General features: G+C 43.5%; 2 protein-coding genes and 1 pseudogene across 2 annotated transcripts; 2 read left to right on the top strand and 1 right to left on the bottom strand.

Moving 5' to 3' along the window:
- Positions 1–13,495: 13,495 nt before the first annotated feature.
- On the top strand, positions 13,496–19,522 carry LOC115156360 (ribonuclease H2 subunit B-like; annotated as a pseudogene).
- c9h13orf42 (chromosome 9 C13orf42 homolog) lies at positions 19,424–23,577 on the bottom strand. Its single transcript, XM_029703838.1, has 3 exons — positions 23,164–23,577; positions 22,865–23,009; positions 19,424–20,493 (listed from the first exon to the last, which is right to left on the bottom strand). The coding sequence occupies exons 1-3, from the start codon at positions 23,575–23,577 to the stop codon at positions 20,243–20,245; spliced, it is 810 nt and encodes a 269-aa protein (XP_029559698.1). The 3' UTR covers positions 19,424–20,242.
- A 7,056-nt stretch (positions 23,578–30,633) lies between these two features.
- On the top strand, positions 30,634–70,620 carry LOC115156358 (uncharacterized protein CXorf21 homolog). The gene is made up of 3 exons (XM_029703837.1): positions 30,634–30,821; positions 31,081–32,110; positions 70,590–70,620. Exons 2-3 carry the CDS (start codon positions 31,083–31,085, stop codon positions 70,618–70,620), a joined length of 1,059 nt encoding a protein of 352 aa, XP_029559697.1. The 5' UTR covers positions 30,634–30,821; positions 31,081–31,082.
- The last annotated feature ends 1,469 nt before the right edge of the window (positions 70,621–72,089 follow it).

The raw sequence follows: 72,089 nt of genomic DNA, 5'->3' as shown, positions 1-72,089 counted from the left end.
TCTACGGACAATTCCTTCGACCTTATGGCTTGGTTTTTGCTCTGACATGCACTGTCAACTGTGGGACCTTATTTAGACAGGTGTGTGCCTTTACAAATCATGTTCAATCAATTGAATTTACCACAGGTGGACTCCAATCAAGTTGTAGAAACATCTCAAGGATGATCAATGAAAACAGGACGCATCTGAGCTCAATTTCGAGTCTTATAGCTAAGGGTCTGAATAGTTATGTAAATAAGGTATCTGTTTTTTATTTTCAATAAATTTGCAAACATTTCTAAAAACATGTTTACACTTAGTCATTATGGGGTATTGTGTGTACATGAGGAAAAAAATATATTTAATCAACTTTAGAATAAAGCTGGAACGTAACAAAATGTGGAAAAATTCAAGGGGTCTGAATACTTTCCGAATGCACTGTATATACAAAATGATGTGGACACCCCTTCAAATTAGTGGATTCTGCTATTTCATCCCCACCAGTTGCTGACAGGTGTATAAAATGGAGCACACAGCCATGCAATCTCCATAGACAACATTGGCAGTAGAATGGCCTGTACTGAAGAGCTCAACAAGTCAGTTCGTCAAATTTCTGCTTTGATAGAGCTTTCCCGGTCAACTCTAAGTCCTGTTATTGTGAATTTGGAACGTCTAGGAGCAACAACGGTTCAACCGCGAAGTGGTAGGCCACACAAGCTCACAGAAAGGGACCAGTGAGAGCTGAAGTGTGTAGCGTGTAAAAATCGTCTATCCTTGGTTGAAACACTGTCTCACTGTCTCGAAGCTGTCTCTGGAAGCAATGTCAGCACAATAACTGTTCTTTGGGAGCTTCATGAAATGGGTTTCCATGACCGAGCAGCCGCACACAAGTCTAAGATCACCATACGCAATGCAAAGCGTCGACTGGAGTGGTGTAAAGCTCGCTGCCATTGGACTCTGGAGCAGTGGAAACGCGTTCTCTGGAGTGATGAATCACGCTTTACCATCTTGCAGTCCGACGGACGATTCCGGGTTTGGCGGATGCCAGGAGAACACTACCTACCCCAATGCATAGTGCTAAATGTAAAGTTTGATGGAGGAGGAATAATGGTCTGGGGCTGTTTTTCATGGTTTGGGCTAGGCCCCTAAGTTCCAGTGAAGGGAAATCTTAATGCTACAGCATACAATGACATTCCAGACGATTCTGTGCTTCCAACTTTGTGGCAACAGTTTGGGGAAGGCCCTTTCCTGTTTCAGCATGACAATGCCCCCTTGCACAAAGCGAGATCAATACAGAAATGGTTTGTCAAGATCAGTGTGGAAGAACTTGACTGGCATGCACAGAGCGCTGACCTCAACCCCATTGAACACTGTTGGGATGAATTGGAACACCGACTGTCAGCCAGGCCTAATCACCCAACATCAGTGCCCGACCTCACTAATGCTCTTGTGGCTGAATGAAAGCAAGTCCCCGCAGCAATGTTCCAACATCTAGTGGAAAGCCTTCCCAGAAGAGTGGAGGTTGTTATAGCAGCAAACGGGGGAGCAACTCCATATTAACGGCCATGATTTTGGAAAGAGATGTTCGACGAGCAGGTGTCCACATAATTTTGGTCATGTGGTGTATGTATAATCATGAAAACCGTAATAAAGCAATTTAGAAAGTAATATTTCATGATCAACCGTGTCAAACGCTTTGGATAAATCTAAAAAGATGCCAAGAGTGTATTCATCGTTGATAAGGGTTGTAAAGAATTTATCCACAAGTTGCAAAAGAGCCATATCTGTGGAGTAGTTTAAAAAAAACATATTGGTGCTCATATAGAATACAGTGTTGATTTAAATGTTTCAACATTCTCTTATACAACCATTTTTCTAGGATTTTAGAAAAACATGGAAGTACAGATATTGGGCAATAATTTGTAAAAGATCTTGGATCCCCTTGCCAATTTTCTAATATTTAGTTGGCATAGATTTGGTGAAGATACATGTATAATGTACATTAGAGGCTCAGTAATCGAGGAAGACACTGATTTCACCAAAGAGGCACCAATCTCATCATGACCTGCTGCTGATATCTTTAAGTTACTGATTACCTCCATCACCATTACATCAGGAGGATCAAACTGAATCAGATAAGGGAAATGTCCCTCAATGTAATCCAAGGGATTTCCATCAGTTTCTCAATTTTCATTCACAGAGACACTCACAAAAAGTTAATAAATTCACATGAAATAACATCAAGATCACTAAAGGTCTTATTTACAACAATAAATTGAGATGGAATAATTGTACAGTTGTGGCCAAACGTTTTGAGAATGACACAAATATTAATTTTCACAAAGTCTGCTGCCTCAGTTTGTATGATGGCAATTTGCATATACTCCAGAATGTTATGAAGAGTGATCAGATGAATTGCGATTAATTGCAAAGTCCCTCTTTGCCATGCAAATGAGCTGAATCCCCAAAGAACATTTCCACTGCATTTCAGCCCTGCCACAAAAGGACCAGCTGACATCATGTCAGTGATTCTCTTGTTAACACAGGTGTGAGTGTTGACGAGGACAAGGCTGGAGATCACTCTGTCACGCTGATTGAGTTCGCATAACAGACTGGAAGCTTCAAAAGGAGGGTGGTGCTTGGAATCATTGTTCTTCCTCTGTCAACCATGGTTACCTGCAAGGAAACACATGCAGTCATCATTGCTTTGCACAAAAGGGCTTCACAGGCAAGGATATTGCTGCCAGTAAGATTGCACCTAAATCAACCATTTATCAGATCATCGAGAACTTCAAGGAGAGCGGTTCAATTGTTGTTGTTGTATTGTAAAGAAGACTTCAGGGCGCCCAAGAAAGTCTAGCAAGTGCCAGGACCGTCTCCTAAAGTTGATCCAGCGCGGGATCGGGGCACCACCAGTACAGAGCTTGCTCAGGAATGGCAGCAGGCAGGTGTGAGTGCATCTGCACGCACAGTGAGGCAAAGACTTTTGGAGGATGGCCTGGTGTCAAGAAGGGCAGCAAATAAGCCACTTCTCTCCAGGAAAAACATCAGGGACAGACTGATATTCTGCAAAAGTTACAGGGATTGGACTGCTGAGGACTGGGGTAAAGTCATTTTCTCTGATGAATCCCCTTTCCAATTGTTTGGGGCATCCGGGAAAAAGCTTGTCCGGAGAAGACAAGGTGAGCGCTACCAACAGTTTTGTGTCATGCCAACAGTAAAGCATCCTGAGACCATTCATGTGTGGGGTTGCTTCTCAGCCAAGGGAGTGGGCTCACTCACAATTTTGCCTAAGAACACAGCCATGAATAAAAAATGGTACCAACACATCCTCCGAGAGCAACTTCTCCCAACCATCGAGGAACAGTTTGGTGACGAACAATGCCTTTTCCAGCATGATGGAGCACCTTGCCATAAGGCAAAAGTGATAAGTAAGTGGCTCGTTGAACAAAACATCGATATTTTGGGTCCATGGCCAGGAAACTCCCCAGACCTTAATCCCATTGAAAACTTGTGGTCAATCCTCAAGAGGCGGGTGGACAAACAAAAACCCACACATTCTGACAAACTCCAAGCATTGATTATGCAAGAATGGGCTGCCATCAGTCAGGATGTGGCCCAGAAGTTAATTGACAGCATACCAGGGCGGATTGCAGAGGTCTTGAAAAAGAAGGGTCAACATTGCAAATATTGACTCTTTGCATCAACTTCATGTAATTGTCAATAAAAACCTTTGACACTCATGAAATGCTTGTAATTATACTTCAGTATTCCATAGTAACATCTGACAAAAATATCTACAGACACTGAAGCAGCAAACTTTGTGGAAATTAATATTTGTGTCATTCTTAAAACTTTTGGCCACGACTGTAGATGCCTTTTTCTTATTCAACAGATGATTGATGATTTTCCAAGTTGACTTTATATTATTTAAGAATTCTTGTAATTTTTTTGTAATATATATTTTTGAGGATATCCGAAGTAGGTGAGTAAATTTGTTCTTATACTTTTTGGAATTTGCAGAATTCAGGGGAGAGGGATTTGTGAGAAACTTTTTATAAAACGTATTTTTTTTAACTGAGGATTTTTTGAGACCCGTTCTGTGGCGACCCGTCATTCAGGGCAGGTGGGGCAGACCCACATTCTTAGCAAAAAACGAAACAAAAAAATACAATTTTGCCTGTTTTGCATGTTATTTTGGCATTAATACAAGTCACATATCAGTTTGCAAACAATGTAAAAAAAAATATATATATATATATCATTGAGTTAATAAAGCTGCATACAAACATGGCCTCTTTTTTGTTTTCTTGAGTAAGGCAGCTCCAAAATACAGGTGTTTCAGCTTAGTGCAGTGCTTTCGGTGATGGTGGGGCAAGCAGGCAGAAAATGGGAGTGTTGTGCTGTGATTGGCTCAGTGTTCTGTCACTCATGGGGAAAGGCGTCACCACTACGTCACCAGTCCTTAGTAAGTGTAGACATCGAAAAATGTTGCCCTCTGCATCCTACCATAAAGTTACATTAGTAGTGTCCTTCCAAGAAGGCTCAAGGTCATTGGCCACAGATAAAATAACGTCAAATCACGTTATATGTACAGTAGCTTTGATTGGACTGACCATGTCAACATCTTACTTTCAAAATCTTAACTAGCAGTCATCATCAAGAATCAAGTCAACAATCTACTGACAAATAATTTTTAATCCTTGTCATATGAAGAGAAATAATGAAGATAAATTATAGATCAAACGTATCGGTGCTCATCGACCATTGGCCATAACATAACACAACAAGTTGGAAATCACAAATTCAACATTGAGTGGTTTGGAAGGAATCAATGACAGTGGCTAACCGTAAGCATGGCAACTGGTAAGTCGAGAATATATACGAGCTCAGACTGGGAAAATTTGTTTTGAACGGTCATCCAACTCGGAATTGTAAATCTTTCTCTTTCTCTTTCTTTGATCACAAAATCTGCCCACGAAGGACCGCCGCACCACCTTCCTGTTCAAGTGAGCACATCACAACAAGGTGAGTCCAAAAATGTCTTATATGCTGCTGCCTAAATGATGTAATATGCCAGTGAGATATGTATACTATAGCTAAGAAAGTAATACTAAGTGTATGTTAGTAGCCCATATGCCTCACCCTAATTATTTGGTCTATTTTCACCTCTTAATTTCGCCTAACGTTACTGTTCTGACTCAGTGGTGCAAATGTAGCCTATAAGCTGTTTTAAGAGAAATGTCATCATCTAATATTGCAAGAGCTTTCATTATCTGCTTATATGCCCCCTTTATTTATCCTACGGTTTTGACTTGGTGTACAGGGAAAATACTTTAAGAGTAGCCCATGTTCTGCATGCTGACGCTGTACATTTCAAAAGTGCTGAACAGTTATATTGACTACGTCCATCTTAGCTCGCTCATGTCTTAATCGAAATTACGGATTGCCTCTTATTCGCTCATCGTTCCTTTATGCCATAGTTTGTACATCTCAATTGTCAGTAGAAACCACATTGGTTTAAGCAAGCCATATCAGCTATGTTTTTTAAAAAGGCAGTAAACGAGGCTGAATGAATTGTTTCGCTGCCAGACTAGGCACCACTGATAGCCAGGTGTGGTGGTGGTAAGGATTCACTCCATTGTGCTGGAAAGAAAGCTCTGCTGTTGGGACAGCTTTATGTAGGCCCTAACACGGAACCCAAACTGGCTGCGTGCGTGCGCCATCGTGCATAAATGTATTTTGTCCTCCCACACTAAACGCGATCACGACACGCAGGTTAAAATATCAAAACAAACTCTGAACCAATTATATTAATTTGGGGACAGGTCGAAAAGCATTAAACATTTATGGCAATTTAGCTAGCTAGCTTGCACTTGCTAGCTAATTTGTCCTATTTATCTAGCTTGCTGCTGCTAGCTAATTTGTCCTGGGATATAAACATTGGCAACGTGAGCGGTGTAGTCAGCCTGTAACAGTTTGTGGGTACTGCTTGTCGTCGTTATAGTGCAGTTCATGTATAGCTTAGGGTTGTGTTGTGTAGTGTAGTGGCTTTGCTGGCACGCATCTAAAAACAATTGGGGGAGTTTTCCTCAGACAGATTTACTTGCTAAAATCCCCACTGGACCCGTTGTAAACCAAGGTTTCTAGAACCCTTCTGCTACTCTCTTACATGGTTTAACTAAAGGAAAGAAAGCAGTGGTGAAATATAGAATTGAAAGAAGTAAGAAAAGTCTGGTAAGCAGACTCCACATCGGCCTGACTATAAACATTTTCCCATTACATATCATCAATCAGCATCTTAAAGGGCTCACAATAACCTTTGTTAAATATTCTACATTTAATGCTATTAATCATTCCCATCTGTTCATTTCCAGCTGCCAAAGAGAAGTGGAAAATTGGAAAGTGATCAGAAATGTCTGTATAAAGTATACCTGTATTAGACACATTATTTAAATAATTTGTACAAATATTATCAATAAGGGTGTCAGATGAACTGATCAGTCTTGTGGGCTTATAGATGAGGGGAGACAAAAAATCTGATGTCAGTGAGTGGTTCTCACGTTTAAATACATTTACAGTATGTTGTAATCACCCAATAGAAAACACATTTTATCTTTATTATTAATCAAATCCAAGGCTGATGCAAGGATATCAATGAAACTACCAGAATCGGGTGGCCGATAGATGCATCCAATTACCACTTTTTTACCACCAAAAAATGAACATTTGTGAATTTCAATGACTACAGATTCAACATCAATGTTATCAGATGTAAGTGAGAGTTTTTTTTCATACAAAGAATAGAAAATGTTTATAAACAAAAATACACTCCTCCGACCCATTCTTGATGTTCTACAGTGGTGAACATCATGACAAGGAGACATGTAATAAAGCATGGTTTCTGAAAGAGCAATAAGGGAAAATTCATGACAGAGAAGACAGACAATGAACAAGGTGGTTATTATTTTACGGGAAGACTGCGAACGTTCAAATGAAAGGTAGAAAATAAGCTTGTCTTGGGATTAGATCAACTGCTATACAGGTTGTTAAATTGCTTAACATTATAGTAATCACAAGCGACAGACATATTTCTGGTAAAATTTTGGAAATTTGAATCTGGATCAACACAATCATTATATGTATAATTAACTTAATTAATATCTAATGGGTTAAAGACCATGTTATCAGGGTTGATATCCTGCTCAACTAAGAGAGATACACAGTTGGAATCATACAGAGAGTGAAATGGAAACATAGAAGTGCATGTCTCACATGTCCAATACAACCACACATTTGTGTTAGTTTTATCAACAGAAGTGCACTTCCGATGGAATGCACATTGACACAGTCCACATAACACCACTGAAGACTTCAGAAGGTTATGACATTTAGAGCAATGTGTGTTGTTGGTTATGAGGTTAGGTGAAACACATTAACAAAGCAGAGTAAATATGTGTGTGTATGTGTGGGTGTGTGTGAGTGTGTGTCAAATCGGTGGATTATAGTGGAGTCACTCGCCATAGAACTACAAGGGGGGGGGGGGTGAACGACCAGCTGATCACACTTCAGGTCAGTTGTGACCCATCATTCAGGGGTTTTGAGCGCCACCTGTTTAGCTAAATATATATTTTTTGGCCTGTCTTTTTTGTTATTTTGGCATTAATTCGTGTCACATATCAGTTGCAAACAATGTACAAAAAAATAATCATTGAGTGTCACGGATCCCTCTGGAACTTTCATTGCACACACCTGGCCCCTATTCCCACTGACTGTATTTGTATACAGTTGAAGTCGGATGTTTACATACACTTATGTTGGAGTCATTAAAACTAGTTTTTCAACCACTCCACAAATTTCTTGTTAACAAACTATAGTTTTGGCAAGTCGGTTAGGACATCTACTTTATGCATGACACAAGTAATTTTTCCAACAATTGTTTACAGGCAGATTATTTCACTAATAATTCACTGTATCACAATTCCAGTCTGCCAGAAGTTTACATACACTAAGTTGACTGTGCCTTTAAACAGCTTGGAAAATTCCAGAAAACTATGTCATGGCTTTAGAAGCTTCTGATAGGTTAATTGACATCATTTGAGTCTATTGGAGGTGTTCCTGTGGATGTATTTCAAGGCCTACCTTCAAACTCAGTGCCTCTTTGCTTGACATCATGGGAAAAATCAAAATAAATCAGCCACGACCTCAGGAGAAAAATTGTAGACCTCCACAAGTCTGGTTCATCCTTGGGAGCAATTTCCAAAAGCCTGAAGGTACCACGTTCATCTGTACAAACAATAATACGTAAGTATAAACACCATAAGACCATGCAGCCATAAAACCGCTCAGGAAGGAGACGTGAGGAACGTACTTTGGTGTGAAAAGTGCAAATCAATCCCAGAACAACAGCAAAGGACCTTGTGAAGATGCTCAAGGAAACAGGTACAAAAGTATCTATATCCACAGTAAAACGAGTCCTATATCGACATAACCTGAAAGGCCGCTCAGCAAGGAAGATGCCACTGCTCCAAAACCGCCATAAAAAAGCCACACTACGGTTTGCAACTGCACATGGGGACAAAGATCGTACTTTTTGGAGAAATGTCCTCTGGTCTGATGAAACAACAATAGAACTGTTTGGCCATAATGACCATTGTTATGTTTGGAGGAAAAAGGGGAGGCTTGCAAGCCGAAGAACACCATCCCAACCATGAAGCATGGGAGAGGCAGCATCATGTTGTGGGGGTGCTTTGCTGCAGGAGGGACTGGTGCACTTCACAAAATAGATGGCATCATGAGGAGGACAATTATGTGGATATATTGAAGCAACATCTCAAGACATCAGTCAGGAAGTTAAAGCTTGGTCGCAAATGGGTCTTCCAAATGAACAATGACCCCAAGCATACTTCCAAAGTTGTGGCAAAATGGCTTAAAGACAACAAAGTCAAGGTATTGGAGTGGCCATCACAAGGCCCTAAAATCTGAAATAAATAATTCTCTCCTATTATTCTGACATTTCACATTCTTAAAATAAAGTGGTGATCCTAACTGACCTAAAACAGGGAATATTTACTCAGATTAAATGTCAGGAATTGTGAAAAACTGAGTTTACATGTATTTGGCTAAGGTGTATGTAAACTTCCAACTTCAACTGTATGTAAGAATGCTGTTCATTGACTACAGCTCAGCATTAACACCATAGTACCCTCCAAACTCATCATTAAGCTTGAGACCCTGGGTCTCGACCCCGACCCGTGCAATTGGGTCCTGGAGTTTCTGACGGGCCACCCCCAGGTGGTGAAGGTAGGAAACAACATCTTCACTCTACTTATCCTCAACACTGGGGCCCCACAAGGGTTCGTTCTCAGCCCTCTCCCGTACTCCCTGTTCACCCATTACTGCATGGCCATGCACACCTCCAACTCAATCATCAAGTTTGCAAACGATACTACAGTGGTAGGCTTGATGACCAACAATGACGAGACGGCCTACAAGGAGGAGGTGAGGGCCCTCGGAGTGTGGTGTCAGGAAAACAACCTCACTCAATGTCAACAAAACAAAGGAGATGATCATGGACTTCGGGAAACAGCAAAGGGAGCACCCCCCCACACCCTCCATCAACTTTTTCTGATTTCCCAGTTGTCTTGAAAGCACCATAAATCCATAGAATGCAAGAGTTTGATGACAAAATGTGCCCACAAGAAGGACTGCCTGTTCAAGTGAGCACAGCACAACAAGGGGAGTCCAAAAATGTCTTGTATGCTGCTGCATAAATGATGTAATATGCCAGGGAGATATGTATACTGTAGCTAAGAAAGTAATACTAAGTGTATGTTGTGTAGTAAGCTGTTAGTAGCATGTGCCTCACCCTAATAATTTGGTCCCTTTCCCATTCATAACTTAGCCTAATGTTCTGACTTGGCCATGCACATGTAGCCTATAGCCTGTTTTAGAGAAATTTGTAGGAGCCTTATTGTGTGCTTATATGGCCCCTTTATTTATCCTACGGTTCTGACTTGGTGTACAGGGAGAATACTGTAACAACACCCTAGTGCCCAAAAAACTCATCACTAAGCTTTGGACCCTGCAACTGAACACCTCCCTCTGCAACTGGATCCTGGACTTCCTGATGGGCCGCTCCCAGGTGGTGAGGGTAGGCAACATCACCTCTGCCACGCTGACCCTCAACACGGGGGCCCCACAGGGTTGTGTGCTTAGTCCCCTCCTGTACTCCCTGTTCACCCACGATTGCGAGGTCACACACAACTCCAACACCATCATCAAGTTTTCTGACGACACGACGATGGAAGGCCTGATCACCAGTGACGATGAAACAGCCAACAGGGATGAGGTCAGTGACCTGGCAGTGTGGGACCGGAACAACCTCTCCCTAAACATCAGTAAATCACTAAGTACTTAAAATGGCCCACACACACGCACACAGTCGTGAAGAAGGCGCGACAGCGCCTCTTCCCCCTCAGGTGGTGGGCCAGTATCCCTGTGGAATGCTTCCGAAACCTTGTAGAGTCCATGCCCCCAAACATTGAGGCTGTTCTGAGGGCAAAGGGGGTGCAACACAATATTAGGAAGGTGTTCCTAATGTTTGGTATTCTCCGTGTTTATACTGTAAGTGTTGTTTCTCAAGGTGATCTAAAGGTGCCACTGGCCACAACTATAAGTGTAACTAATAACATCCAACGTACAGCAAAAACACATAATATCATATTTGCATATAACGCCTTGATCCTTCATTTTACTGTGGTATTTAACAGGCATGAACTGCTGTTTACTCAAATGTTCAGTGAGAATATTACTAAAGCAATCATGACCAAGGAACAAAAACAGAATTGTACTGAACAGTCTGGTAAAAGCAGAACAAATGCCACATATTGACACAAAAATGTGTGTATGTGTGCTTTTTAGAATATATAGAACAATATTAACACAACATGCAATAATTTCAACAATTTTACTGAGTTAAAGTTTATATAAGGAAATCAGTCAATTGAAATGAATTCATTATGCCCTAATCTATGGATATTACATGACTGGGGAGGGCCACAACCATGGGTGGTCCTGGGAGGGCATTGGCCCACCCACTGGGGAGCCAGGACCTCCCACTGGGAAGCCAGCCCAGCCAATCAGAATGAGATTTTCCCCACAAAAGGGCTTTAATACAGACAGAAATACTCCTGTTTCATCAGCTGTCTGGGTGGCTGGTCTCAGATGATCCCGCAGATGAAGAAGCCGGATGTGGAGGTCCTGGGGTGGTGTGTTTTTACATGTGGTCTGCGGTTGTGAGGCCAGTTGGACGGACTGCCAAATTCTCAAAAATGATATTGGAGGGGGCTTATGATAGAGAAATTAACATTAAATTCTCTGGCAACAGCTCTGGTAGACATTAGTGCAGTCAGCATGCCAATTGCACGCTCCCTCAAAACTTGAGACACCTGTGGCATTGTGTTATGTGACAAAACTGCACATTTTAGAGTTTATTGTCCCCAGTAGGATGTGTACCTGTGTAATGATCATGCTGTTTAATCAGTTTCTTGATATGCCACACCTGTCAGGTGGATGGATTATTTTGGCAAAGGAGAAATGCTCACTAACCGGGAAGTAAACAAATTTGCACAAAATTTGAGAGAAATAAGCGTTTTGTGAGTACTGAAAATTTCTGAGATCTTTTATTTCAGCTCATGAAACTAACATTTTACATGTTACGTTTATATTTGTTTTTCAGTATAGATGTAGGCCTATTTCTGTTATTGTAGTATGTGCCTTTAAGATGACGTCATGGAACGTCCCACTGTGGATACAAATGTAACTAGATAAAATGTAGTAGATACTAACTAACTGCATGTGCATTTAACAAACACTTGAACAAATCATACTGTAATATTTGCTACACACTTCAGTTTGCCTGTATTCGTGCTAAACTACATTCATAGACTGACAATAAATAAAACGTTAGACCTCCCCCTCCCTCATCTCCTAATCTAGACCCCTTGTGGAACTACATGGATTACCTGCTTTTTCTGTCCTGCTCATGACCTTACCGAATTGCACTTTTTTTTTGTAGTTAACAACAACCAGCTAGCAAACATTAGTTATCTTCTTGAGGCGAAAATACGCTTTTAAATTGTTGCTAGCTATTTTAGCTAGCCAAGTTCAAAATGGCCACTATAAATAAAAAGAACCGGACACCACATTCACAAAACGACAGATGGGTTGTTGTTGCTGTATGTACATTAAAATTAGGCAATTGTTAATAACGAACTAACGTTAGCTAATTCACTAATGTCCCTTTCATGTGGTCTAGTTAGCTAGTAGTAGCTAGGTGACGTTGAGAATTCTCAGCAAACTAACTAGTTAGTTTAGAAAGAATGTACAGTAACGTTACTGGCGATCTCAATGTTGGTTTGTCTTTCCAGCAAAATAGGTAGGCAACGTTACTGTAGCAATGACAGTTGTTGATGTTTCATGATCAATCTCTTATTGAATGACATTGTATCGTAGCAACAAAAGTTTCAACAAATTAGCAACTCAATTTCATAGACGTTACATCGCTTCCGGTGACTGTCAACAGCAGCAATGTGCATGACATGTGTATCTGTTTGTCCACACAGACTCCGCCGTGGATACAACACAGAAAGATGACAGTGACCCCAGTTTCGTCAGGCTCAGCTCAGGAACCCTTCAACAGCTAACGTTACTATCTAGCTTCAATAACACATTTTTACACAGGCACGACGTTAGCAACCTATGAAGCAGAACTATGAACGTCAAAATAATTGAAATCATAATAAGCCACTTCTCCACAGTGGTATTTATCTATCTATGGAAAGTATATATATATTTTTCTTCTAGATGCAGTGTCTGTACCTGTTGGGCAGTGATGTGCAGCTAAATAAGGTCAAAGACTTCAACAAGACTTCCACTCCTAGTTCATTGGCCAGACAGTACAGAGAGGTATTTTGCAGTCAGATGATAGGTTAGCTAAGTAAAACTCAACTCCAAGATGTACTTCACATCAACGGAATTGAGTGGGCGGAGTGTACCTTCGATTACATTGAGTCACTCAGTTGATATGAGGAAACAGTCAGTGGTTGTATTTGATTAACATTTCATTAAAAAGTATGGATTTCAGCCAACAAAGAAAGGTACGGAGCCACAGAGGACAAACATAACCACACGGTAAGGGTTTAAGAATGCAAGTATCGACCTTTGACGACTTGATGTAGTTGGCAATACAGTCCACGTTTTTGAAATGTTTATTTTAACTTTTATTTAACTAGGCAAGACAGCTAAGAACAAATTCTTATTTACAATGACGGCCTACCCCAGCCAAACCCGGACGATGCTGGGCCAATTGTACATCACCCTATGGGACTCCCAATCACGGCCGGATGTGATACAGCCTGGATTCAAACCAGGGACTGTAGTGACACCTCTTGCACTGAGATGCAGTGCCTTAGACCAGTGCGCCACTCTGGTCTTTCTCACCACATACTCGTCTCCACTCCACTCTGTTGGCGTGAGCAGCATAGTGGAGTGAGTTTAACTTGGCTAATGATAGGTAAGATTAATGGGTTTAGTACAAGGTGTAAATACTGGTGTTGAAGATCCAAATGTTTTTATTTGAACAGATGGGAGACTACCGTATGTAACTCCAATGGATCCCTTCTACCTTCTGTTGCCCTACTTGATCAACGCGGGTAAAGTGGTAAGGCCCATATGCCAAAATATATTTTGGAAATTAAAGTGTGCTAATTGCGTATTTACAGTTGAAGTCGGAAGTTTACATACACCTTAGCCAAATACATTTAAACTCAGTTTTTCACAATTCCTGACGTTTAATCCTAGTAAAAATTCCCTGTCTTAGGTCAATTAGGATCACCACTTTATTTTAAGAATGTGAAATGTCAGAATAATAGCAGAGAATGATTTCAGCTTTTATTTCTTTAATCACATTCCCGGTGGGTCAGAAGTTTACATAGACTCAATTAGTATTTGGTAGCATTGCCTTTAAATTGTTTAACTTGGGTCAAACGTTTCGGGTAGCCTTCCGCAAGCTTCCCACAATATGTTGGGTGAATTGTGGCCCATTCCTCCTGACAGAGCTGTTATAACTGAGTCAGGTTTGTAGGCCTCCTTGCTCGCAGACGCTTTCTCAGTTCTGCCCACAATTTTTCTATAGGATTGAGGTCAGGGTTTTGTGATGGCCACTCCAATACCTTGACTTTGTTGTCCTTAAGCCATTTTGCCACAACTTTGGAAGTATGCTTGGGGTCATTGTCCATTTGGAAGACCCATTTGCGACCAAGCTTTAACTTCCTGACCGATGTCTTGAGATGTTGCTTCAATATATCCACATAATTGTCCTCCTCATAATGTCATCTATTTTGTGAAGTGCACCTGTCCCTCCTGCAGCAAAGCACCCCCACAACATGATGCTGCCACTCCTGTGCTTCACAGTTGGGATGGTGTTCTTCAACTTGCGAGCGTCCCCCTTTTCCTCCCAAAAAAATGATGGTCATTATGGCCAAGCAATTCTATTTTTGTTTCATCAGACCAGAGGACATTTCTCCAAAAAGTATAATCTTTGTCCCCATGTGCAGCTGCAAACCGGAGTCTGGCTGTTTTATGGCATTTTTGGAGCAGTGGCATCTTCCTTGCTGAGCGGCCTTTCAGGTTATGTCGATATAGGACTCGTTTTACTGTGGATATAGATACTTTTGTACCTGTTTCCTCCCGAATCTTCACAAGGTCCTTTGCTGTTGTTCTGGGATTGATTTACACTTTTCGAACCAAAGTACGTTCATCTCTAGGAGACAACACAGGTCTCCTTCCTGAGCGGTATTACAGCTGCGTGGTCCCATGGTGTTTATACTTACGTACTATTTTTTGTACAGATGAACATGGTACCATCAGGGGTTTGGAAATTGCTCCCAAGGATGAACCAGACTTGTGGAGGTCTACCATTTTTTCCCCCTTAGGTCTTGGCTGATTTCTTTTGATTTGCCCATGATGTCAAGCAAAGAGGCACTGAGTTTGAAGGTAGGCCTTGAAATACATCCACAGGTACACCTCCAATTGACTCAAATGCTGTCAATTAGCCTATCAGAAGCTTCTAAAGGCATGACATAGTTTTCTTAGTGTATGTAAACTTCAGACCCACTGGAATTGTGATACAGTGAATTATTAGTGAAATAATCTGTAAACAATTGTTGGAGAAATTACTTGTCATGCATAAAGTATATGTCCTAACCGACTTGCCAAAACTCTAGTTTGTTAACAAGAAATTTGTGGAGTGGTTGAAAAACTAGTTTTAATGACTCCAAGCTAAGTGTATGTGAACTTCCCACTTCAACTGTATCTTTCCCCTTTTGTGATCTCATCTTAGTCAGTCTTTCTCGCATTGTGATCGCTCTTGTCCTCCCTTTGTGATGTCATACATTCTCTTTCTTTCTTAGTTACATCCCCTGTCCTTTTTTTGTCATTTCATTATTTTCTTTGTGACGTAATTTCTGTCCTCTGTGATTCCATCTCTCTCCAGTCATTGTGTTGTTATTTCATTCTGTCTTCCTCTCTTTGTGATGTCACCTCTGCCCTATGTGATTCTATCTTTATCCAGAATTTTTTTGTCATTTATTTAAAATTCTTATTTTCTTTGTGATGTCATCTCTGTCCTCTGTGCTTCGATCGCTGTCTGGTCATAGCCTTCCCTGTAGCTCAGTTGGTGAAGCATGGTGTTTGCAACGCCAGGGTTGTGGTTTCGATTCCCACAGGGGGCCAGCACAGAGGGAAAAAAATGTAGGAAATTGTAGGAAATGTATGCATTCACTACTGTAAATCGCTCTGGATAAGAGCGTCTGCTAAATGACTAAAATGTAAATGTCATTGAATGTCATATCATTCTGTCTCTCTTTGCAAGGTCATTTCTGCCCTTCTTTTGTGATGTCATCAATGTCTTCCTCTCTTTGTGATATCATTCTGCTGCAGGCAAAGTTCCAGTCCGTGTACCAGATGGTGATGGACGAGGACTTCCCAGCATGCACCAGGCTGCTGAGCTGCACGCACTCCCTGGCCTCCCTGCACAACGTGGCTGAGGAAAAAGGTCAGAGGTCACTGTTCAGCCCACACAAACTAATGTTGAAAGTTAATGTGCTCCTCAGAAACAATCAACTGTAAAATTCTGGTTACAAACCCCTAACCCCAATAATTAATTTCTCACTTCTATGTCAGACTGAAGCGCACATTCATATATTTAATTAGTATATCAGATAATTCAGAGACTGCAGCACCCTTGAAATTGTTTGAGATTTTCTAAAGATGAGCTGCACATGAACACATTATAAAAGTGTAATGTTGAGGGGTCTCAGGTGTTATACGTGTTCTGTGTACTGCTCTTTCAGAGGTGGGCAGTCCGAAGTTTCACCACTACTGCCAGGAGAGGACCATGGAATGGTTAAAGAAAAAGGTACCCATTGATCAATCTATGAGCTGCATAAGCACATATCATCCTCTATAGTACATCCTGAAGCAATCTGATCCTGGCAACCTCCAGGATGTGCAGGCTTTTGTTCTAACCCAGAAATAACACACCGGATTAATCTAATCATCAAACCCTTGATTAGTTGAATCAGGAGTTCAGAATTGCTGCTCTCCAGTAGATTTAACAGTGTAAACAGTGTGTTGTTCTTGCTGTGTACCTGCTGTTCTAGGCTGAGAGGACAGTGAAGGCCCTCGGAAAGACTAACATCTCAGTGGGAGAAGGGGTGAAGTCCATGACGTACGTCAGAGTCAAGAAGGAGTCAGAGACCCAGGAAGGTGAGTCCCTCTCAGGGCTTGGTCTAATACCGCAGACCTGTGCCATGTTCTTCCTGGCCTGCAAACATCAAATTAACCAGAGGATGGCACCAAACCCACTTTAGAGATCAGGAGCTTTCCACACCAGACATTGCCTCAAGAGCCTTACATGTTACATTTTCGGTTTCACATGAATTTTATATTTAAAGCTCAGATTGTCAACCCAGTTTCCTGTGATATCAATAGGATGGATGTCATTCCATAATGAAGTGTATAAAGTGATGCTGTGGTATTAACCCTCTTATGCCCTCTCTTCATTGTAACACAGAGGACTACCTGCAGTATGCCCATGGTCTGATATCTGCAGACATCAGTGAAGACCTGAGAAAAGCTCTCCTCAAGCATCTACAGTATGTACATGCACAATCTAAAATTAAAAAGCACTATCTAAAATAAAATCTTCATGTAGCTTCATTGTAAGTGTCACTGAGTAATTTGAATTAAATGTTAACCACCGACAAACTGAAGATGAGTGTGCGGTTTTGGAGACCGAAATCAAATAACTCGTGTCAGTTAGATTTCTCAAGACACATCCCCCACAGTTTAAAAACAATTGCAGGGCCCAGGTCAGCACTTTGACTGGAAATGTACTGGTGATGAAAGTGACATTGTGCTATTAAGACAGTGATACTTCTGAAGGTAATGCATTAAGCAGCATTATTAGTGTTTAACAGTCTGATGGTCAGTCATCTTTCACCTTCCTCCTGACAGGTTACCTGAGCTCTAAGAAAGTGGAGCATCATTCAAAGGTATTTTATCCAGTTTCTCTTTGTAGGCTACTTGTGTCATCACACTGTGTAGTTAGGCCTACTGTATATACTGACATATTGTTTCCTAGTTTTCTATTTATTTGGGGACATTGTTCTTTTTTTGCATGTGTTAGGAACCAAAGCAGGATAAATATTTTATTTGACATATAAACTATTGTATGGTCTGGATTTTCCACCGTGATGTTCTCTTGAGATTCACTGGTAGCAGTGTACCGGTAGATTAGTGTGTTCTTATGCCTATTGTTGGTGGATGTGGTTGGTCAGTTTGTGGTACTCACGGTATCGCCACGATAACTTGTAAACGTGTGTCTGTGGTGTGATTGGTGGTTGGTGTTTAGAGTGATGGAAAGCAGGTCTAACTCTATACATCCCATCCTCATTCGGCAGAAGTGAAAACTGTCTGACAAATCAGTGAAGGCGGGAGAGGACTACACCAAATTCAACAGCTCCGATTTTGCCTGCAAAGTGAGTGAGATTAGGTGCAGTCTGCATGAATGGACCCATGAGAGAAATATATATATATATATGGGGGAGGATCCTTCCTGGAGTGCACATGAGTGCAGTTTAAAGCAATGCAATGTAGAGGCCTTCAAATCCAGACAAAGGTCCAAGTAACATTGTGTATTCTGTCTGGAAATGAGTCATGATGATATGTAATTACGTTTCAGCCGTCTTCACTCAAGGCTGACGAGCAATACTATTGAATACATCTTTTCTCCTCCTCCAGAAGACCCTGGCCAAGGTGGACAAAACAGGCATGAAAAGCTTGTCTGCCTTCTTCAGCCCCAAGGGCAAAGCAGAGAAACTGAATGTTAGGATGGTGCATCAGAATTTGTATGTGTATGTTGGTGTGCGTGGATACACTGAGTGTACAAAACATTAGGAACACCTGCTCTTTCCATGACATAGACTGACCAGGTGAATGCTATGATCCCTTATTGATGTCACTTGTTAAATCCACTTCAATCAGTGTAGATGAAGGGGAGGAGAGGTTAAAGTGATTTCTAAGCCGTGAGACAATTGAGACATGCATTGTCTATGTGTGCCATTCAGAGGGTGAATGTGGAAGACAAACTATTGAAGTGCCTTTCAATGGAGTATGGTAGTAAGTGCCAGGCGCACTGGTTTGAGTGTGTCAAGAACTGCAACGCTGCTGGGTTTTTCATGCTCAACAGTTTCCTGTGTGTGTCAAGAATGGTCCACCACCCAAAGGACATCCAGCCAACTTGGCACAACTGTGGGAAGCGTTGGGGTCAACATGGGCCAGCATCCCTGTGAAATGCTTTCGACACCTTGTAGAGTCCATGTCCCGATGAATTTAAGCAGTTCTGAGGGAAAAGGGGGTGGTCAACTCAATATTAGGAAGGTGTTCCTAATGTTTTTTACACTCAGTGTACAGTGTGTGTGTTTGTGCGCACATTTGCGCTTTTAGTAATAAAGAAAATAAAATAGTATTTTTGGGGGAAACTGATCTGTAGCAAGGTGATTTGAACTTGCCTTGAGAAATGGGGTTGATTCACACTAGTGGTGAGAATAAGAGGATAAAACACAAGAACATGAATAGTTATTCCTTCAAGGTTTGGGGGAGTATATAAATTATGTTTAAACTGTGCTTCCAAGTAGCCTTGTGGTTAGAGTGTTGGGCCAGCAACCGCAAGGTTGCTGGATTGAATCCCTGAGCTGACAAGGTAAAAATATGTCGTTCTGCCTCCTGGTAGCCGTCATTGTAAATAAGAATTTGTTCTTAACTTACTTGCCTAGCGAAATAAAAAATCCCTTCTGTGCTCTCATATTATTGTGTATATAACCAGCATGAGTTCAGCCTGTGGTCTCCTGTTATAAAGTACAACTTATTCAACAAACACACCAAGGGTCCACAAGTCATGGAAAAAGTGCCATGGTGACCCATTTTAATGTACATAAATAATATAGACTTAACAGGATAAATCATATTGTAACAGTACAATGGTAGCCTACTACAGTATAAAACTAAATAAGCAGTGCCATTTGCAATACCTTGGTTAATATTTAGGAATAATTTTAATCATTCAGTCTGAGGCACATGGTGAACATCTTACATTTCATACAGTGATGTTGATCGTCTAGTCTAGAGAGACTGATGCGGCAGGTAAACCTGGATAAAATAAGTCTAAATGTGTAATAAAAATACTTGGAAAAGAAAATGGACAGTTGCATTGTTCAGTTGAAAGACTTGACTGATTGTGATGTCAGGTGGAGTAGGTGGTCTGTTTAGTCACAGTAACTAAGTAATGAGAGTGTTTGTTGGGAATTACGCTGTCCAAGTTACACATGGTCCTTTGTGGATCGGGTTTCAGTCCCACAGGCCACAGCAGACTGGATAATTTATCAGGCCGGTGGCATAGCGAACAATGTCACATGCTATACCTGTCCACACCAACACAATACCATAATCATTGGCTGCCACTTTCTCTCAGTTCCCACTTCCTCTAGGCCTAGTTCTCTCTCTCACTTCCTATATTACTATCCATGGTTATTTTGTGGTTTCCCTGCAAGTTCCTCACCAGCTGAATGCTTGCATGTCGCAGGACCTCCCCAAGTTAACTCCCGTACTTGTTATGAAACTCAGGTCAAGCAAGTTACCACTACTTCTTTTTGAGTTTTGGCTTGAAGCGCAATGTCTGGAAGGCGCTCTCCACCACTTTGGGCAGGTGGATGGGGTTTCTCTGTAGGTGTCGTCGGCTGCTCGTCGTCCCGTTGTCACTATTCTTCTTGGCTGTGCTGCTGCTTTCACTGGTTGGGGCCGGCTTCTTCAGCTTGGACTCATCTGTGGGACAGCGTGGGACCCGCATGACCCAGTTGGAGTGGAGGTCGTGCTCACTGGTGCTGGTGGCCACTGATGAAGAGAGAGATGACTTCACGTCAGTTCTCAAAATGCACATCCAAATTTTACGAGAGAAAAAACCACTAAAAGGGTAGTTTGCGATCTATTACAGTTACAATTACTCTGAGACTGCAACAAGCTGTTCAATGTCTCTAGATCAGCACCAGCTAGCTAGGTCTTCACTACACCTTGTGTTGATTTTTCAGTGTTACATTTCTAGTGTTGATTTAGGAGTTAAATTAACTCTAAAATATTACCAGTGTTGGTGTCAATAACCAGTGGACTGTGATTTTGTCAGATTTATTCTGTGGAGACTAAAACATTCTCATCAAAACCATGCCCTTCATTATCTTATTTCCCACTCCCTTTAAGAGTGTGCTCCTAATCTCAGCTCGTTACCTGTATAAAAGACAACTGGGGGCCAGAAATCTTTCTGATTGAGAGGGGGTCAAATACTTATTTCCCTCGTTAAAATGCAAATCAATTTATGACATTTTTGACATGCGTTTTTCTGGATTTTTTTGTTGTTATTCTGTCTCTCACTGTTCAAATAAACCTACCATTCAAATTATAGACTGATCATTTCTTTGTCAGTGGGCAAACGTACAAAATCAGCAGGGGATCAAATACTTTTTTCCCCTCACTGTACATTGATTGATGAATTTTATGCTACACAAAGATACATAACATACATTTTTCTAAACTAATCTAATCAATTAGTTAGATTTATTTCACCCATTACTTAAATAGTTAAGGTAGTCTCTTTCATCAATGTTCCTAACCTTTAACATCTTTCTGACTGCAGGTTGTGTGTGAATAAACAGTGTAACTGTTGGCTGTCCTAACTCAGGCTGGATTCCAATAGGAATTATTTATCACTTTGAAAGTCAGTATACTGTGATTGGTAAACCAGTAGGTTCTTAACACCACTGTGTTGGGGTAAAACATTGCGGTTAAAGTAAGGAAGGCCTTACGATATATGTAAGGTACTGTCATTAACAGTTTAATTTTAAATGCTACATTTGCCTACAGCAAAAACTCACTTTGTGAAGTCCACAAAACTGAAATTGAAGGAATTCAACAATCATGTCTGTCACTAACAAATACAGTCATGGGTGGTAACTCTACAATTCACTCAAAAAGGCAAGGCACACTGGGAAATTATATTGGGGCATGGCTTTGTGTATGTTGTGTCTACATTGATAAAGTTTGATCATAAAGTTACTCATCCCCTCCCCCATGTCAAACACTTGATTTCAGGAGGTGGGATTAAGGGGATAGTGTGACACCACCCTAACTCATTTTAATACACCAATGGTAACATGATATTCTCGTACCTAATTTAGATAAGTACCGCCTTGTAACCAACATTGGAGACTGCGTGTTTGCAGGGGCGTGGTTTATATAGCTAGATAGCTACTCTACTGGTGACAAAATTTGACTGTAGGGTGTCAGCAAATATAATTAAAAGTTTACACTATTCATCTATGGCCAAGATTCTTATATGTTTCCAATTTCATATGTATCTGGTGTTAGTTATTTACTAGGGAGGGTAGTTCAAAATGCTGACATGTTTGTCATGTTAACACATCTGTCAGCGCTGCTGTGAACTGCAAAAGAGATGTCAAACGGGAGGTGTAAAATTGACATCGGGAGGTGTAAAAACGACATCATCAATGTTGTTTAAATTGCTTTGTGTATCATAAAATTTGCATGAGATTATGTAACTGCTCACTGCATCCAGGTTTCTTGACATAGTCCTTCCAAAGAGCTGTCAGACAAGGTGAGCTCCTGAATATAACCTCCCTGCCCACTCAGCTTGTCTTTTCAAAGTTCCTGGTAGTTAGCCATGAGAGAAAGTAGACTTTCTGTAATTTTGAGCATTTCCATCCCCCAAAAATATTATATATCATTTTACCGACACAAGAAGATCCACCTTGGCTAGCGTATTTTGTTTTGTTGACATTTGGAAAGTTTACAGAAAATATTTCTGTTTCCATCAGGCCAGTCATGACATTTTTTTATCCAACATGTACTTTACTCACATAAAAAGGTTGGATGGTTAGTCAAAAGGCTATTTTACATGGAAATCAGAATGATCTTCGGGACCTTTAACACTCAAAAGTCTGGACCCATGTAGACAGTGGCCCAGTTTAAATTTAACATTGTCAGTATTGATTTAACACTGGAGAATTTGCTGTGTATCTCTAGATCAGCACCAGGTAGCTGTCCACTGTCTCTGTATCAGCACCAGGTAGCTGTCCACTGTCTCTGTATCAGCACCAGGTAGCTGTCCACTGTCTCTGTATCAGCACCAGGTAGCTGTCCACTGTCTTCGCTGTTTAGGCAACTTGATCGTACTTCAAACCAAAACACAACTCACCAATGAAGTCAACGTCAGCGTGCCCATCGTCTACATGGGGCTTGCGCGTGTGCTCAGGGTCACAGCTCGCGATGACAGCATCAAAGAAGTCCAGAGTGTCCTCCTCATTGGGGATTGGAGGGGCAGACGGTTTGGTCCTCATGATCTTTAAAAAAAAACAAAAAAACAAAAGAGAGAACATGATTGTCTATCGATTTCTTTAGTAGAAGGCATTCAGTGGTTCAACAATTTCATTTAGGACACAAGGATAATTATGAGATGAGGTCATAGCCATTAAGTGTTTCACAAAGCCTTTCTACCTGTGCATCCTTGGAGTTGGGCGGTTGAGGCGCAGGCTTCTTCTTGGGGGAGATTGTGGCCTTCATCTCGTTGCTTTTGAAGTTGTTGACGCTCCTTGTGTACTGCCGTCTCAACGCCACCAGCTCTTCCAAATACTCCAGGCAGTTCTGATTCTGGGAGTAGAGCCATATCCGGTCCTCCTGCCTCTGGTAATAATACAAGGCGGTGGTGGACTCGACGTTCACAGAACTTTTGCTCCGCTTCAGTGTGGAGTTGACGGATGACTGCTTCCTCTGGCCCACCACGAGCATGGAGGTGCTCCGCACCAACTTGACGGTGCACGCGCTGTGGTAGTCCTGCTCGGACCGAGGACTGCCATCACGAGCCCTGTGCCCATTGTTGGGACGGAGCGCTTTGTTGATCTTCCTAAACATCCCTCCTGTGCGTGGAGTAACTCACAGTTATAAAAAAGATAATGTTAGTTCAATCGAAGTGCCCATAACCGTTTCCTAGTAGCATTCCTCAGAAATCAATTAGAAAACAAACAAAAAAAGACGGTATGACATTGGTCTTGTCCATGGGGATGAAACTGCCCGTGAGTATGGTTGGCAGAGAAGATAACTTCGGACTCCTCTCACTTAAAAAAAAAACGTTCCCGGCCATCACTACAGTTTTACGGGGGGGGCTGTGCTATGGCAACGGGCCTCGAAACTCAACCCGCTCCTGTGTCATTACTATTGAACAGCAGTCCCGTGTCAAATGTCTTTATGGGCACCTCAAGCTCCCAGTGTCACCAAAACGCACGCGCTGTAGTCTCTCTGCCCAGTGGCTTATACACAGAAAATCGGCCAGTGTTGCATTTTTCAGTCTAACATTTCTAGTGTTGAATCAGGAGTTAAATTAAGTCTCTGAGAGTAAAATTAACATCCAATTGTGTAAAATAACCCCAGTGTTGGTGTAAATAACCAGTGTTGAGTGTGAGAGTGTGATTATATCTTTTTTTTTCTCTGTGGAGACTAAAACCTTCTCATCAAAACCATGCCCTTCATTATCAGATTTAACCAGCATGCTCTACTGCAGCTAGATTTTTTTAGGATTGTTTTTAATATCTGTGTTTTTGCATGCACATTGATTGATTGATTAATTTTAATCTACACAAAGATACAGCACATACATTTTTCTAAACTAATCCAATCAGTTAGTTAGATTCATTGCACACATTACTGAAATGGTTGTTCCAGTTTAAATGGTTTAGGTGTCACGCCCTGATCTGTTTCACCTGTCCTTGTGATTGTCTCCACCCCCTCCAGGTGTCGCTTATTTTCCCCGGTGTATTTATTCCTGTGTTTCCTGTCTCTCTGTGCCAGTATGTCTTGTATGTTCAAGTCAACCAGCGTGGTTTTCCTGTGCTCCTGCTTTTTCTATTCTCTTTTTGCTAGTCCTCCTGGTTTTGACCCTTGCCTATTTCTGGATTCTGTTACCCACCTCCCTGCCTTGACCTCGAGCCTGCCTGCCACTCTGTACCTCCTAGACTCTGAACTGGTTTTGACCTTTTGCCTGTCCATGACCAATCTCTTGCCTACCCCTTTGGATTTTAATAAATATCAAAGACTCAAACCATCTGCCTCCCGTGTCTCGCCTTGTGCCCTTATATTAGGTAGTCTCCGCACAATATTCCTAACCCTAACAGACATTCTGAATGCAGGTTGCGGGTGAATAGAAATTCCAACTGTCAGATGTCCAAACTGTGGCAGTCCTAACTGGCTGGATTACAATAGGAATTACATATAACTTTACAAGCCAGCCTAGCCTAGTGTGATTGCAGATCTGCAGAAAGGCTTGTAAACAATGAGGGTCCTAACACCAGCTGTGTTAGGGTAGCACTTTGCCATCAAAGTAAGGCGTTATGATAAATTTCATTTATTTTTCTAAAGAGTTTTAAAGTTTAAAATGTAAGAGTTCTAAATTTTGAAGAACTCGAACAGTCAAAATCATGTCTTTCATGAAGTTGGATGATATTTGGATGAAACCAAATCAAAGTATGCAGAGGAGCGTGGTTTACATAGCTAGATAGTTACTGTACTTGTAACGGCGTCGTAAGGATTAGACCAAGGTGCAGCGGGAACATGTATACTCATCTTCATTAAATCAAAAGAAGGAAAAACAAACAAATCACATATATAAAACAACAAACAACACTAAACAGTCCTGTCAGGTGCACAGACACAAAACAGGAAACAACTACCCACAAATCCCATTACAAAAATACCCCTATACATAGGACCTTCAATCAGAGGCAACGAGGAACAGCTGCCTCCAATTGAAGGTCAAACAACAAACCCTAAACATAGAAGTAGAAAACTAGACTGAACATAGAAAAACACTAACCTAGAACATAGACCAAAACCCCGGAACACTCTAAACAAACACCCCTCTTACATAATACCATAGCCCAACAAACCCCGAACCACATGAAACAAACACCCCCTGCCACGTCCTGACCAAACTACAATAACAAATAACCCCTTTACTGGTCAGGACGTGACAGTACTGGTGCCAGAATTTGTGGACTTGATTGGGATTGATTTTCACTTCTCGCACCATGTATGTTCATCTCTAGGAGAGAGAACGTGTCTCCTTCCTGAGCGGTATGACGTCTGCGTGGTCCCATGGTGTTTATACTTGCGTACTCTTGTTTGTACAGATGAACGTGGTACCTTCAGGCGTTTGGAAATTGCTCCCAAGGATGAATCAGACTTGTGGAGGTCTACAATTGTTTTTCTTAGGTCTTGGCTGATTTATTTTCATTTTTCCCATGATGTCAAGCAAAGAGGCACTGAGTTTGAAGGTAGGCCTTGAAATACATCCACAGGTACACCTCCAATTTACTCAAATTATGTCAATTAGCCTATCAGAAGCTTCTAAAGCCATTACATAATTTTCTGGAATTTTCCAAGCTGTTTAAAGGCACAGTCAACTTAGTGTATCTCAACCTTTGACCCACTGGAATTGTGATACAGTGAATTTTAAGTGAAATAATGTGTCTGTAAACAATTGTTGGAAGTATTACTTGTGTCATGCACAAAGTAGCCAAATTGCCAAAACTATACTTTGTTAACAATAAATTTGTGGAGTGGTTGAAAAACAAGTTTTAATTATTCCAACCTAAGTGTAAACTTCCGAAATCAACTGTATGTAAATTAGACATTTCTGTAATTCATGTTCAATAAATATGCAAAAAATTCTACAAATATGTTTTCACCTTTTCATTATGTGGTAAGGTGTGTAGATGTGTGATTTTTTTATATATTTTTTTTCCCTCTGGAACACAGCCTTTCTAATTGACCTGGCCCGGGTATCCTGGAAGGATATTGGCCTCATCCTGTCAGTAGAGGATGCCTGGTTGCTCTTTAAAAGTGCTTTCCATGCCCCATTCAAAAAAAAATTGAACTAAGAACAGATAGAGCCCTTGGTTCACCCCAGACTTGACTGCCATTGACCAGCACAAAAACATCCTGTGGCGTTCTGTATTAGCATCGAATAGTCCCCGCGATATGCAACTTTTCAGGGAAGTCAGGAACCAATATACTCAGTCAGTTAGGAAAGCTAAGGCTAGCTTTTTCAAACAGAAATTTGCTTCCTGTAGCACTAATTCCAAAAAGTTTTGGGACACTGTAAAGTCCATGGAGAATAAGACTACCTCCTCCACCGGTAAAACTATGATAATCGATAATTTCGATAAGCATTTTTCTATGGCTGGCCATGCTTTCCACCTGGCTACCCAAACCCCGGCCAACAGCAACTTGCCCAAGCCCCCCCCGCTTCTCCTTCACCCAAATCCAGACCTCTGATGTTCTGAAAGAGCTGCAAAATCTGGACCCTACAAATCAGCTTGGCTAGACAATCTAGACCCTCTCTTTCTAAAATGATCTGCCGAAATTGTTGCAACCCCTATTACTAGCCTGTTCAACCTCTCTTTCGTATCGTCTGAAATCCCCAAAGATTGGAAAGCTGCCGCGGTCATCCCCCTCTTCAAAGGGGGAGACACTCTAGACCCAAACTGTTATAGACATATCCATCCTGCCCTGCCTTTCTAAAATCTTCGATAGCCAAGTTAGCAAACAGATCACCGACCATTTCACTTCCCACTGTACCTTCTCCGCTATGCAATCTGGTTTCCGAGCTGGTCATGGGTGCACCTCAGCCACGCTCAAGGTCCTAAACGACAGTACTGTGCAGCCGTCTTCATCGACCTGGCCAAGGCTTTCGACTCTGTCAATCTCTGCATTCTTATCAGAAGACTCAATAGCCTTGGTTTCTCAAATGACTGCCTCGCCTGGTTCACCACCTACTTCTCAGATAGAGTTCAGTGTGTCAAATCGGAGGGCCTGTTGTCTGGACCTCTGGCAGTATCTATGGGAGTTTCACAGGGTTCAATTCTCGGGCCGACTCTTTTCTCTGTATGTATCAATGATGTTGCTCTTGCTGCTGGTGATCCTCTGGTCCACCTCTACGCAGACAACACCATTCTGTATGCATCTGGCCCTTCTTTGGACACTGTGTTAAAAAAACCTCCAAATGAGCTTCAATGCCATACAACACTCCTTCCGTGGCCTCCAACTGCTTTTAAATGCTAGTAAAACTAAATACATGCTCTTCAACTGATTGTTGCTGGCACCCGCCCGCACGCCTAGCATCCCTACTCTGGACGGTTCTGACTTAGAATATGTGGACAACTACAAATACCTAGGTGTCTGGTTAGACTCTAAACTCTCCTTCTAGACTCACGTTAAGCATCTCAAATACAAAATTAAATCTATTATCGGCTTCCTATTTCGCAACAAAGCTCCTTCACTCAAGCTGCCAAACGTACCCTCGTAAAACTGACTATCCTGCCGATCCTTGATCCTTAGCCTCCAACACTCTACTCAGCAAACGGGATGTAGTCTATCACAGTGCCATCCGTTTTGTCACCAAAGCCCCATATACTACCCACCACTGCGACCTGTATGCTCTCGTTTGCTGGCCCTCACTACATATTTGTCGCCAAACCCACTAGCTCCAGGTCATCTATAAGTATTTTCTAGGTAAAGCCCAGCCTTATCTCAGCTCACTTGTCACCATAGCAACACCCACCCATAGCATGCGCTCCAGCAGGTATATTTCACTGGTCATCCCCAAAGCCAACACTTCTTTTGGCCGCCTTTCCTTCCAGTTCTCTGGTGCCAATGACTGGAACAAATTGCAAAAATCACTGAAGCTGGAGTCTTATATCTCCCTCCCTAACTTGAAGCATCAACTGTTAGAGCAGCTTATCGATCACGGTACCTGTACAGCCAATCTGTAAATAGCCCACCCATCTACCTCATCCCCATATTGTTATTTATCCTCTTGCTCTTTTGTACCCCAGTAACTCTACTTGCACATCATCATCTGCACATCTATCACTCCAGTGTTAATGCTAAATTGTAATTATTTCACCTCTATGGTCTATTTATTGCCTTACCTCCCTACTCTTCTGCACACACTGTACATAGATTTTTCTATTGTGTTTTTGACTGTACGTTTGTTTATGTGTAACTCTGTGTTGTTGTTTTTTGCACTGCTTTGCTGGCCTACCTGGTTAAATAAAGGTAAAATAAAAATACGTTGAATAAGTCAAGGGGTATGAATATTTTCTGAAAGCACTGTATTTCTTTCCCCTTTCATCTGTGTCTGGTGTTAGCTAGTTACAGGCTAGCTAGGTCTTCATCTGTGTCTGGTGTTAGCTAGTTACTGGCTAGCTAGGTCTTCATCTGTGTCTGGTGTTAGCTAGTTACTGGCTAGCTAGGTCTTCATCTGTGTCTGGTGTTAGCTAGTTACTGGCTAGCTAGGTCTTCATCTGTGTCTGGAGTTAGCTAGTTACAGGCTAGCTAGGTCTTCAGCCAGCATGGAACAAAAACGGAGAAAGGGTAATTTAAAAGCACTGTAGGATGTGATGTCAACACATCCTACAGTGCTGCTGTGAACCGCAGTACAAAAGACAAGCCAAATGGGAGATGTATATAAAAAAAACAATTGACACCATTAATGCATTTGCAATGTTTGAGTTGCTTTCTGTATCACCAAATTAGATGATTTTACTGCAACACTGCATCCAAGTTTTTTGACACAGGCGTTTCAAAAAGCTGTCAGTCAAGTTGAGCTCATTAATATAAGTTCCCTGAAAACTCAGCCTGTTTTTTCAAACTTCCATGTAGTTTTTTCAAAGACTTTGAGCATTTCTATCCTCCTAAAATATTATGGGTGACATTTAATTCACTCAAAAGGCTATTTTACATGTCAATCAGAACGCCTGTTCGGGACCTTTAATGATAACATTTTCCTCCAGTAGGAAAACGCTTGGTGAAGTCCATAGGACTGAAAATTAACGAATGTCACTAACAAATACAGTCGTGGGTGGTAACTACAATTCAGTCGAAAGGCAAGTCACTCTCGTAAATAAGGCTTTACAATAAGCAGTGTGTGAATTTAACACTGTTCCAGTGTCTGTACAGGTCCACACTTTCAGTGTTAATTTAATAAATTACGGATTACACTATGCGTAATATCTGTCTAAATTCCCCCTCTAAATAAATAATTAAGGTGACAGCGGTGTCATCTTTGAGGCCCTGTGAACACCATTGTTGCGCTGGTTCTCTGCTGGCCAACAGACGCAAGGCGAAGATCTGCAATCTGCATTGACTCATCTTTTGACTAAGGAGACCTAGACTGGAGAGTGAACACAAGAAAACAACTCCCCCCCACCTCTACTCTGCAAATCTTTTCATGACCGCAATAGAACTATACAGTATATAGATTGTAGACTGAGGGATCCCCCAACACATTAATTGATTCCCTTATCAGATAGGCTCAACCCTCCATGGCACCTATGGTTACACAATGTGACAGAGCAGACCTGACTGACTATGCAGGGTCTGGTTTCCAGCATAACACTGAGCTGCCCAGAGTCTTGGGTTTCAAACAGGAAATGATGAGTTGTGGTTGCATGACCCCAATGCTGGAGCGTGAGGCCACACTTCCCTTTCTGTCACCTGTAAACAGACCAGACGCTTGGTCATGGCCACATACGCGCCGCACACACACACACACACACACACACACACACACACACACACACACACACACACACACACACACACACACACACACACACACACACACACACACACACACACACACACACACTTTCTGTCAGTTTGAGACATAAGGTGATAGAAAGACTCCAATTTAAATTTGTTTGGCTTAGTGTGAACTTTCTTTCTCCTTAAATCAGTCTTTCCATCCTCTTTTAAACCCCTCACCTGTGCTTTTTTTCAGTGGAAAACAAAACTGTATTGTTTCATGTTCAGGACATTCACAGATGCTATGATGGAGGACATGGAAGACAGCCCTCTCACTTCCTCTTGGTCTTGTATAAAGCTTAAAGCAATGGTACCTACCTTGTCACAACCACTCACTCACACTGCTCTATGGTACTGCACTGGCTTGGTACAATAGACCTGGAGACACTGGAGACACTGACATGAATACAGCGAGGAGAGGAGCACACATCCAACTCAGAGCAACAGTTGGTGGACTGCATGACTGCTTGAAGAGTGTTGCGTCATTTCACGTGTTGCATCGTTTGAATTTGAAGGTAAGGAGTCAAAACAAAAATGCATATTACTGCCCAGTGTATGAATACATTGTAAAATGTAAACAAATATATTCAAAAGCGATTCAAAGACATTTTATCCACAATCTTCTGTAAACTGACCAAAGACAATTTATCCACAAGCTGCTGTAGACTGACCAAAGACAATTTATCCACAAGCTGCTGTAAACTGACCAAAGACAATTTATCCACAAGCTGCTGTAAACTGACCAAACGGCTGTATATGTGTGTTCCACTCCAGCCATGCTGTGTGAGAGCATACTATGGAGCATGACCTACTGTAGTGACCAGGAGAGACTGGACCCTCTCCCCCCTGTGATAGAGCCCCCCACGAGTAGTGTGAGGGCTGGCTCACAGCCGGTTAAAGCCGCCCCGCTCTTCACACTCCAGGCCTCCCCAGGCCAGCCAAGCAGAAAGGGCTACTCCATCCTGCCTAGAGTGGCCCAAGACCAGAGACCCTCCCGGGTGAGTGCCCAAATCCAGCCCCAGGGTTCTTCTCTACAGCAGGCCCTGCATTCCCAGAGGCCCCATCCTGGCAGACACATTTCCCCAGAGATGGAGATCCCTGGGCAGGCTCGTTCTGGTGGCGACGTCCCTTTCCTGGTGCCCTCTTCCTGCCAGAGCATCTGTCAGAACTACAGCGACCTCCACATCGGGGGGGACCAGGTGCTGCCTCTTTCGGACCACGATGGGGAGCTCCTGCCCTGCAGCGATACCCAGGCCGACGGCCCCTTCCTCTATTCCTGTGACGTCCTCCCAGCCGCAGATGACTCTCCCCCAGATCGGGCCTCTGAAGACAGGCCACTGTGTCCTCTCCAGGGGGGCTCAGGCTTGGGATCCTCCCGCTGGAGGGCGGGGAGCGGCCGCTACCGGAGCTTCCTCCTCCAGGGGTGTGAGGGGCCCCTCTCCAACTCACTGCTCAACCGCTATCTGGAGCACAAGCTACTGGACCTGTACCAGCAGTACATGCTGGAGAGCATGGCCCGGGAAGGGGGTTGTAATGAGGGTTTCCCCAGCCATCTGTTGGCTTCAGAGCTGCTTCTGACCAGCCTGGATCAGATCACGTTGCAGCTGAGCCGTGAGGGCCACCTAGAAGCGGGCCGGGCCAAAGACATGGTGCTCAGCTGCCTGCTGAGGGTGGCCAGCGGCCTGCAGTCCAGTGAGATCAGTACTCCCCTGCTCCAGATCTCCACTGACCTGCAGCTCCCCACTGCTACTGCTGCTGCTGCTACTGTTACTACTGCTGTTACTGCTGCTACTGTTACTACTGCTGTTACTGCTGCTACTTCTACTACTGCTGTTACTGCTGCTACTTCTACTACTGCTGTTACTGCTGCTACTTCTACTACTGCTGTTACTACTGCTACTTCTACTACTGCTGTTACTGCTGCTACTTCTACTACTGCTGTTACTGCTGCTACTGTTGCTGCTGCTGTTACTACTGCTACTGTTACTACTGCTGTTACTGCTGCAACTGTTGCTGCTGCTTCTACTTCTACTACTACTGCTGCTGGTGCTGCTGCTGGGGGCCTAGGAGCACCTCAGGGACAGCTCACCTCAGGGACCGCTCAAACAACTGCACTCAGAAACCGTGTTGTTACTGAGGTCCAACCAACTTAACCCAGCTCTCCTCCAGTACTAGACAGTTTCACTGTCCCCCTAGTTTTAAAAACAGCCTCTGAACAGGGATGGACGAGGAGGGAGTGTGTGTGGCTATGTTTTTAACCCTAATGGAAAATGAGTGTTACTGTTGCTACTTTTCCTACTTTGGTATTATCTTCACTCAGACTCTGTCTATCCTCTCAGTTCCCCCTACACACCGTACTTGTATGATGAAACGAAACCTCTTTCAAACAGCTGCAGTGATGTAATATCAACATTTAGGTGGAAACGCAGTGGTGGAGAGTGAAGACATCTGTACTGTTCTCATGTTTTCGTGAAGAGAACATGACATTCTATCTAATGTTTTAATCTTTTTTTTTTTGTCTGTGAAAAATCAATAAACATGTTGATCACACAAATGTCAGTTACTCTGATATGCTCCCAGTACAGTGGATCGTTCCCAACACATTATCATAAAAGTAGAGTACACTAAATGTAGTCCTGTGGTGATATAACATTTGAGTGGTCAAAGCGTTGGCGGAAACACTCAAATTGCTTCAATGAATGTCCAGGTAGATCTCACAACCATCTAGATAAGTTCTAATGAATTTTGAGGTAGTTTTATGCGCCATAGGCAGTAGCTGAGTAGTGAAGTGTGCTCTGCCCTTTGTATTTTTTCAAGCAACCACAAGAGGGGAGCCGAGAGTTGTATCTCTGCAGAACAGGCAGGAAGGCAGGCACAATCTCCTTCTGCCACATTTTTATTTCTTTGTCTCATGTTTCCTCTCTCTCTCTCTCTCTCTCTCTCTCTCTCTCTCTCTCTCACTCTCTCTCTCTCTCTCTCTCACTCTCTCTCTCACTCTTTCTCTCTCTCTCTCTCTCTCTCTCTCTCTCTCTCTCTCTCTCTCTCTCTCTCTCTCTCTCCCCAACTGACCCTTTCCCTTATTTGCAACATAGCCTAAGTTGTTAGCGGTGATCTCTCGCTCTCTCTCTCTCACACACACACAGCCTCTCCTCCTCTTTCCCATTTCTCTTTCCCATTTCTCTTTCCCATTTCTCTTTCCCATCTCTCTCTCTCTCTCTCTCTCTCTCTCTCTCTCTCTCTCTCTCTCTCTCTCTCTCTCTCTCTCCTGTCCTAACCCTCTCCTTGAACCCATCCAGCTAATGGGTTGTTATTTTCCACTCCCTGTTGTCTACTGCCAATGATGTTATCACAACTAAGTCTTAAATCTATTGTACAGGCCACACAAAACTTTCCTGTGTGAGTGTGCGTGCGTGTGTATATGTGCATGCATGTGTGTTTAACTTTACATATGTGCATATGTGTTTATATGTGTGTGTGTGTGTGTGTGTGTGTGTGTGTGTGTGTGTGTGTGTGTGTGTGTGTGTGTGTGTGTGTGTGTGTGTGTGTGTGTGTGTGTGTGTGTGTCTGTGCAGTACCAGTCAAACGTTTGGACACAACTACTCATTCAAGGGTTTTCTTTATTTTTACTATTTTCTACATTGTGGAATAATAGTGAAGGCATCAAAACTATGAAATATCACATATGGAATTATGTAGTTTCAAAAAATATAGATATTTTAGATTTTATATTCTTCAAAGTAGCCATCCTCTGCCTTGATGTCAGCTTTCCACACTCTTGGCATTCTCTCAACCAGCTTCTTGAGGAATGCTTTTCCAAAAGTCTTGAAGGAGTTCCCACATATGCTGAGCACTTGTTGGCTGCTTTTCCTTCACTCTGCGGTCCAACTCATCCCAAACCATCTCAATTGGGTTGAGGTTGGGTGATTGTGGGGGCCAGGTCATCTGATGCAACACTCCATCACTCTACTTCTTGGTCAAATAGCATTGGACTAGTAACCGAAAGGTTGCAAGATCGAATCCCCGAGCTGACAAGGTAAAAATCTGGCGTTCTGCCCCTGAACAAGGCAGTTAACCCACTGTTCAAAGGCCGTCATTGAAAATAAGAATTAGTTCTTAACTGACTTGCCTAGTTAAATAAAGGTAAAATAAAAATAAAAAGCCCTTACACAGCCTGGGGGTATGTTCTGGGTCATTGTCCTGCTGAAAAACAAATGATAGTCCCACTAAGCACAAACCAGATGGGATGGCGTATCGCTACAGAACACTTATTGGTGTCCTTTAGTAGTGGTTTCTTTGCAGCAATTCGACCATGAAGGCCTGATTCACGCAGTCTCCTCTGAAGAGTTGATGTTGAGATGTGTCTGTTACTTGAACTCTGTGAAGCATTTATTTGGGCTGCAATTTCTGAGGCTGGTAACTCAAATGAACTTATCCTCTACAGCAGAGGTAACTCTGGGTCTTCCTTTCCTGTGGCGGTCCTCATGAGAGCCAGTTTCATCATAGCGCTAGATGGTTTTTGCAACTGCATTTGAAGAAACGTCCAAAGTTTTTGAAATGTTCGGTATTGACTGACCTTCATTTATTAAAGTAATGATGGACTGTCGTTTCTCCTTGCTTAATTGACCCCGTACTATAATATGGACTTGGTCTTTTACCAAATAGGGCTATCTTTTGTATACCACCCTACCTTGTCACAACACAACTGATTGGCTCAAACGCATTAAGAAGGAAAGAAATTCCACAAATTAACTTTTAACAAGGCACACCTGTTAATTGAAATGCATTCCAGGTGACTACCTCAAGAAGCTGGTTGAGAGAATGCCAAGAGTGTGCAAAGCTGTCATTAAGGTAAAGGGCGGCTACATTGAAGAATCTCAAATATAAAACATATTCTGATTTGTTTAACACTTTTTTTGTGTTATTTCATAGGTGTGTCCAAAATGTTTGACTGGTACTGTATGTATGTGCGTCTGTGTGAGTAGATGTACATGCTTATGTGAAATTGTGCATGTGTGTGTATTGTACCTGTGTATGTGTGTGTCTATGCTTCTGCTTCCTCTACAAAGCCTGAGACTTATGTAAAGATAAGAATTTATGCTCACCGTGGTTTTATTTTAGGGACAGCTGCTGACACGTCCACATGAACAAAATGAAAACAAAACCACCTACGCTTGAACATCAGTGGGACTCAACTCCATTGCTGTTTATTTTTCACATTTCCTTCGATTTGAAGGAACCACAATTCGGTCTCAGCGCAGCAGTGGCCGTCTGAGCCAGTGTTTGATAAGCTTCGTTGTTTCCTGTCAAAACACACAGCAACTGGAGGGAACTGTGTTTACAAAGCGGAGCTCTGCAGTCAAGGCCTGTGTGAAGTCTCAAGGCCGTGGAGACACATGTTCAGTATTTCTGCTTTTATCTGGCTCCATCAGCCTAGGTATGAGTATAAACAACCTAGTCCGGTCAGACATAAACAAAAACACACACGTAAATATGATTCGCACACACTCACGCACGTGAACACACACACACACACACACCGCACTACCAGTCCCCACAGTGTGAGCATATTCAAACAAACTGATTTCCAGAAACCTCGAAAGACAGAATGAAAAACAGGCCTGTTTTTTTCCAACTGAGGTTTGGGATAGTAGAGATGGCTGAGTGCAAGGCTTTAACACTACAAGACCTAGTGGGCTTGTACATGAAACCCTACCACTCCATTGCATTTCCAACTTGTAGGCTTGTATCGCCAGTGCTTAACTGATACCTCTTAAACTAGACTTTTACCAGAAAAATAGATCTCATGTCAAATTTTGCTCATTGGGATTTGGCAACCTTTGCGGTTTTCTGCTTGAGTGACCTACAGAGTATCAGGCATCCATCAAATCTTTCTTCATTTGTTTTATGAACTAAACCAAAGCAAATGTCAGGATGCTAAGTTTGATGAATAACCTCCATAGAGGAAACCTTGATCATTACTTTGTGTTTGGCTCACAGAAAGCAGACAGTCTGATGTCCCAGTGAACAAGAAGAAACCACAAAAGGAGAGCGGGACTGAAAAGGAAAACGAAGGACAAGGTGAGGACAATTCAAAAGGAGAAATAAACTTCTGCTCTGACGAAACAGTGGAGCAGTGAAGCTATCAGTCGGGGCTGAATAGGAGCTCTGGAGTGTCTTTCAGGGGTTCATAAAGTAATTTCCGGGACACAAAGAGCTTTTAACACAGAGGTCGAGAGAGGCAAGGCCGCAGGATTTCATCACACACAAGGCCGCTGTGATTCTTGTGACTGGCGCAGGCTTTGTGACTTTCTCCGCTGTCACTTTTTTCCTCCCGAACGAAACCTTCATAAAATGTTGTCTGGTTAATTGTCAGGTTGATGTTTGTGTGTGTAGTCTGTATAATTAGAGAAAACCTTATTGTGTCCCTGCTGAAATAGACCAGTATAGGCTGGGGACCAGCCTTCGTTGTGTTTTTGCTGGTAACCAGCCGCCATTGTGCTTTCACTAGTGACCAGCCTTCACTGTGTTTTCGCTGATGACCATCCTTTGTTGTGTTTTTGCTGGTGACCAGCCTTCGCTGTGTTTTGGAGACTGGTTACCAGCGTACTGGCATATGCTGGTCGCTAGCAAAACCAGCATCAAGTCACTTTGTGCTGGCTTGCAAAAGGATTTTGAAATCTTATTGGAATCCAACCTGAGTGCGGATATCCACAATATGCAATCAGAATGACTGCCAGTGTTAGAAATGAGACTACCTGAATTAATCAATGTATATTCAAAAACACAGATATTGAAACAAACTGCGCTGACCAACTAGCAAATGTCTTCACTGACATTTTCAAACTCTCCCTGTCTGAGTCTGTAATACCAACATGTTTCTAAGCAGACCACCATAGTGCCTGTGCCCAAGAACACTAAGGTAACCTGCCTAAATGACTACCGCCCCGTAGCACTCATGTCTGTAGCCATGAAGTGCTTTGAAAGGCTGGTCATGGCTCACATCAACACCATCATCCCAGAAACCCTAGACCCACTCCAATTTGCATACCGCCCTAACAGATCCACAGATGATGCAATCTCTATTGCACTCCACACTGCCCTTTCCCACCTGGACAAAAGGAACACCTACGTGAGAATGCTATTCATTGACTACAGCTCAGTGTTCAACCCCATAGTGCCATCAAAGCTCATCAATAAGCTAAGGACCCTGGGACTAAACACCTCCCTCTGCAACTGGATCCTGGACTTCCTGACGGGCCGGCACGGCCAGGCACGACTCCAAAACCATCATTAAATTTGCCGATGACACAACAGTGGTAGGCCTGATCACCAACTACAATGAGACAGCCTATAGGGAGGAGGTCAGAGACCTGGCCGTGTGGTGCCAGGACAACAACCTCTCCCTCAACGTGATCAAGACAAACGAGATGATTGTGGACTACAGGAATAAGAGGACCGAGCACACCCCCATTCTCATCGACAGGGCTGCAGTCGAGCAGGTTGAGAGCTTCAAGTTCCTTGGTGTCCTCATCACCAACAAACTAACATGGTCCAAGCACACCTGACTGTCGTGAAGCGGGCATGACAAAACCTATTCCCCCTCAGGAGACTGAAAAGACTTGGCATGGGTCCTCGGATCCTCAAAAGGTTCTACAGCTGCACCATCGAGAGCATCCTGACTGGTTGCATCACTGCCTGGTATGGCAACTGCTCGGCCTCCGACCGCAAGGCACTACAGAGGGTAGTGCGAACGGCCCAGTACATCACTGGGGCCAAGCTTCCTGCCATCCAGGACCTCTATACCAGGTGGTGTCAGAGGAAGCCCCTGAAAATTGTTAGACTCCCAGACACCCTAGTCATAGACTGTTCTCTCTGCTACCACACGGCAAGCAGTACTGGAGCGCCAAGTCTAGGTCCAAGAGTCTTCTAAACAGCTTCTACCCCCAAGCCATAAGACTCCTGAACATCTAGTCAAATGGCTACCCAGACTATTTGCAGAGCCCCCCCCCCTCTCCTCTCCACACCACTGCCACTCTCTGTTGTCATCTCTGCATAGACACTTTAATTAACTCTACCTACATGTACATATTACCTCAACTAACCGGTGCCCCCGCACATTGACTCTGTACCGGCACCCCCCTGTATATATTGTTATTTTCTACTGCTCCTCTTTAATTACTTGTTACTTTTATCTCTTATTTTTATCCATACATTTTGAAACTGCACTGTCGTTTAGGGGTTCGTAAGTAAGCATTTCACTGTAAGGTCTACACCTGTTGTATTCGATGCATGTGACTAATACAATTTGATTTGATTTGATTTTACATTTAAAAAAATCTAACTGCAGTAGAGCATACTGGGAAATATGATAAGGATGGGCATGGTTTGCAGACCAGCTTGACCAGTGGTATTCAACTCTTTCCTTAAGAGGTCCGGAGCCTGCTAGTTTTCTGTTCTACCTGATAATTAATTGCACACACCAGGTGTCCCAGGTCTAAATCAGGTCCTGATAAGAGGGGTACAACATTAGGTGATTAGGTGATAACGATTAAGATAACATTAGGTGATAACGATTAAGCATTCTTTGTTGTGAGCAGACCCATCCTCACCTAGCCTCAATCTCTAGATTGGCAGCAATTTGACTTTAGTGCCACACCCTCAGGTCAGTGAGCATGACAGAGATCAGCCACAGTAAGTTACTGTGAATTTTACAATAACTACTTGCAGCAAGCTGACAGTTAGTTATTGACAATGACATGAACATAAACTTCCCAGTGACCAACTGCCATTAAGTTACTGGAAAATGCACAGTAATCTCAATTTCTAAAATTCTGTAGCTCGACCACCTTCTACCTTCCGCCTTCCACCGCAGATGCGGAAGGCTGGCATAGGCGGATGCGGTGGATTGAGACGCAGGCCATGCAAAAAAACACATCTCTAGCTTAAACTGATGGATTTTGATGGGCATTTTTTTTTATCATGTTACTTAGATTGATGCATGGTTTCTTCAACAGACTCCTAAGCAGTGCAGCTCTTGATTGTCACAAGCTCTTACAAAGGTCATTTTATTTGGTTGTACTTAAGTTAATACGAACTCACATTTCAATTGAGAAAGATGAATCATTCAAAATGTTCAATAAATAATAGACAATTAAATCAATAAATAATCAAAGCAAACTACAGTAGGCAGATCAAATTAAAGTAGGAGCAATGCGGCGACAAGGCTGGAGGCTGGAGGCTGGAGGACAGAGGGAACAAATACATTTTTTAAATTGAGTCATATTCCTGTAAATCTCTGAGAGGATCTCATGTAAAATACTGTTGAAGTTCAGTAATATGGCTACAGGTGTTCACCTGCCTCCCCTAAAGCCTACTCTTGTGGGAAGTTGCTATAGACCACCAAGTTCTAACAGTCAGTATCTGGATATTATGTGTGAAATGCTTGATAATATATGTGATATCAAACAGAGAGGTATATTTTATTGGTGACCTAAATATTGACTGGCTTTCATCAAGCTCAAGCCACTCAAGCTGTCCACAGAAAAAGCTTCAAACTGTAACCAGAGCCTGCAACCTGGTTCAGGTTATCAGTCAACCTACCAGGGTAGTTACAAACATAAAATAAACAAAATCATCCACTTTTATTGACAACATGTTTACTAATGCTGTAGAAATCTGCTCTAAAGAAGTATCGACACCCATCCAGTGTAGGGATCATAATATAATAGCCATATCTATGAAAACCAAAGTTCTAAAGACTGGACCTAAAATAGTGTATAAGCGATCATACAAGAGATTTTGCAATGATTCCTATGTTGACGATGTGAAAATTATTTGTTGGTCTGATGTGTGTAATGAGGACCATCCTGACGCTGCACTTAAAGTATGTCACGCGTGCTCCCTCTCCGGCCTCTAGGTCACCAGGCTGCTCGTTACGCGCACCTGTGCGTCGTCAGACTCACCTGGACTTCATCACTTCCCTGATTACCTTCCCTATTTATGTCACTCCCTTTGGTTCCTTCCCCCAGGTGTCATTGTTTCTGTTTCATGTCTGTGTGCTGTTAGTGTTTCTTGTTTTGTATTATGTTCTGTTTATTTTATTAAAACACCCACTCCCTGAACTTGCTTCCTGACTCTCAGCGCATATCGTTACAAAGTATTTATGAAATTGCTTATTCCGGTTACTAATAAGCATGCACCCATTAAGAAAATGACTGTAAAAATGGTTAAATCCCCATGGATTGATGAAGAATAGAAAACATGTATCCTTGAGAGGGATGAGGCAAAAGGAATGGCAAATAAGTTTGTCTGCACAGGGTCAGCAGTGCTCTACTTGCCTCAAGGATATTCCACTTTTGTCCTCTGTACTAAAGAGACAGCGCAGCCACGGTCAAGCCACTGTTACCGTTGCTGCCTCCTGGTCTGTCCAAAGAAAGGGATAGTGAGAGAGAGGGACACAACCCCAGAAACCCCCCACCATGCAGGGTGGTGTAATGACGTGAAACCAAAGATTGTATAACAGGGAGTGCCCCCACCTACATTTCAAAATGCAGTGAAAGTTAACTAGTCATTTTACAACAATAACATCTTAATTCATTTATTCAACTATAAAAATACTGTTTTTTCAGTAGCCAGTAACTTACTGCCAAATTACAGGTAATTGTTAAGTGTTCCATAAGCACATCTGGAGTACCCTATAAGTATCATTGGTTCTATCTTTGGTTTTTAACACAGTATTTTTTAGGACAGGGGTAGGACAGGGGTTATCGAGGCAAAACAATAAAACAACAACACACACACATACACACACACACACACACACACACACACACAGTGTTAGAGCAACATCAGAAAAGGAAGCATTTGGTGACTGAACTCAGGTTAATGTATATACTTCAAGGGCAGCCCTTCCAATTAGATATTAATTTACATCTGTTCAGAATCCACAATGCTTATCCTCATCGTTGGGATGGCCTTGAGAAGGGCGGTTGTTTGTGATTACATACACAGGGCGACCTAGCTTCGAAGCCCTAGCTAACACACTGGAACACTCAGAGCTGCTCTGTATCCGGCTGATTGAAACGCGGACACACACACACACACACACACACACACACACACACACACACACACACACACACACACACACACACACACACACACACACACACACACACACACACACACACACACATGCGCACACACACACATATGCACACACATATGCACATACACGCACACACACACACACACACACACACACACACACACACACACACATATGCACATACACGCGCACACATATGCACATACACGCACGCACGCACACACACACACACACACACACACACACACACACACACACACACACACACACACACACACACACACACACACACACACACACACACACACACACACACACACACAGAGAACAGCAGAGCACACATTCCCCGGTCAGTTAGCAGCTCAAGGTCTGTGCGCTGCCTGCCTGTGTCGGGCGAGTGACCTTGGTTCAGCCAGAGTCCAGGAGAGAGACCTTGAGAGACAGCAGGCCAGCAAGACGGGGCTGAGAGAGGGAGCAGAGAGGGGGACAGGCAGACAGCAGACCATAATGGGATAATGCATCTCCCCACATCACCCCATACCCTATACTGAAATTTGGAAAACATTCTACACACATCTACTTTAACACTCACTGAAAAGCATCTGTGTTCACGGATTGTAAACGGTTTAGGGAAGAGAACCAAAGAAAAATAACCTAATTTTCAGAGGAACAGAAACAGAACTGGGAACGAAAGTGATCTCTTGTTTTCCGGACAGAACCGTTATTTTAAAATCTTGAGAACTGGTTAATAACGTTATTTTTAGTTCCAAAAATATTCCTAATATCTAATTGTGTAAAGTTAAATACACACAATAAGGTAACACTTTACATCAGGGTTCATCAACTAGATTCAACCGCGGACCGATTTTGTTCTTGAGCAGATGGTCGGGGGTCCGGAACAACAAATAATTTGTAGACTGCAAATTGACCGCAAGAAGCCCAAACAGATATAATATTTAATTAAAACATAATCATTTCAAACATAACTTACATTTATATACGATCACATGTGCCTCTATTATACGTGGGAATATTTGGGAACATATTTCCATAATTAAAATCACTTGGAGCTGATTTCCTGCTGATTTTATAGTGTTTTATGTCCAACATTGAAAATACAAATAAAAAAAAACAATGGACAAAATACATGTTTATAGCAGGTCCTAATGGATTTCATTGGTTGACTTTAAGTGTTTATCCACAATACTATCATTCATATTACATTACAGTTAGGGGGAAAATACTCTATTCTGGTATTTTCTTCCCTATCTATCTTTTCTTCCATTACTGCCTGTCCCTCTCTTTCCCTCCTCCTCAATCAGCCAATCCCCTCCTCCCTGCTGCCTGTTCCTGGCATGGCAACATTGTTATTAGCGTCCTAATTTACGTCCTTATACAAACATGACCCTATCCTCTCGGAGCCCACAAGGGAAAATATTCATACGGCAGACACCGTGAGACCAATAAAGGATGACACATGCACAGACATAGATTACCTCAGAACAGCCATTTCATATTTCACAGAGCACCTCAACAAACACACACATGCACACACACGCACGATCACAGATGCAGACAGACACACACCCTGATACACGTACACACGTATACACAACATACCTCCACCCCCCCCTTTGGAGCAGACTGACATTGGATTTACATGATAATATATATTCTCCCATGCCGTGTGCGTACGTTAGCGGGTGTCTGTATCTATGTGAGGGCTTTACATAACAGGAGGCTATACGTCACATTTTTACATAGAATCTACATACACAGCAAATTCTTCAGTGTTAAACCAAGACTGACACTATTACATAACACCGGGCCAGTGTCTATGCAGGTTCACACTTTTCATTTTTTAAATTAGCACTGTGCTTAGTGCTGATGTTGTTACACTTTGTCAGTTTTGGGGAATGAACACTTTCAGTGTTACATGCGATAACACCTCATACAGTATTTTTAACACATAAAGTGTAAACTGAGTGTACAAATCATTAGGAAAAACCTTCCAAATATTGAATAGCCCCTGTTGTGCCCTCAGAACTGCCTCAGTTAATTGGGACATGGACCTACCACCATATCCCATTCAAAGGCACTTAAATATGTTGTCTTGTCCACTCACCCTTTGAATGGCACATATTTTAAGTTGAAAAAATAAAGGAGAGCCGCACACTCTAGGAACTCAGATGCAAAAATATTTATGTGATTATTGTGATTTTGCTATTGTAAATGTTTGTAGGCTTATGTAGCTAAATTGTATCTGTGATCATACACTATCCATTTATGTTTTTTGTATGCTATTTTAATATATGAAAAATAACCAATGATATCAGGCCACACCCGGCCATGATTACATACACCTGTGTGTGTCTTTTGACACTATATAAATGAGTCATCCCGCAGTGTTTGTCATTATACCCTGATGAAGACAGCTTGTCTGTTGAAACGTTGGACATAACTATATACATATTTTTTTCTTTTTGTATCTGAGCTCCTAGAGTGTGCAGCTCGCCTTTATTTTTTTAAGTGTTCCACTCCGCTAGCCAGAACCTCGCCTAAATAGGTGTGCGTTTCTTTTGCCTATACATATTTTAAGTTAACCTGTCTCTTCTCCATCTATACTGATTGAAGTGGATTTATGTGGCATCAATAAGGGATCATAGCTTTCATCTGGATTCACCTGGTCAGTTTATATCAGGGCTTGAGCAGGTGTTCCTAATGTTCTGTACACTCAATGTAGATAGTTTGCACCAATGGTGTTATGCACCTCATATAGGAATTTGAACCATCACACCAAGAGGTCCATATCTCTTGACAAGGTCACTCAGTGTCGGTATAAGAACACCACAATAACACTTACAAGTCTTTATTGCTACATGCTCTTATGTAAACATTTATACAGACTAACCTCCAATATAATTTCCCAGTGTGCCTTATCAAGTGTGCCTTTTGAAATTGAAATTGCAGTTACCACCCATGACTGGACAGAGACATTGTTGTTGAATTCGTTCATTTTCAGTCCTGTGGACGTCACCAAGTTAATTTCTAATCTAGGCGAATGTTATCATTAAAATTAAACCGTTTATGACAATACATTACATACTAATATTGAGTTTCACCTCCTTTTGCCCTCAGAACAGTGTCAATTCGCCGGGACATGGACTCTACAAGGTGACGACAGAGTTCCACAAGGATGCTGGCCCATGTTGACTCCAATGCTTCCCACAGTTGTATCAAGTTGGCTGGATGTCCTTTGGGTGGTGGATCATTCTTGATACACACAGGAAATTGTTGAGTGTGAAAAACCCAGCACCTGGCATCTACTACCATACCACTTTCAAAGACACTGACATATCTTGTCTTGCCAATTACCCTCTGAATAGCCCACATACACAATCCATGACTTAATTGTCTCAAGGCTTAAAAATCGTTCGTTAACCTGTCTCCTCCTGTTCATCTACACTGATTGAATTCGATTTAACATCATTCACCCTCAACCTGCATTCAGAATGACTGTCAGGGTTAGGAATATTAATAATGGCATCTACCTAAACCATTTAAACTGGAACAACGATTTCAGTAACAGGTGCAATAAATCTGATTGGATTAGTTTAGAAAAATGTATGTTATTTATCTTTGTGTAGCATAAGGTTAATAAATCAATCAATGTACATGCAAAAACACATTTACTACATGACCAAAAGTATGTGGACACCAGCTTGTCGAACATCTCATTCCGAAATCATGGGTATTAATATTGAGTTGGTCCCCCCCTTACTGCTATAACAGCAACTCTTCTGGGAAGACTTTCCACTAGATGTTGAAACATTGCTGCAGGGACTTGCTTCCATTCAGCCACAAGAGCATTAATGAGGCCAGGCACTGATGTTGGGCAATTAGGCCTGGCTCGCAGTCGGCGTTCCAATTCATCCCAACGGTGATCAAAGGTGTTCGATGGAGTTGAGGTCAGGGCTCTGTGCACAGGGGCATTGTCATGCTGAAACAGGAAAGGGCCTTCCTTAAACTGTTGCCACAAAGTTGGCAGCACAGAATCGTCTAGAATGTCACTGTATGCCGTAGCGTTAAGATTTCCCTTCACTGGAACTAAGGAGTCGAACCATGAAAAACAGCCCCAAACATTATTCTTCCTACACCAAACTTTACAGTTGGCACTATGCATTGGGGCAGGTAGCATTCTCCTGGCATCCGCCAAACCCAGATTCGTCAGTTGGACTGCCAGATGGTGGAGCGTGATTCATCACTCCAGAGAACACATTTCCACTGCTCTAGAATTCAATGGCGGCGAGCTTTACACCCCTCCAGCCGATTCTTGGCATTGCGCATGGTGATCTTATGATTGTGTGTGGCTACTAGGCCACTAAAACCCATTTCATGAAGCTCCCGACGAACAGTTCTTGTGCTCATGTTGGTTCCAGAGGCAGTTTGGAACTCGGTAGTGAGTGTTGCAACTGAGGACAGACTATTTTTACTCACTACACTCTTCAGCGGTCCTGTTGAACCGTTGTTGCTCCTAGATGTTTCCACTTCACAATAACAGCACTTACAGTTGACCAGGGCAGTTCTACCAGCCCAGAAATTGTTTGAACTGACTTTTTGGAAAAGTGGCATCCTATGATGGTGCCACATTGAAAGGCACATGAGATTTTCAGTAAGGCCATTCTACTGCCAATGTTTGTCTATGGAGATTGCATGGCTGTGTGCAAAGGGTGTGGCTGAAATAGCCAAATCCACTAATTTGAAGGGGTGTCCGCATACTTTTGTGTATATAGTGTGTATTAAAAACAATCCTACGCAATCTAGCTGCAGTAGAGCATGCTGGGAAATAATGATGGGTGTGGTTTTGATGGGATTGTTTTACTCTCCACAGAGTAAAACTAACACAATCACACTCTTACACTCTACACTGGTTATTAACACCAACACTGGGGTTATTTTACACCACTAGGGAACACTGGCCAATTTGCTGTGTACTGTAAGTAGTAGGCTAGAGAGGGGAGACAGAGAGCAAAAGAAGAACAGGGAGAGCGAGAGAGCGAGAGAGAATGGGAAAGAGACAGGAGGACAAAAGAGATGCATGGAGTAAAGATCTGGATAGTGAACCTGAGAAAGAGGTAAAGGGAAATACAAAAAAACACAGAATAGAAAAAGGGAGAGGAGTAACAAGATAAAATAATATAAGAGAGAGGAGAAGAGAGAAAATAAGCAAATAGAAAGAAGTGGTGAGAGAAGAGGACAGCGTTTCCCAAACTAGGGGTCTGCTAGATGGGGTCTGCTAGATGGGGTCTGCTAGATGGGGTCTGCTAGATGGGGTCTGCTAGATGGGGTCTGCTAGATGCGGTCTGCTAGATGGGGTCTGCTAGATGGGGTCTGCTAGATGGGGTCTGCTAGATGCGGCCTGCTAGATGGGGTCTGCTAGATGGGGTCTGCTAAATGCGGTCTGCTAGATGGGGTCTGCTAGATGGGGTCTGCTAGATGGGGTCTGCTAGATGGGGTCTGCTAGATGCGGTCTGCTAGATGGGGTCTGCTAGATGGGGTCTGCTAGATGGGGTCTGCTAGATGCGGTCTGCTAGATGCGGTCTGCTAGATGGGGTCTGCTAGATGGGGTCTGCTAGATGCGGTCTGCTAGATGGGGTCTGCTAGATGGGGTCTGCTAGATGCGGTCTGCTAGATGCGGTCTGCTAGATGCGGTCTGCTAGATGGGGTCTGCTAGATGGGGTCTGCTAGATGCGGTCTGCTAGATGGGGTCTGCTAGATGGGGTCTGCTAGATGCAGTCTGCTAGATGGGTCTGCTAGATGGGGTCTGCTAGATGGGGTCTGCTAGATGGGTCTGCTAGATGGGTCTGCTAGATGGGGTCTGCTAGATGGGGTCTGCTAGATGGGGTCTGCTAGATGGGGTCTGCTAGATGGGGTCTGCTAGATGCGGTCTGCTAGATGGGGTCTGCTAGATGGGGTCTGCTAGATGCGGTCTGCTAGATGGGGTCTGCTAGATGGGGTCTGCTAGATGCGGTCTGCTAGATGGGGTCTGCTAGATGGGGTCTGCTAGATGGGGTCTGCTAGATGCGGTCTGCTAGATGGGGTCTGCTAGATGGGGTCTGCTAGATGCAGTCTGCTAGATGGGGTCTGCTAGATGGGGTCTGCTAGATGGGGTCTGCTAGATGCGGTCTGCTAGATGGGGTCTGCTAGATGCGGTCTGCTAGATGGGGTCTGCTAGATGGGGTCTGCTAGATGCAGTCTGCTAGATGGGGTCTGCTAGATGCAGTCTGCTAGATGGGGTCTGCTAGATGGGGTCTGCTAGATGCGGTCTGCTAGATGGGGTCTGCTAGATGGGGTCTGCTAGATGGGGTCTGCTAGATGGGTTCTGCTAGATGGGGTCTGCTAGATGCGGTCTGCTAGATGGGGTCTGCTAGATGGGGTCTGCTAGATGCGGTCTGCTAGATGGGGTCTGCTAGATGGGGTCTGCTAGATGCGGTCTGCTAGATGGGGTCTGCTAGATGGGGTCTGCTAGATGCAGTCTGCTAGATGGGGTCTGCTAGATGCAGTCTGCTAGATGGGGTTTGCTAGATGCACTCTGTTAGATGGGGTCTGCTAGATGGGGTCTGCTAGATGGGGTCTGCTAGATGGGGTCTGCTAGATGCAGTCTGCTAGATGGGGTCTGCTTGATGGGTCTGCTAGATGCAGTCTGCTAGATGGGGTCTGCTAGATGCAGTCTGCTAGATGGGGTCTGCTAGATGCAGTCTGCTAGATGGGGTCTGCTAGATGCAGTCTGCTAGATGGGGTCTGCTAGATGGGGTCTGCTAGATGGGGTCTGCTAGATGGGGTCTGCTAGATGGGTCTGCTAGATGGGTCTGCTAGATGGGGTCTGCTAGATGGGGTCTGCTAGATGGGGTCTGCTAGATGGGGTCTGCTAGATGGGGTCTGCTAGATGGGGTCTGCTAGATGGGGTCTGCTAGATGCAGTCTGCTAGATGGGGTCTGCTAGATGGGGTCTGCTAGATGGGGTCTGCTAGATGGGTTCTGCTAGATGCAGTCTGCTAGATGGGGTCTGCTAGATGGGGTCTGCTAGATGCAGTCTGCTAGATGCGGTCTGCTAGATGGGGTCTGCTAGATGGGGTCTGCTAGATGCGATCTGCTAGATGGGGTCTGCTAGATGGGGTCTGCTAGATGGGGTCTGCTAGATGCAGTCTGCTAGATGGGGTCTGCTAGATGGGGTCTGCTAGATGCAGTCTGCTAGATGGGGTCTGCTAGATGCAGTCTGCTAGGTGGGGTCTGCTAGATGCGGTCTGCTAGGTGGGGTCTGCTAGATGGGGTCTGCTAGATGGGGTCTGCTAGATGCAGTCTGCTAGATGGGGTCTGCTAGATGGGGTCTGCTAGATGGGGTCTGCTAGATGCAGTCTGCTAGATGGGGTCTGCTAGATGGGGTCTGCTAGATGCAGTCTGCTAGATGGGGTCTGCTAGATGGGGTCTGCTAGATGCAGTCTGCTAGATGGGGTCTGCTAGATGGGGTCTGCTAGATGGGGTCTGCTGGATGGGGTCTGCTAGATGCGGTCTGCTAGATGGGGTCTGCTAGATGGGGTCTGCCAGATGGGGTCTGCTAGATGGGGTCTGCTAGATGGGGTCTGCCAGATGGGGTCTGCTAGATGGGGTCTGCTAGATGGGGTTGTAATAAACAGAGCGGTTTATGTTTTCTTCATGATTAAATATTAAATAAACGTCCAATAAATGTTTTAAATACAAATTCACACAAATGTGGCTCTATATTTTGAACGGTTTAAACTAAAAACATTAGGACCCCATCACTGAAAGATACGACTATGTTCCCTCTACAATGGCCACACGCTGCTCATGACTCGTTAGAACAGCGTGGACAAGACCAGGCACTAAATCAGGCTGGGAGAACTGTTCTTTTCTACACAGAAGATCTTATTACCTGATGATCGTCTGCACTTCCTTTCTGATGTATTTCAGTCACTTCAAACCATGCTTCCTTCAGATTGAAATACTGTCAAAAGTACTGTCAGACTGATTTGTAATAGACTGTCATAGCCCCAATTTAAAAAGTAAACAGTGGCCGTTGATTACATAACCTTTTTTACATGGTAGGGTCATTAACATTTTTTGTTATCAAAATGGCCAACATTTTGGGAACTCCTGCTGTAGAGGAAGCAGAAGCAGAGACAGACAGATTTGTATGGATTCAGTAGCATGTTGCAGACTTATGGCTATGACCTTGATTACCTCGCCCCCTCCCTCCCCCCCTCCCTCCTCCTCCCCCATCTTCCCCCTGTCCCTCTCAACCTTGGCTAATCCACCTCTTCCTCCACTTACTCTGTCCTTTCACCAGCAATGGCAATGGCAGGTGCATGCGTGCGCGTCTCTATAGTTTGAGAGACGACTCACACAGTACGTTTTTTTATAGATTGCTCTTTGCTTCTTGTTTATTTTGTTTGTTATTTATTTACCGTGCAGTACAGTCTCTAATAATTAATGGTGTCTATCTTACTCTCTCTCTCTCTCTCCATCTATCTCTTTCTATCATGGAGTCATTATGGGTAAATCCAGTTGTTAATAAATGTAGTTCAGTGACAGTTCCATCATCTCACAACCTCCCAATGAACAAACAAACACTGCCTACTGTTTACCCCCTTTACACACACACGCACACACACATACACATACACATACACACACTCTCTCTCTCTCTCTCTCTCTATCTCCTCCCTCTCCTACACACCCTTTTCCTCTCTCCCTGTCCCCCACTCTCTCTCTGTCTCCATCTCTCTGTCTCTCTATCACACTTACTCTCGCTCTCTCTCTCTTTCTATCTCTCTCTCCCTGTCCCCCACTCTCTCCCCATTCCCCACTCTCTCCCCCCCCTCTCTCTCTCTCTCTCTCTCTCTCTCTCCCCCCTGTAACAGTGTACAAGGTCGGTACACAAACCCAAGGTTGGCCTGCTCACAGCAAACAAAGCAGCAAATGCCAAGCAGCCTTGGCTGCATGTGGGAGAAAACTACTGTGCTACACAGTAAATTGGGCAGTGTTGATTTTTCAGTATAACAATTCTAGTGTTTATTCAGGAGTTAAATTCCCTCTGATATAGTGGTGTAGAAGTTCCTCAGTGTTGGTAAAAATAACCAGAGTTATTGTTCTACATTGTGGAGAGTAATACAGTCCCATCAAAACCACACCCATCATTATCACATTTCCCAGCAAGCTATGCAGGTTGTTTTTAATAAATAAATAAATACATATACAGAACCAGTCAAAAGTTTGGACACACCTACTTATTCAAGGGTTTTTCTTTATTTTTACTATGTTCTACGATGTAGAATAATAGTGGTGACATCGAAACTATGAAATAATACATATGAAATCATGTCGTAACCAAAAACATGCTTTTCCAAAAGTCTTGAAGGAGTTCCCACATATGCTGAGCACTTGTTGGCTGCTTTTCCTTTACTCTGCAGTCCAACTCATCCCAAACCATCTCAATTGGGTTGTGGTCGGGTGATTGTGGAGGCCAGGTCATCTGATGCAGCACTCCATCACTCTCCTTCTTGGTCAAATAGCCCTTACACAGCCTGGAGGTGTGTTGGATCATTGTCCTGTTGAAAAACAAATGACAGCACAAACCAGATGAGATGGCGTATCGCTGCAGAATGATGTGGTAGCCATGCTGGTTAAGTGTGCCTTGAATTCTAAATATATTACTGACAGTGTTCACCTACTCACAAAGACACGGTGGTTGTAACCAAAATCTCAAATTTGAACTAATCAGACAGATTTCCACCGGTCTAATGTGCACTGCTCATGTTTCTTGGCCCAAGCATGTCTCTTCTTATTATTGGTGTCCTTTAGTAGTGGTTTCTTTGCAGCAATTCGAACATGAAGGCCTGATTCACACAGTCTCCTCTGAGTAGTTGATGTTGAGATGTGTCTGTTACTTGAACTCTGTGAAGATTTATTTGGGCTGCAATTCCTGAGGACTCTAATGAACTTATCCACTGCAGCAGAGGTAACTCTGGGTCTTCCTTTCCTGTGGCGGTCCTCATGATTGCCAGTTTCATCATAGTGATTGATGATTTTTGCGACTGCACTTGAAGAAACTTTAAAAGTTCTTGAAATGTTCCACATTGACTGACCTTCATGTCTTAAAGTAATGATGGATTGTCGTTTCTCTTTTTTGAGCTGCTCTTGCCATAATATGGACTTGGTCTTTTACCAAATAGGGCTATCTTCTGTATACCATCCCTACCTTGTCAAAATACAACTGATTGGCTCAAACGCATTAAGAAGGAAAGAAATTCTTCAAATTGTCACGTCCTGACCAGTAGAGGGTGTAATTGGGTCAGGACGTTGCAGAAGAGAGTGTGTGTTTTTGATTGTTTCGTTGATTTTGGCCGTGTGACTTCCAATCAGGCACAGCTGTAGAGTGTTGTGGCTGATTGGGAGTCACACATAAGTTGCCTACGTTTCCTTTGTGTTTCGTGGGTAATTGTTCTTGTCACAGTGGTTGCACCTGACAGGACTGTGTTGGCTGTCAGTTTTCTTGTTTTGTGTAGTTGTAAAGTGTTCGTTTAATTAAATCATGTTGAACACTAACTCCGCCGCATTTTGGTCCATTCCTGACGACAGACCTTACAGAATTACCCACCAAACCAGGACCAAGCGGCGGAGGAGGAAGGAGCAGCAGGAGTACAGCGTTATGGACCAATGGACTTGGGAACAAATCCTGGACGGAGAGGGACCATGGACTCAGGCTGGGGATTATCGCCTCCCGCAGTGCGAGATTGAAGCGGCGAGAGCGGAGAGGCGCTATTACGAGGAGAGAGAGCGCAAGGAGCACGAGAGGCAGCCCCAATAATTGTTTTTGGGGGGGGCACACGGGACAGTCGGCGGAGCCGAGGTCGGAACCAGAGCCAGTCGGGCTGACATGGGAGGTGAGCGAGGGGTACGAGGCAGAGACTGTGACAGAGTTAATGGGTAAATTAAAGGAGAGAGAGATGAGAGAGCTGCTAGTGTGGTGCATAAAGTACGGCATTCGCCCTAATGAGCGTGTCGTGGGAATGATGTCACCTGAGGCAGCTCTCCATACTCGTCCTGAGGTGCGTGCTGGTTGTCTGGTAAAGACTGTGCCTGCGCCCAGAAACAGGCCTCCTGCATGTCTTCCCAGCCCTGCACGTCCTGTGCCTACGCCCAGAACCAGGCCTCCTGCATGTCTTCCCATCCTGGTCAAGCCCGTGCCTCCTCCACGGATCAGTCCTCCAGTGGGTCTCCCTATCCTGGTCAAGCCCATGTCTCCTCCACGGACCAGTCCTCCAGTGGGTCTCCCTATCCTGGTCAAGCCCGTGCCTCCTCCACGGACCAGTCCTCTAGTGGGTCTCTCCACCCTGGTCTCTCCTGTGCCACCTCCTCTAACCAGGCCTCCAGCGGGTCTTCCCAGACTGGTGAGTCCAGGGCCTGCGCCCAGAGCCAGGCCTCCTTCATGTCTCCCCAGCCTGGTGAATCCTGAGCCGGATCTGCCAGAGTGGCCCGCCGTGCCGGATCTGCCAGAGTGGCCCGCCGTGCCGGATCTGCCAGAGTGGCCCGCCGTGCCGGATCTGCCAGAGTGGCCCGCCGTGCCGGATCTGCCAGAGGGGCCCGCCGTGCCGGATCTGCCAGAGTGGCCCGCCGTGCCGGATCTGCCAGAGTGGCCCGCCGTGCCTCCGGCCCAGCCCGAGTGGCCCGCCGTGCCTCCGGCCCAGCCCGAGTGGCCCGCCGTGCCTCCGGCCCAGCCCGAGTGGCCCGCCTGTCCTCCGGCCCAGCCCGAGTGGCCCGCCTGTCCTCCGGCCCAGCCCGAGTGGTCCGTCTGCTAGGGTCAGCCCGAGTGGCCCGTCTGCCCGGCGCAGCTATCGGCGCCACCAAAGTGGACGACGCCGAAGGTGGAGCGAGGTTTACGTCCCGCACCTGAGCCACCTCCAGGATAGGTGGGTTGGGGGAGGGAGGGTGTAGAACAGTGCCGTCGTTGACGGCAGCCACCCTCCCTTCCCTCCCTTTTTGTTTAGGGGAATTTTTTTTTGTAGTCGTTTTTTTTTTCTTTTTCTTCTGTGTTTTGTGTAGGTGCATTTCGGGGTATGCACCTTTGAGGGGGGGGGGGGGGGTACTGTCACGTCCTGACCAGTAGAGGGTGTAGTTGGGTCAGGATGTGGCAGAAGAGAGTGTGTGTTTTTGATTGTTTCGTTGATTTTGGCCGTGTGACTTCCAATCAGGCACAGCTGTAGAGGGTTGTGGCTGATTGGGAGTCACACATAAGTTGCCTACGTTTCCTTTGTGTTTCGTGGGTAATTGTTCTTGTCACAGTGGTTGCACCTGACAGGACTGTGTTGGCTGTCAGTTTTTTTGTTTTGTGTAGTTGTAAAGTGTTCGTTTAATTAAATCATGTTGAACACTACCTCCGCCGCATTTTGGTCCATTCCTGACGACAGACCTTACACAAATGATCTTTTAATAAGGCACACCTGTTAATTGAAATGCATTCCAGGTGACTACCTCATCAATTCAAATAAAAAAACCTTACAGTGAAATGCTTCCTTACAAGCCCATAACCAACGATGAAGTTTAAAGAAAAAAAGTGTTAAAGTATTTACTAAAGTAAACTGAAGTAAAAAATAGAGAAATAACAAATAATTAAGGAGTAACAATAAAATAACAGTAGCGAGGCTACAGTATATACAGGGGGTACCGGTACAGAGTCAATGTGCGGGGGCATCGGTTAGTCAAGGTAATTGAGGTAATATGTACATGTAGGAAGAGGTAAAGTGACTATGCATGGTTAATAAACAGAGTAGCAGAAGCGAAAAACTGGGGGTGGGGGGGAGACAATGCAAATAGTCCGGGTAGCCACTTGATTAGGTGTTCAGAAGTCTTATGGCTTGGGGGTTGAAGCTGATAAGAAGCCTTTTGGACCTAGACTTGGTGCTACGGGACCACTTGCCATGCGGTAGCAGAGAGAACAGTCTATGACTAGGGTGACTGGAGTCTTTGGCAAATTTTTGGGCCTTCCTCTGACACAGCCTGGTATAGAGGTCTTGGATGGCAGGAAGCTTGTCCCCAGTGATGTACTGGGCCGGCCGTACGCACTACCCTCTGTCTTGGTGTGTTTCAACGATGATAGTTTTTTGGTGATGTGGACCCCAAGTCCACAATCATCTCCTTTGTCTTGATCACGTTGAGGGAGAGGGTATTATCCTGGCACCACACTGCCAGGTCTCTGACCTCCTCCCTATAGGCTGTCTTGTTGTTGTCGGTGATGAGGCCTACCACTGCTGTGTCGTCTGCAAACTTAATGATGGTGTTGGAGTCGTACTTGGCCATGCAGTCATGGGGGAACAGGGAGTACAGGAGGGGACTGAGCACCCACCTCTGAGAGGCCCCCGTGTTGAGGATCAGAGTGGCAGATACCACCTGGGGGCGGCCCGTCAGGAAGTCCAGGATCCAGTTGCAGAGGGAGGTATTTAGTCCCAGGGTCCTTAGCTTAGTGATGAGCTTTGAGAGCACTATGGTGTTGAACACTGAGCTGTAGTCAATGAATAGCATTCTCACGTAGGTGTTCCTTTTGTCCAGATGGGAAAGAGCAGTGTGGAGTGCAATAGAGATTGCATCATCTGTGGATCTGTTAGAGCGGTATGCAAATTGGAGTGGGTCTAGGGTTTCTGGGATAATGGTGTTGATGTGAGCCATGACCAGCCTTTCAAAGCACTTCATGGCTACAGATGTGAGTGCTATGGGTCCGTAGTCATTAAGGCAGGTTACCTTAGTGTTCTTGGTCTGCTTGAAACATGTTGGTATTACAGACTCGGTTAGGGACAGGTTGAAAATGTCAGTGAATACACTTGCTAGTTGTTCAGCGCATACTCGGAGTACATGTTCCGCCTTGTGAATGTTGACCTGTTTAAAGGTCGTACTCACATCGCTACGGAGAGCGTGATCACATAGTCGTCTGGAACTGCTGATGCTCTCATGCATGCTTCAGTGTTGCTTGCCTCAAAACGAGCATAGAAGTTATTTAGCTCATCTGGTAGGCTCGTGTCACTGGACAGCTTGCGGCTGTGCTTCCCTTTGTAGTCCGTAATAGTTTTCAAGCCCTGCCACATTCGACAAGCATCGGAGCTGGTATAGTACGATTCAATCTTAGTCCTTTATTGACGCTTTGCCTGTTTGATGGTTCGTCGGAGGCATAACGGGATTTCTTATAAGCGTCCCACTCCATGAATGCGGAAGCTCTACCCTTTAGCTCAGTGTGGATGTTGCCTGTAATCCATGGCTTCTGGTTGGGGTATGTACGTATGGTCACTGTGGGGACGACGTCATCGATGCCCTTATTGATGAAGCCAGTGACTGATGTGGTGTACTCCTCAATGCCCCCAGTGCTAGCAAAACAGTCATGTAGCTTAGCATCTGCATCATCTGCCCACTTCCTTATTGAGCGAGTCACTGGTACTGACACAATGATGAAAATAGTAATGGCCTCTAAACCTTCAAGCTGCATACCGGACCCTATTCCAACTAAACTACTGAAAGAGCTGCTTCCTGTGCTTGGCCCTCCTATGTTGAACATAATAAACGGCTCTCTGTTCACCGGATGTGTACAAAACTCACTAAAAGTGGTAGTAATAAAGCCTCTCTTGAAAAAGCCAAACCTTGACCCAGAAAATATAAAAAACTATTGGCCTATATCGAATCTCCGATTCCTCTCAAACATTTTTGAAAAAGCTGTTGCGCAGCAACTCACTGCCTTCCTGAAGACAAACCATGTATACGAAATGCTTCAGTCTGGTTTTTGACCCCATCATAGCACTGTGACTGCACTTGTGAAGGTGGTAAATTACCTTTTAATGGCATCAGACCGAGGCTCTGCATCTGTCCTCGTGCTCCTAGACCTTAGTGCTGCTTTTGACACCATCAATCACCACATTCTTTTGGAGAGATTGGAAACCCAAATTGGTCTACACGGACAAGTTCTGGCCTGGTTTAGATCTTATCTGTCGGAAAGATATCAGTTTGTCTCTGTGGATGGTTTGTCCTCTGACAAATCAACTGTAAATTTCGGTGTTCCTCAAGGTTCCGTTTTAGGACCACTATTGTTTTCACTATATATTTTACCTCTTGGTGATGTCATTTGGGAAAACACAATGTTAACTTTCACTGCTATGCGGATGACACACAGCTGTACATTTCAATGAAAGATGGTGAAGCCCCAAAATTGCCCTTGCTGGAAGCCTGTGTTTCAGACATAAGGAAGTGGATGGCTGCAAATGTTCTACTTTTAAACTCGGACAAAACAGAGATGGTTGTTCTAGGTCCCAAGAAACAAAGAGATCTTCTGTTGAATCTAACAATTCATCTTGATGGTTGTACAGTCGTCTCAAATAAAACTGTGAAGGACCTCGGCGTTACTCTGGACCCTGATCTCTCTTTTTACGAACATATCAAGATTGTTTCAAGGACAGATTTTTTCCATCTACGTAACATTGCAAAAATCAGAAACTTTCTGTCCAAAAATGATGCAGAAAAATTCATCCATGCTTTTGTCACTTCTAGGGTAGACTACTGCAATGCTCTACTTTCCGGCTACCCGGATAAAGCACTAAATAAACTTCAGTTAGTGCTAAACACGGCTGCTAGAATCTTGACTAGAACCAAAACAATGTAGCATATTACTCCAGTGCTAGCCTCTCTACACTGGCTTCCTGTTAAGGCAAGGGCTGATTTCAAGGTTTTACTGCTAACCTACAAAGCATTACATGGGTTTGCACCTACCTATCTTTCCGATTTGGTCCTGCCATACATACCTACATGTACGCTATGGTCACAGACGCAGGCCTCCCAACTGTCCCTAGAATTTCTAAGCAAACAGCTGGAGGCAGGGCTTTCTCCATTTTTATGGAATGGCCTGCATACCCATGTGAGAGACGCAGACTCAGTCTCAACCTTTAAGTCTTTATTGAAGACCCATCTCTTCTGTAGGTCCTATGATTGAGTGTAGTCTGGCCCAGGAGTGTAAAGGTGAACGGAAAGGCACTGGAGCAACGAACCGCTCTTGCTGTCTCTGCCTAGCCGGTTCCCCTCTCTCCACTGGGATTCTCTGCCTCTAATCCTATTACAGGGGCCGAGTCACTGGCTTACTGGTGCTCTTCCATGCCGTCCCTAGGAGGGGTGCGTCACTTGAGTGGGTTTAGTCACTGACGTGATCTTCCTGTCTGGGTTGACGCCCCCCTTTGGGTTGTGCCGTGGTGGAGATCTTTGTGGGCTATACTTGGCCTTGTCTCAGGATGGTAAGTTGGTGGTTGAAGGTATCCCTCTAGTGGTGTGGGGGCTGTGCTTTGGCAAAGTAGGTGGGGTTATATCCTGCCTGTTTGGCCCTGTCCGGGGGTATCGTCGGATGGGGCCACAGTATCTCCCGACCCCTCCTGTCTCAGCCTCCAGTATTTATGCTGCAGTAGTTTATGTGTCGGGGGGCTAGGGTCAGTCTGTTATATCTGGAGTATTTCTCCTGTCTTATCCGGTGTCCTGTATGAATTTAAGTATGCTCTCTCTAATTCTTTCTTTCTCTCGGAGGACCTGAGCCCGAGGACCATGCCTCAGGACTACCTGGCCTGATGACTCCTTGCTGTCCCCAGTCCACCTGGCCGTGCTGCTCCTCCAGTTTCAACTGTTCTGCCTGCGGCTGTGGAACCCTGACCTGTTCACTGGACGTGCTACCTGTCCCAGACCTGCTGTTTTCAACTCTTTAGAGACAGCAGGAGCGTTAGAGATTCTCTGAATGATCGGCTATGAAAAGCCAACTGACATTTACTCCTGAGGTGCTGACCTGTTGCACCCTCGACAACCACTGTGATTATTATTATTTGACCCTGCTGGTCATCTATGAACATTTGAACATCTTGGCCATCTTCTGTTTTAATCCCCATCCGGCACAGCCATAAGAGGACTGGCCACCCCTCATAGCCTGGTTCCTCTCTAGGTTTCTTCCTAGTTTCTGGCCTTTCTAGGGAGTTTTTCCTAGCCACCGTGCTTCTACACCTGCATTGCTTGCTGTTTGGGGTTTTAGGCTGGGTTTCTGTACAGCACTTTGAGATATCAGCTGATGTAAGAAGGTCTTTATACATAAATTTGATTTGATTTGATGATACTTCCTGCTTTAGTTTTAGCTTGTAAGCAGGAATCAGGATTTGCCAAATGGGGGGCGAGGGAGAGCTGTGTGTGGAGTAAAGTTGGTCTAGAGTTTTTTTTCCTCTGGTTGCACATTTAATTAACATGCTGATAGAAATTCAACCTGGTTGAGAGAATCCCAAGAGCGTGCAAAGTTATCATCAAGGCAAAGGGTGGCTACTTTGAAGAATTTCACATATAAAATATATTTTGATTTGTTTAACAATTTTTTGGTTACTACATGATTCCATATGTGTTATTTCATAGTTTTGATGTCTTCACTATTATTCTACAATGTAGAAAATAGTCAAAATAAAGAAAAACCCTTGAATGATTAGGTGTGTACAAACTTTTGACTGGTACTGTATATCTATATATATTTGCATGTATATTGATTGATTAATCGTACGCTACACAAAGATAAATAAAATACATTTTTCTAAACTAATCCAATCAGTTAGTTTGATTTATTACACCCGTTACTGAAATGGTTACCATACAAATGTAACTGTTTAACACAATACATTACATATGTCATAAGGCCTTACTTTGATTGCAATGTTTTACTTTAATACAGTAGTGTTCATTGATGGGAAACCAAGGCTTTCTGAAGGCTTCACCGCTTTCACAAAATTGTGTGGGAAAAACAGCTGATTACTCTGAGTAAGCAATAAATAACATTTTTTTTGTGTGCCTATAATCAGTTGGAGTACCATGTTTGCATCTTACATTATGCTTCCCTTTGTTGCCTTCAGGCTTACTATTTGTCAAAAACAGAATCTATGCATTATTTAGGATGGTTAAGACAGAAGCTTATACCATACCAAATAAAACAAATTATTTCAACAACAGTGCAGAAAGTGTGATTTCAACTATAACAGTGCCTTCGGAAAGTACTCAGACCCCTTTACTTTTTCCACATTTTGTTAAGTTACAGCCTTATTCTAAAATGGATTGAATAAATAAAAATCTTCAGCAATCTACACACAATTACCCCATAATGACAAAGCAAAACAAGTTTTTAGAAATATTTGCAAATTTATTAGAAATAAAAAACAAGAAATACATAAGTATTCAGACCCTTTGCTATGAAACTCGAAATTGAGCTCAGGTGCATCATGTTTCCATTGATCATCTTTGAGATGTTTCTACAACTTGATTGGAGTCCACCTGTGATAAATTCAATTGATTGGACATGATTTGGAAAGGCACACACCTGTCTATATAAGGTCCCACAGTTGACAGTGAATGTCAGAGCAAAAACCAAGCCATGAGGTAGAAGGAATAGTCCTTAGAGCTCCGAGACAAGATTGTGTCGAGGCACAGATCTGGGCAAAGGTACCAAAAAATGTCTGCAGAATTGAAGTTCCATAGGAACACAATGCCTCCATCGTTCTTAAATGGAAGAAGTTTGGAACCAACAAGACTCTTCCTAGAGCTGAACAATCGGGGGAGAAGGGCCTTGGTCAGGGAGTTGACCAAGAACCCGATGATCACTCTGATAGAGGCCTAGAGTTCCTCTGTGGCGATGGGAGAACCTTCCAGAATGACAACCATCTCTGCAGCACTCCACCAATCAGGCCTTTATGGTAGAGTGGCCAGACAGAAGCCACTCCTCAGTAAAAGCCACATGACAGCCCACTTGATGTTTGCCAAAAGACTCTCAGACCATGAGAAACAAGATTCTCTGCTCTGATGAAACCAAGATTTAACTCTTTGGCCTGAATGCCAAACATCAGGTCTGGAGGAAACCTGGCACCATCCCTACGGTGAAGCATGGTGGGATGGTTTTCAGCAGCAGGGACTGGGATAGTAGTCAGGATCGAGGGAAAGATGAACGGAGCAAAAAACAGAAATCCTTAATGAAAACCTGCTCCAGAGCGCTCAGGTCCTCAGACTGGGGCGAAGGTTCATCTTCCAACAGGACAATGACCCTAACCACACAGCCAAGACAACGCAGGAGTGGCTTCGGGACAAGTCTCTGAATGTCCTTGAGTCGCCCAGCCAGAGCCCGGACTGGAACCCGATCGAACATCTCTGGAGAGATCTGAAAATAGCTGTGCAGGCTTAGCACACCAAATACAGGTGTGCCAAGCTTGTAGCGTCATACCCAAGAAGACTCGATGCTGTAATCGCTGCCAAAGGTGCTTCAAGAAAGTACTGAGTAAAGGGTCTGAATACTTATGTAAATGTAATATTTCAGTTTTTTATTTCTAATAAATTAGCAAAAATGTTTAAAAACCTGTTTTTGTCATTATGGGGTATTGTGTGTAGATAGATGAGGGAAAAAACTATTCAATACATTTTACCATGAGGCTGTAACGTAACAAAATGTGGAAAAAGTCAAAGGCTCTGAAAACTTTCTGAAGGCTCTGTATTTGTAACTATGGTTGTTCAGTAGAGGTCGTTTGAAAGCAGCTTGGATTCGAAGAAAGCACTGGAAACATGGCGAAATAAGTGGGATCTCGCATTTTGCAACACATGGTTTGAAAAAGCATGATCAAACAAAGTGCGATCAAACCAAGCTTCGGACATCACACACACATCGACACACTGCTTCGAAGTTAGATGTTTAAGGATTTCGACAAAGTTAGCTGCTTAGCGATTTTGACGCATGCCTCTGAGCTCCAGTATCAAACATAACATCACTAGTAGTGTTAGAAACCTACTGGTTCACATTACGCTGGCTTGCAAAGTGATATGCAATTCATATTGGAATCCAGCCAGCGTTAGGACATATAACAGTTGGAATTTTTATTCACTCGCAACCTGCATTCAGAGTAACTGTCAGGGTTGGGAACATTGATAAACCATTTAAGTAACGGCTGCAATAGATCTAATTAACTGACTGGATTAGTTTAGAAAAATGTTATTTATCTTTGTGTAGCATAAGATGACTCAATTAAACACATGCACACACACACACACACAGCTATGTCTTACTATACTTGTGAGAACTTTTTGGGGAACAACAATTAATTCCCATTCAAAATCCTATTTTAACCTTAACCCCTCTAAATCTAACCCTAAACCTAAACCTAACCCTAACGCCTAACCCTAATTTTAACCCCTGAGCCTAAAATAGCCTTTTTACAAGTGAGGAGATGCAAAATGTCCTCACTTCTTTGGATTTTACAGTAGTTGGCTTGCTATTCTTGTGAGGACTTCTGGTACTTTCAATTATAGTAAAATGTGTACACACACACACACACACACACACACACACACACACACACACACACACACACACACACACACACACACACACACACACACACACACACACACACACACACACACACACACACACACACGGCTGTATGTTAGAGACCGGAGTCCTTGGAAAGTGCAGTATTCAATTTGTAACTTCGATGAAGACAAGGCCACAGTCCTTTATGAGCTCAGCCACAGAGAGGAGAAAATGGAGGCGGTCTCCATGGCAACCGTCTGAAGCAAGCACAACACATCAACAAACAAAAAGCTTTTTCCAGCAGAACCATTTAACACAAAACCTTGAAGCCCACAAGAGTTGTCTGTGAAAGTTGTCCTCTAAAGTTTTTCTGAGAATGTACATGCGTGTGTTTGTGTGTGAGTGTGTTTATGTGTGTGGGAGTTTGTTTATGTGTTTGTGTGTGTCCACATCCAATTGTCTTTCTCTCCAGACTCTCCAAGGCTGGAGATGCTGAATTGTGCCTAAGTGCTGTCTTCTTGGGTCATGGCAACCCTAAAGCCTGTTCAGACTTCTCACTGGTGTAAATCAGTTTCCATACAGCGCTTACCACTGGACAATTCCACGTTGACAGAATTGCGCTGAGACTCAGATTTTTTCACTTAAAATGTATGCCAAACAGAAACCATTAATTTCATAGTTGAACAAACCATACCACTCTATGCACAAAGACTACATTTAATAATTTACACAGAACATTTTACTAAAATTACTGGAAAAACTGTGTAGATGCAAAGTGTGGTTACAGAATTACAGTAAAATCTCCCTCAGTTCTTTGTGTCCACGATTTCCCAAAACTCTGTTCATAAATATCTGCTCCGAATGAAGATTAAAAGATGTCTGCAGAAATAATAGGGTGTCAGCTATGACATGACACTTTGAGTTTGAAAAAACGATTTTGGTTATTGAACTACAGTATGTGAAGTGGATCCACACCCGGTAACGGTAACAGAATTTCATCAATGGGTCCCTGAACTTTACTACACAGAAATCCATAATTATGGATATGAATGTCATTCTCTTCATGGTGATGTATCCTAAATAGGTACAAAAAAAATATAAATATGCAATATCCTCCTTTGCAAATTTGGGTATTATTCTACACACTGGCTATTATTTTAATGAGTACAGTAAAGTAGAGTAGAGTTCAGTACAGTACAATAGAATACAGTAGAGTACAGTTGAGATCAGTACAGAACAGTACAGTAATGTAGAGTATAGTTCAGTACAGTATATTAGAGTACAGTAAAGTAGAGCATAGTTCAGTACAGTAGAGTAGAGTTCAGTAAAGTACAATAGAGTACAGTAGAGTACAGTAAAGTTCAGTACGGAACAGCACAGTAAAGTAAAGTATAGTTCAGTACAGTACAGTACAGTACAGTACAGTATTATATGGTACATTATAGTGTAGTCAACTCTAGTGTGCTCTACTGCGTACTTTTCTTTACTTTACTCTACTGTAATGTACTGTGCTGTGCTGTCCAAACTTGTTAAAGGTCATGAACAATCAAAATCATGTTTTTCATGAAATTTGATGATATTCAAACGAAAACAGATCAAAGTATGATGACCAAAGTATGAAAAATGTATGTTGCTTCTACTTTGATAAAGTTTGATCATAAAGTTACTGGTCCCCTCCCCCATGTCAAACACTTGGATTCATTATTAAGGGGACAAGGTGACATCACCTTAACTCTAGTTTAATACACATGATATTCTCTTACCTAATTCAAATAAGTATCACCTTGTAACCAACATTGGAGAATGCGTGTTTGCAGGGACGTGAATCCATGCTTCAAGATTGTTTTGATCACACGGACTGGGATATGTTCTGGGTAGCCTCTGAGAATAACATCGACAAATACATGGATACGGTGACTGAGTTCATCAGGAAGTGTATAGGAGATGTTGTACCCACTGTGACAAAACCTACCCAAACCAGAAACCGTGGATAGATGGCAGCAAAACTGAAAGCACAAACCACCACATTTAACCATGATAAGGGAACTGTGAATATGGCCGAATACAAACAGTGTAGTCATTCCCTCCGTAAGGCAATCAAACAGGCAAAACGTCAGTACAGAGACAAAGTGGAGTCGCAATTCAACGGCTCAGACACGAGACGTATGTGGCAGGCTCTACAGACAATCACGGACTACAAAAGGAAAACCAGCCACGTCGTGGCAGCCTTGCTTCTGAACAAACTAAACACCTTCTTCGCCTGTTTTTAGGATAACACAATGCCACCGACGTGGCCCGCTATCAAGGACTGTGGGCTTTCCTTCTCCGTGGCCATTTAAGCGTGTTAACCCACGCAAGGCTGCCGACCCAGACGACATCCCTAGCCGCGTCCTCAGAGCATGCGCAGACCAGCTGGCTGGAAGGTTTACAGACATATTCAATCTCTCCCTATCCCAGTCTGCTGTCCCCACTTGCTTCAAGATGTCCACCATTGTTCCTGTACCCAAGAAAGCAAAGGTAACTGAACTAAATGACTACTGCCCCGAAGCACTCACTTCTGTCATCATGAAGTGCTTTGAGAGGCTAGTTAAGGATCATATCACCTCTACCTTACCTGACACCCTAGACCCATTTCAATTTGCTTACCTCCCCAATAGATCCACAGATGATGCAATCACCATCGCACTGCCCTATCCCATCTGGACAAGAGGAATACATATGTAAGAAGGCTGTTCATTGACTATAGCTCAGCATTCAACACCATAGTACCCTCCAAGCTCATCATTAAGCTCGGGGCCCTGGGTCTGAACTCCGCCCTGTGCAACTGGGTCCTGGACTTCCTGACAGGCCGCCCTCAGGTGGTGAAGGTAGGAAACAACACCTCCACTTTGCTGATCCTCAACACAGGGGCCCCACAAGGGTGCGTGCTCAGCCCCCTCCTGTACTCCCTGTTTACCCATTACTGCGAGGCCACGCACACCTCCAACTCAATCATCATGTTTGCAGACTACACAACAGTAGTAGGCCTGATTACCAACAATGACGAGACAGCCTACAGGAAGGAGGTGAGGGCCATGGGAGAGTGGTGCCAGAAAAATAACCTCTCGCTCAACGTTAACAAAACAAAGGAGCTGATCGTTAACACGGTACTTAATTTTGTTTATCTGTCAACCCCAGCCTCGAACTCAGGCCCTGTGTGTAGCTAACTTACACTCTCTACCCAATCAACGCCATTTACCAGTTGTTGTTGTCTTAGCTGTTTACCCATTGTTGTCTTAGCCCTCCCAATCAACACCTGTGATTGCTTTATGCCTCCCTCTAATGTCAATATGCCTTGTATACTGTTGTTTAGGGTAGCTCTCATTATTTTGTTTTACTGTGGAGCTCCTAGTCCCGCTCTACACACATGCGCAGACCGCACCTTGCTCAACTGGCACCTCCGGAGATGCAGCCTCTCTCATCGTCACTCATTGCCTAAGTTTACCCCCACTGTACTCACACCCTACCATGCCCTTGTCTGTGCATTATGCCCTGAATCTATCCTACCATGCCCAGAAGTCTGCTCCTTTTACTCTCTGTTCTGTACGCACTAGACTAACAGTTCTTATAGCCTTTAGCTGGACCCTTATCCTAGTCCTCCTCTGATCCTCTGGTGATGTAGAGGTTAACCCAGGCCCTGTGTGTCCCCAGGCGCTCTCATTTGTTGACTTCTGTAACCGGAAAAGCCTTGGGTTCATGCATGTTAACATCAGAAGCCTCCTTCCTAAGTTTGCTTTATTCACTGCTTTAGCACACTCCGCCAACCCTGATGTCCTAGCCATGTCCGAATCATGTTTTAGGAAGGCCACCAAAAATTCTGACATTTTCATCCCCAATTACAACATTTTCCGCCAAGATAGAACTGCTAAAGGGGGCGGAGTTGCAATCCACTGTAGCGATAGCCTGCAGAGTTCTGTCCTACTATTCAGGTCTATGCCCAAACAGTTTGAGCTACTACTTTTAAAAATCCATCTCTCCAGAAATAAGTCTCTCACTGTTGCCACTTGTTATAGACCACCCTCAGCTCCCAGCTGTGCCCTGGACACCATATGTGAATTAATTGCCCCCCCATCTATCATCATAGTTCGTACTGTTAGGTAACCTAAACTGGGATATGCTTAACATCCCGGCCGTCCTACAATCTAAACTAGATGCCCTCAATCTCACACAAATTATCAAGGAACCTACCAGGTACAACCCCAAATCCGTAAACATGGGCACCCTCATAGATATCATCCTGACCAACTTGCCCTCTAAATACACCTCTGCTGTTTTCAACCAGGATCTCAGTGATCACTGCCTCATTGCCTGCGTCCGTTATGGGTCCGCGGTCACATGACCACCCCTCATCACTGTCAAATGCTCCCTAAAACACTTCTGCGAGCAGGCATTTCTAATCGACCTGGCCAGGGTATCCTGGAAGGATATTGACCTCATCCCCTCAGTAGAGGATGCCTGGTTGTTCTTCAAAAGTGCCTTCCTCACCATCTTAAATAATCATGCCCCTTTCAAAAATGGTTGAACTAAGAACAGATATAGCCCTTGGTTCACTCCAGACTTGACTGCCCTTGACCAGCACAAAAACATCCTGTGGCGCACTGCACTAGCTTCGAAAAGTCCCCGCAATATGCAACTTTTCAGGGAATTCAGGAACCAATATACACAGTCAGTTAGGAAAGCAAAGGCTAGCTTTTTCAAACAGAAATTTGCATCCGGCAAAACTAATTCCAAAAAGTTTTGGGACATTGTAAAGTCCATGGAGAATAAGAGCACCTCCTCTCAGCTGACCACTGCACTGAGGCTAGGAAACACTGTCACCACCGATAAATCCACGATAATCAAGAATTTCAATAAGCATTTCTCTACGGCTGGCCACGCTTTCCACCTGGCTACCTAAACCCTGGCCAACAGCTCTGCACCCCCCGCGGCAACTGGCCCAAGCCCCCCCCTGCTTATCCTTCACCCAAATCCAGACAGCTGATGTCATGAAAGAGCTGCAAAACCTGGATCCCTACAAATCAGCTGGGCTAAACAATCTGGACCCTCTCTTTCTAAACTTATCCGCCGCCATTGTCGCAACCCCTATTACTAGTCTGTTCAATCTCTCGTATTGTCTGAGATTCCTAAAGATTGGAAAGCGGCCACGGTCTTCCTCCTCTTCAAAGGGGGAGACACTCTAGACCCAAACTGTTACAGACCTGTATCCATCCATCTAAAGTCTTTAAAAGCCAAGTGAACAAACAGATCACCGACCATTTCGAATCCCACCGTACCTTTTCCGCTATGCAATCTGGTTTCCGAGCTGGTCACGGCTGCACCTCAGCCACGCTCAAGGTCCTAAACAATACCATGACCACCATCGATTAAAGACAGTACTGTGCAGCCATCTTCATCGACCTGGCCAAGGCTTTCAGCTCTGTCAATCACCGTATTCTTATCGGCAGACTCAACAGCCTTGGTTTCTCTAATGACGGCCTCGCCTGGATCACTAACTACTTCTCAGATAGAGTTCAGTGTGTCAATCAGAGTGCCTGTTGTCCGGACCTTTATGGGGGTGCCACAGGGTTCAATTCTCGGGCCAACTCTTTTCTCTGTATGTATCAATGATGTCGCTCTTGCTGTGGGTGATTCTTTGATCCACCTCTATGCAGACGACACCATTCTGTATACATCTGGTCCTTCTTTGGACACTGTGTTAACAAACCTCCAAACAAGCTCCAATGTCATACAACACTCCTTCCGTGGCCACCAACTGCTCTTAATGGCTAGTAAAACTAAATGCACGCTCTTCAACCGATAGCTGCCCGCACCCACCCACCCGCCTAGCATCACTACTCTGGACGGTTCTGACTTAGAATATGTGGACAACTATAAATACCTAGGTGTCTGGCTAGACTGTAAACTCTATTTCCAGACTCACATTAAGCATCTCCAATCCAAAATTAAATCTATAATCGGCTTCCTACTTCGCAACAAAGACTCCTTCACTCATGCTGCCAAACATACACTACTATCCTGCCAATCCTTGACTTTGGCGATGTCATTTACAAAATTGCCTTCAAAACTCTACTCAGCAAATTTGATGCAGTCTATCACAGTGCCATCCGTTTTGTCACCAAAGCCCCATATACTACCCACCATTGCGACCTGTATGCTTTCGTTGGCTGGTCCTCACTACATATTCGTCGCCAAACCCACTGGCTCCAGGTCATCTACAAGTCTTTGCTAGGTAAAGCTCCGCCTTATCTCAGCTCACTGGTCACGATAACAACATCCACCCGTAGCACGAGCTCCAGCAGGTATATCTCACTGGTTAACCCCAAAGCCAACACCTGCTTTGGCCACCTTTTGTTCCAGTTCTCTGCTGCCAATGACTGGAAAGAATTGCAAAAATCACTGAAGTTGGAGAATTATATCTCCCTCACTAACTTCAAGCATCGTGAGAGGAGCTGTTACCGGTCGCTGCAGCTGTACACAGCCCATCTGTAAAAAGCCCATCCAACCAAACCTGCCTCATCCCCATATTTTTTTTCTGCTCTTTTGCACAACAGTATTTCTACTTGCACATTCTCATCCACACATCTATCACTCCAGTGTTTATTGCTAAATTGTAATTATTTCACCACTGTGGCCTATTTATTGCCTTATCTCCTTACTTCATTTGCAAACACTATACATTTTTTCTATTGTGTTATTGACTGTACGTTTGTTTATCCCATGTGTAACTCTGTGTTGTTGTTTTGTAGCACTGCTTTGCTTTATCTTGGCCAGGTCGCAGTTGTAAATGAGAACTTGTTCTCAACTGGCCTACCTGGTTAAATAAAGGTGAAATAAATACAAATAAAAAATACACATCGTGGACTTCAGGAAACAGCAGAGGGAGCACTGCCCTATCCACATCAACGGAATCGCAGTGGAGAAGGTGGAAAGCTTCAAATTCCTCGGCGTACACATCACTGATGATCTGAAATGGTCCACCCACACAGACAGTGTGGTGAAGAAGGCGCAACAGCACCTCTTCAACCTCAGGAGGCTGAAGAAATTTGGCTTGGCCCCTAAAACCCTCAAAGTTTTACAGATGCACAATTGAGAGCATCCTGTCGGGCTGTATCACCACCTGGTACAGCAACTGCACCGCCCACAGGGCTCTCCAGAGGGTGGTGCAGTCTGCCCAATCTACCAAACGGGGCAAACTACCTGCCCTCCATGACACCTACAGCCCCCGATGTCACAGGAAGGCCAAAAAGATCATCAAGGACATCAACCACCAAAGCCACTACCTGTTCACCCCACTTCCATCCAGAAGGTGTTGTTAGTACAGGTGAATAAAGCTGGGACAGAGAGACTGAAAAACAGCTACTATCTTAAGGCCATCAGACTGTTAAATAGCCATCACTAGCCGGCTTCCACCTGGTTACGCAACCTTGCACCTTAGAGGCTGCTGCCTTATATACATAGACTTGGAATGAATAATTAATAATGGAACACCAGTCACTTTAATAATGTTTAAAAAATGTTTACATACTACTTCACTCATCTCACATGTACAGTTGAAGTCGGAAGTTTACATACACCTTAGCCAAATACATTTAAACTCAGTTTTTCACAATTCTTGACATTTAATCGTAGTAAATATTCTCTGTCTTCGGTCAGTTAGGGTCAGTACTTTATTTTAAGAATGTGAAATGTCAGAATAATAGTAGAGAGAATGATTTATTTCAAAGAGCTGTCAGTCAAGTCGAGCTCATGAATATAAGCTCCCTGTCCATTCAGCCTGTCTTTTCAAACTTCCTTGTAGTTAGCTATGAGTGAAAAAGTACTTTCAGAATGGCTGTTCAGGACATTCAAATAAAATGTTCTAATTAAATGTTGTCACATACTCCGTAAACAACAGGTGTAGACTAACAGTGAAATTCTTACTTACGGGCCCTTCCCAACAACGCAGAATACAAAAAAAATATGTAAGACAAGGAATAAATACACAATGAGAAATGGTAGCTTGGCTATATATGTGGGGTACCAGTACCGAGTCGATGTGCACGGGTACGAGGATATTGAAGTAGATATGTACATATAGGTAGGGGTAAAGTGACTAGGCAACAGGATAGATAATAGACAGTAGCAGCAGCGTATGTGATGAGTGTGGAAGTGTGGAAGTGTGTGTATGGTGAATGTGTGTACGTGTTATGTGTGATTCCGTCACAGATTTTTCTGAAATGTACTAGTTTTAATCACTTAATAATTCATAAACAAAATTGATATCAGTAAAAACACTATAACTAATTGATAGTTCTACATTTACTTGTTACTTCTGGGAGCTTTCATTATCCTCCCTCCTCATGGGGGAGAGAAAGTAGAAAATATCTTAAAGATATGTGAGTTTTTGGTTACGGAATTTCAAGGCACAAGGCAATGGTTCTTTAAAAAAAACACGTGCCCCTGCAGAAATCTAATTAACATAATACAGAAATCCCCATCAAAAGCTGCCTGTTTAAGCTAGAGATATATATTTTTTCATGGGCTGCGTCTCAATGTACCGCATCCGCCAATGGCGGCCTTCCGCATCTGTGGTGGAAGGTGGCCAAGCCACAGCGGTGTTCATCAGACCATGAGACATCCCGAAAATCGTCCTTCTCACGAAAACATCTGTAGTGTCTGAATGGTTTGGCCTACACACTAATATGACATCTCTATGGAAAGTTGAGACTCTCACAAGTCTCAACTTGTTTTTCTCCAGGACGCCCACAAGCCTCTCAAGACTCATCTGAAGGTAACCCGTTACCAGTTTAACCCTTGTGTTGTTGATGTTTTTGTTATTCACCCAATGTTCTCGGGTCTGATGGACCCACAACATTATTGGGTTTTTAAAGCAATACAACCATAACAATTTACGTAAAAATACTTAGTACTTAGATTTTGACTTATATCAATTACAAGCAATATAGACAGTATACATGGTAAATATTTGCAATTTACCTCTGCTAGATCACATTTATCAATAAAAGCGCTATTTGTTAAAAAAAATATAGAATCTATTATAATCAAGACATGGGTGGAATAAAACATGTTTATCTTGAACAAATATAAATGAAACAAGGTTTTCATCACTATTTCATCACTATTCATCACTGATGTCCATTGCTTTGAACTGAACAAATTTTACATACAGTATTTAATGGAAATGATAAATGAGCCCCATTGAACAGAAATTAAGGAAGGTCTACACACCACATGAGGGACAGAGTTTTACTGTGTGTGTGTTGCAAATATCTTTCTTGCACTTGATGCATGTGTACTGTGTCTTCCTGTCCTTCTTGGGTCCACACACATTGCAGCGCATCTTCTTGTTGCTACCGTCTGCAATGTAGAATGATGAAAACACTTAGTTCAGGAATTTTTTCAAACATCCTACTCACTATATATTTACAGCAGGCCAAGGTAGTAGAGTCAGACACACACACATGCAACAACATCACTCACACTTGCTTCCGGATTTGGAGTTGTTGGTTCTGTGGGTTGGGCTGATGGGACACCAGCATCCTCCTCACGATGGCTGCAGAAGCTGGGGTCCTTGGGATATGTTGCCTCCCAGCTCCTAGAGAAAGAGCCGTCTCCGATGGAGATTCCCTCTGTTCCAATCTGGGTTCAACACCATCCAGAGGACAAACGCGTTGGATGCAGAGCTGTCCAAGATAATGAACAATACCACAAGTGGCCAGCATAGGGTTCTTCTTTTGCAGCTGTAGCCAGTCAGCAGCTTGTCGAAATTGTCCACCCCTCCTTTTGTGGCATTGTAATCCATTATGATTTCTGGTTTTTGATGTTCCTGGCCACAGATTCTCCCATCCCTATGCAGCGTATTCATGAGTACCACATGTTTGCCTTTCTTTGGCACGTAGGACACTAGTGATGTGTCATCTGTGAACACAAACTTAGAGGAATTGATAAGCCTGTTCTGTGTATTCAACAGCTGAGGTGGGAGCTCTGGCTTGTTTTTTCATACTGTTCCTTCCATCATCAGCTTCCTCTTGAGGAGCTCCTGTCCCAGCTTGTACAAAAGTAAAAAAGTAATCACGTGATGTTGTGGACACGGAGTCCCTGTTTCACGTCCAAGACAACCCGCATCCCTTAGTTCTTCTCAGGGGGTCCTCCATCTGGCTTCCTTGTATACACTTGCAAGTTCCACGCATATGATGAAGCAGCATCACAGGCAGCCCAGATCTTGATTCCATATTTT

This window comes from Salmo trutta, chromosome 20 (genome assembly GCF_901001165.1).
Source record: "Salmo trutta chromosome 20, fSalTru1.1, whole genome shotgun sequence".
NCBI classification, from domain to species: domain Eukaryota; kingdom Metazoa; phylum Chordata; class Actinopteri; order Salmoniformes; family Salmonidae; genus Salmo; species Salmo trutta.
This window is presented reverse-complemented; position numbering and strand designations above follow the sequence as displayed.

Coding starts and splice junctions, on each gene's coding strand:
- c9h13orf42 (XM_029703838.1), bottom strand. CDS start 23,577: ATGTTTAGGAAGATCAACAAAGCGCTCCGTCCCAACAATGGGCACAGG. Junction 23,010..23,163: donor CCAACTCCAAGGATGCACAG/GTAGAAAGGCTT, acceptor TTTTTTTTAAAG/ATCATGAGGACCAAACCGTC. Junction 20,494..22,864: donor CGCTGACGTTGACTTCATTG/GTGAGTTGTGTT, acceptor TCTCTTCATCAG/TGGCCACCAGCACCAGTGAG.
- LOC115156358 (XM_029703837.1), top strand. CDS start 31,083: ATGCTGTGTGAGAGCATACTATGGAGCATGACCTACTGTAGTGACCAG. Junction 32,111..70,589: donor GCTGCTACTGTTACTACTGC/TGTTACTGCTGC, acceptor GTTTTTCTCCAG/GACGCCCACAAGCCTCTCAA.